The sequence below is a fragment of the Thamnophis sirtalis genome, unplaced genomic scaffold (assembly GCF_051295495.1).
Source record: "Thamnophis sirtalis isolate CommonGarterSnake01/CBP01778 unplaced genomic scaffold, rThaSir2_p1.2 scaffold_3, whole genome shotgun sequence".
Classification (NCBI taxonomy): Eukaryota; Metazoa; Chordata; class Lepidosauria; order Squamata; family Natricidae; genus Thamnophis; species Thamnophis sirtalis.
Genome location: NW_028261383.1, coordinates 73,137,963 through 73,210,051, shown reverse-complemented (window position 1 = coordinate 73,210,051; position 72,089 = coordinate 73,137,963).

Here is a 72,089-nt window from a genome sequence, read left to right as displayed (position 1 = left end):
GCTGTTGCAATCAGCCATGCGTATTTATTGTACACCAACATCATGTTTTTAGGAAAGCGCAAAGCAGCACACTCTATGAAAGATTATCCAAAAGAAAAGGAAACACAGACTGAAGTCTGATATGGACAATCACTGCATCCCTTTCTAGTAGTCATAATCACCAATGTCATACAATGTTTGAATTCATTTTACTCTGCTTTGTATAGAGTAGTTCTCTTTTTGACATTTGCCTCTAGGTGTTAGCTGATAATACGTTAGCTTACACGCATAGCATTCTGTTTGGATGAGTGCCATTCAATCATTATTCAGAAATAGTATCTGTTTAAGTATTACTAATGTATTAACAAATGCCCTTTGTACCAATTTCATTCACCCACTGAATCAAAGCTGAGGATATCAACCCAACACTGAATTTGTGGTCAGATTTCAAGTGTGCATTTTCAATGTTGAAGTCAACATCTCAATCAAATTTAGCATTTAAAGTTGCCATGCTGTTTTTGTTCTTGCTTTAATATATGTCAGAGTTTTCTTGGCAGACTGGGCTGACACCGATTAAATAGGCATGGATTTTTATTAAGTGGTTTTATTGTAGAAAAGCAAAGATGCTACAGTACTGTGAAAAAAATCCAATGATTGCTGTGTATCAGACATGACCCCTATTTATAGTGAGATCTATCTTCAAATGCTTGTATATTTTTCTTCCATCCAAACTATATTATGGACTGAGGGAGTCTGTTGTTTAATGAGTTAATCCGATCTCAGGACTTTTTCCTTTTATTGACTGAGCAGCAACCTTCATGTTATAAATGCATAATTCATCAACTCCCTTTCTCAGACTGAACTCAAGCAAATCAGAACTGCTGTGGATATACTGTATTGAGGTCTTCTAATACTACTGGAGTAACTTCTGAACGGGCAAGCACTATTCATCAGACAGCAAGTTTACAACTACAGGTGCTTCACAGCTCCTGCTAGTTCAGCTGGTTGAAGCTATAACCACAGGGCCCTACTACTTGATGTGCCAGTGCGTGGACCAGAAGTTGTGGCAACCATAACTGATGCCCTTAGCACCACCTGCTTAGCCTACTGTAATGTGCTGTACTTGGGGACCCCCTTAAAGAATATATGGAAACTGCATTTGGTTCATCATCATGCATCAGCCTGCACACTTTCAGCTTACTAGCATTAGGAGCACCTAATATTAGTTTTGTGGACCATGTATTTGTTGCCAATTAGCTTTTGGATCCAATATAAGATATTATTTTTGATCTATAAATTGTTCATGGTTTGACACCTGAATATCTTCACGACCACCTTCTCCAGCCAGTTTTGGCCCAACCAGCTAGATTTACCAGGGAGAGAGCTCTGCAAATGCCACACTTTCAGGTGGTTGAGCATGTGAGGCAAGGAGGCAGCCTCCCTGTGGAACTCAGACTTTGCTGTTCTTTTGAAGGCTGAATTGTTTTCAAGAGAGCTTTCCCTTGTTTCTGTGTTGTTCCATTTTAACTTGATGCTGCCAGATTTTTAATCTCTGTATTGTTGTAGTGCTGTTAAGCTATTATTTTCGTATTTTATATTCTTTTTTTTTTCTATGTGAGCTGCCAAGAGTCATTTTGATTGTGGCAGCATAGACAAATATTGAACAAACAAATGAATAAAGCTCTCCCCTGAAGCTACTGGACCATCTTCCCTTTTTTGGAGAGTTTATTGAAAAGATGGTGTAGCTACTTTTCTGTCTAATTGCTATCCAAAACTGTCTTAACTAAACCTCGTCCCAACTCTTGAACCAACTACTAACCCTAAGGAGTAATTCTCCCATTTTGTACATATTTATTTAGTCTCCAAACATTTCTCATTACAAACAGAAAGTCTAGCTTTACTTTGGTTATACCCAAATTCAGAACCAACATTGCGCTCTACATGGGGCTGCCCTTGAAGAGTGTCCAAAGACTTCAGAACGCAGCCACACGAGTGATTGTGGGTGCATCTAGGTACACCCACGTTACACCTATCCTTCGCGAGCTGCACTGGATGCCCATTGGTCTCCGGACACGCTTCAAGGTGCTAGTCGTTACTTATAAAGCCCTTCATGGCATCGGACCTGGGTACCTGAGAGACCGCCTCCTGCCAATTACCTCCCAAAGACCGATTCGATCGCACAGACTAGGCCTTCTCCGGATTCCATCTGCCAGCCAATGTCGGCTGGCGACCCCCCCGGGGGAGAGTCTTCTCTGTTGCAGCTCCGGCCCTCTGGAACGAGCTCCCCGTGGAGATCCGGACCCTTACGACCCTCCAGGCCTTCCATAAAGCCACTAAGTCCTGGCTGCTCTGGCAGGCCAGGGGCTGTTGAAATATCCAGCCCCACGGTAACTATGAATGTTGTTGTATTTTAAATTGTTGTCTGTCTTATTTATTCCCTTTCCCCTTTTTATTGTAAGCCGTCCGGAGTCCTCCGGGAGTGGGCGGCATACAAGACCAATAAACTATAAACTATAACTAACTATAACTATAACATTGAACTTATTTTACTCCTTGCATTAATGCAAAAACATAAATAGAATCATAGGATATGATTGGACTAAAAGACCTGCAAGATCCCTTCCAACTCTGTCATTCTGTTCTATTCTGTTCTGCTGTATTCTATTCTATTCTATTCAGTTCTACAAACAAGAGAATGATTTTACACAACACTAACCTTTGAATTGAATGTGCTAGAATCTCTAGTAGTGTGAATGACAACCATTTTCCATAAAAATTTCTACAGTCCACCTTTACCTTTGGCAAGGATGCTCAGCCAGCTGCCCTACAAACTGTCTCACTTCTCGCAATTTGAATTCTCCTTGCTGGCTCTTCTACATCTTCGTCTTTGCCAGTTGTTAGATGCGCTTCCTGATCTGCTTCTCAGGAGCTACTGAAGATGGAACACTTTAGAAGAGCATTGAATTGAACAGTTTGTTATCATCGCTTTAATTCATCTCATGTTGAGTTGCTTATATTCATCTAATTATTGGTATTGATATATTTGGTTTTGCTATTGTTTACTATCACTTATGTACTGTCTACTTGTCTTGTTGTAACTCTGATTATCTGTTGTTTTGTTTTATTTACATTGGTTGCGAATATTGTTGTCTAAACTGATCTAAGTTTATACTGATGCAGCAATAAACAATAGAATAAATGAACTGATGTTCTAAGATAGCATGAACCATTTTTACTGGGGAGGGAATAAAGGTTGTTATGCATTGGTCACATTACACATACAGGTGAAACTCGAAAAATTAGAATATCGTGCAAAAGTTCATTTATTTCAGTAATGCAAACTTAAAAGGTGAAACTAATATATGAGATAAGACTTATTACATGCAAAGCAAGATAGTTCAAGCTGTGATTTGTCATAATTGTGATGATTATGGCATACAGCTCATGAAAACTCCAAATCCACCATCTCAGAAAATTAGAATATTACCTGCAATCCAGTGGTGGGTTTCAAAAAATTTTTGAACCTACTCTGTGGGTGTAGCCTCCTTTGTGGGAGTGGCTTGCCAGCCATGTGACCTGGTGGGAGTGGCTTGCCAGCCATGTGTTCTCTCTCTCTCTCTCTCTCTCTCTCTCTCTCTCTCTTTCCTTCCTTTTGTCTCTCTGTCCCTTTTTCCTTTTTTTCTTTCATCTCTCACTTTTCTTTCTTTTTTCTTTTTTTCTTTATTTATTTCTTCCTTTCTTTCTCTTTCTGTGTGTGTGTGTGTCAGTGGTGGGTTTCAAAAATTTTTGGAACCTCTTCTGTAGGTGTGGTCTGCTTTCTTGGTCCACTGGTGGAACCTCTTCTAACCGGTTCGGTAGATTTGATGAACCGGTTCTACCGAACTGGTGCGAACTGGTAGGAACCCACCTCTTCTGCAATCAATAAAACAAGGATTGTACATAGAACAATATCAGACCTCTGAAAAGTATAAGCATGCATATGTACTCAATACTTGGTTTGGGCCCCTTTTGCAGCAATTACTGTCTCAATGTGGCGTGGCATGAAAGCTATCAGCCTGTGGCACTGCTAAGGTGTTAGGGAAGACCAGTATGCTTCAATAGCAGCCTTCAGCTCTTCTGCATTGTTCGGTCTCATGTCTCTCATCTTTCTCTTGGCAATGCCCCATAGATTGTCTATGGGGTTCAGGTCAGGTGAGTTTGCTGGCCAATCAAGCACAGTAATCCAACAGTCATTGAACCAGGTTTTGGTGCTTTTGGCAAAAGTTGCTCTCATCATAAAAGAGGACTTTGGACCACTGAGCAACAGGACTTTGGACGAGAGAATCTATGGGGCATTGCCAAGAGAAAGATGAGAGACATGAGACCGAACAATGCAGAAGAGCTGAAGGCCGCTATTGATGACAAATCACAGCTTGAACTATCTTGCTTTGCATGTAATGAAACTTATCTCATATATTAGTTTCACCTTTTAAGTTGCATTACTGAAATAAATGAACTTTTGCACGATATTCTAATTTTTTGAGTTTTACCTGTATGGGGGAAGTTCAGAGGTGGTATTCAGCCAGTTCTGGAGAACTGATAGCGGAGATTTTGAGTAGTTCGGAAAACCAGCAAATAGGGTGGTGCAACCCCTGGTGCCTCTCTGCCTCCCAGCTTATCTTCTTTTTTTGCCCTGAACAGGAGAATGAAGCTGGAAAGCAGGTTAGTGAGGTGAGGGGGGAATGAGGGGGGAAAGAGCCGAGGTGGCGCAGTGGTTAGAGTGCTGTACTGCAGCTACTTCAGCTGACTGTTATCTGCAGTTCAGCAGTTCAAATCTCACCGGCTCAGGGTTGACTCAGCTTTCCATCCTTCCGAGGTGGGTAAAATGAGGACCCGGATTGTTGGGGGCGATATGCTGACTCTGTAAACCGCTTAGAGAGGGCTGAAAGCCCTATGAAGTGGTATATAAGTCTAACTGTTATTGCTATTGCTATGGGGATTTTGCAGTAACCTTCCGCTGTCACATCCACAAAGCCATACCCACAAAGCCACGCCCATAGAACCGATAGTAAAAAAAAATTGAATCCTACCACTGGTGAAGCTGCATTTTCACAAGGACCTTTTAGGGGTTTTTGTTTGTTTGTTTGTTTGTTTGTTTATCTGTGAAGTTCCCATGTTGAGTCTTGTAGAATTATGTCTGCCCTGTGACAGAATGGTATGAAATACTGATTATAAATTATCCTGGTTGCATATTGCCAAACCCAATTTTAACTCTACTAGTAATTATTCCTGTTACAGATTACCATGAAGCCGCTAAATTGGACTGTGTTTTTTTTTTAAAAAATGCCAAGACAACATAAATTTACATGTATACATTTACTTTAGCTTTGCATGATTTTCTAGAACAAAAATAATGTCTATGAAAAAATGATTTCATCTGGATCTAAAAGAGGAATGCCTGGTGAAGCAGCTAGTTATGCATATGCAGGTTCAGGGGAATAAAAAGTGCTGTCTACTGTGGAAAGTCATTCTGCACATGTTGCAAATGAAAAGAAAAATAGGGAAGAAAATAAACTGGCAAGAACAAGCCAAGTGTCACTTTGGAAATTAATTGAAGAAATCCTGTATGAAACATCAGAAGACAAATAGCTTAGAATGCCGGCCATAACCCTTTTATGGAAGACTTAATAAATGGGAAAGGGAAAATATGCCTCCAGCTAATTAAAAGCATGATGGAACTAATCTGTCTAGGAGGCCATTCTCAGATAGCGACTGTAGGTTTCTTCCAACAATGGTACATCTTCTGGAAAAAATGTGTGTGTCTGTGTGTCAGTTCTCAGTACACAGAGAACATTTTATCATTCAAAGATTAAAGGCTTCCTTATTTAATTCAAATTAGGAAGCTAAAGGCTTAATTTTTACATTCTCCACTGATTGTTTGAAGCACTAACACATTATAATTTGAATGACACTAAATACAGTCAAGCGCCTCCATTCTAGCATAATGTCCTGACACCAGCAAGAACATGCTTGGCTGACATAATGTCCTTCTTCTTATCTCCATGCCAAAAAGAGAAGAAAGCAGAAGTTCCAATCTTTAGAAAGGATTACTAAAAATGTCTTAGGGCCTCCTGAAATGCAGAGGATGACCCCCAAATTGATATATGTTGTGAAAATATTTTCTCCATCTTTTAAGTATTGAGTAAGCTCTGCAGCACTTTCTCAACCCCAGGGAAGCAGCAGCTATTATTTGCAGGGTTTCAGCACAATATAATGATACTTTTATTCTGATGCATTAGTCGTTGCTTTCTTCTGAAGCAAACAACAACAGCTGGAAAAACATTGCTGCAGGAATGGTTTCTTTGAGATTATATAATCTTTTTGTTCGTAAGTTTTTTTTAAAAAACAACCTCTAGCTAAATCAAATACTCCAGATATGACAAACCCACAACAGGACAAGTAAGCTATTCAATTCAAGTTTACATGAGCGGTATTCTCAAACGGCATATTCAGGACACTGGTTTTCAAATCAACCTAAGTCTGTTTCCTAGCTTTGCAAGCATGTGGAGGCTTTTCAGCTGGAAGTATGCCAGCCACCTTTCATCTATCAGAGTCTTGAAAATTTTCAGAAGGATTTTCATGTTCCCCAGGCTGGATGCACTTCCTTCTGTTTTGTTGGCATGCAACAAAATATTCCTTTGCCTCAGTGTCATTGGGGAAGAGCTTGGTGGAATCCATGAGGCTCATGTTCTTTGATTACCTTTTACAAGGCCTTTAGACAATGGTTATTTATCCTATCCTGAAAAAAATCCTTGGCATAAAACATGACCTCTACTTGTTCCTCCACTTGTTTGGCCATTACTCAGTTGTATCCTTTTGGACTGGCCAATTTGGTGCTCTGGTATGGAGTATCCATTTCTCCTTCTGCTAAGAAATTTCATATTAATTTTCTTTCTTTTTAAACCTATGCATCTTCATTTTTACTCCCTTTACTTTTTTCTGGTGGCTTACGACCACAATAAAGATTTGATTTGATTATTATACAGGAAGAATTTACTTTTTTTATTTCTTCAATCACACCCCAACAGTACAGCAATACTGGCAGCTATTGTAATATCCATTCTCCAAAGGTCCACACAAATGAGTGTATCAATAGAAGAAAATATTTGTCGCTCAGAGTTGAACTGTGGGTCCTTTGTTCATTCTAACAGAGATGTATTCTGCCAGTTCGCCCCTGTTTGGGGCGAACTGGCAGAATACTGGTTGGCGAACCAGTAGCGGCAGCGGCAGGAGACTCCATCCACCCAGACATCATCACGGATGCTCTGCGCATGTGCAGAAGGGAAGCACCACGCACTCCCGGTTCCGAACCAATAGCAAAGATAAGAGGAAACCATTACTGCATTCTAAGCTTAGCTGGTTTTCTTGCAGATGTTTCATTACCCAATTAGGCAACATCATCAGTGATAGAATCAGTGGGGTTTGTATCCATTCCAAGCATAACAGTGTCAATAGACATTGGTAGCAATTGGAGATTGAAAGCACCATTCAATAAAGCTCCATATGACAGCAAATCTGGCAACTCCTTCTTTCTTCGCTGGATTGCAGCCAAATATAGTTGCAAGGAAAAAGAGGCTTTTGAAGTTATGGACCAGCTGGGTGGGAAGCTGTAATGTTTAACTTCCACATGTCAAATAAGATCTTTGAAGCCTGCTTAGAACTGAAGTTTTCAGTATATTGTATGCTCCTCCAATGATCAGCTATGCAAGCAAAACTAGATATTTCCTGAGTGCAACAGGAACAAGAATCTATTACTAAGATGCATCCATGCAACTTTCAATTCAAGTAAGTAACAGGTATACTGTAACTGCTTTTTTAGCCCAAATTAACACAGCACCCATTGTATACTGAATGCAGAAATAAAGAAAAAAAAACATACTTCACCCATAATTAAGATTCCTCTGTAACCTTCCCCCCCCCCCTTGAATCTGAAAAAAAGTAACATATGCTGTGCTAGGAGACGAATAATATTTATTAGATAAAATTCAGTGGCAGTAGTTATAGCGATAACATTTATTAACTACATAGTTTGGACCAGCAGCATTTTCAGTTTCTGAGATGCCCAAAATATTAGAATAGTTAAAAAGTCTAAACTAAACTAAAATTCTTCAATCAGTTTCTTTAGATATTAGTTATGAATAAATCAATTCCGTTTGCAGATGTTAAGGCTCATATGTTACCAGACAATGGAAAAGTATCTTAACTCCTATATCTAGAGTGTCAATGGACCTTAAAATACAATTTATACAACAAATAATATTTAGAATTTATTGGACTTCATTCTACTTGCATAGAAAAGGATTCTCTAGGATAGCATTTTATTGGAGATATAATAAGGACAATTTTCTTTTGAAACAAATGCTTTTACAATGTCTTATACTTACTAACTTTTAGGGGAAAGTAGTAGATTATATCAATTTTTGTTATATACTTGGGAAGGACTCAATCAATGGATTAAAATGCCAAATCCAGTCTAAATATCCGATTGATTGTATAATCAAGCATAATCATTCTTCTTATTATAATGGAGAATAATATAATAACGTATCAAATATCCTCTAGTAATGTTCCATCTTTAAGGCTATCAGGAATAGTACCAGGGAAGGGACAATATAATGTATAAAGGAAAGCTGTTCCATATGACCAGAGCCATAAGCCAGATATAATGTCTCAGAAGTGGGGAATAACCAACCTGAATTCTCCAGGGTCAATCTTATGGGTCATCTGGCTAGAAGAGGCAGTCCAAAAGCAATTTTCCCTTTTCCTAGTGCCATCTACTAATCCTAGATTTAAATGCTTTCGTGTCCTCTTTGAAAGGCAGGCTCAGGAGTATATGAGATGGTTCAACTTACTCTAAGGACACCAGGTTGGGGAAAGCTAAGCTGAGAAATAAATAAGATATGGAAGGAAATATTGGCACTATTGCCCTCTTCCTTTCCCCCTTCCCATTAGACAGAATGCCCTTCTGAAAATTCATGTTCTTTTCCCATAGAAGTCAACCAGAATGTTTTTTACTGGCATACTCTTATAGTGTGCCATAGCCTCCTAGAGTAACAAAAGGGAAAAGGGCATTTATTATCAATTCTCTGATTAGATTCATGTGCTTTTGGGCATGCTGGCTGAGGAATTCTGGGAGTCAAAGTCCACATATCTTAAAATTATCAAGTTTGAAAAACACCAGGGTACAGGAACTAGACCTGTGGGCTGCCATGTTTTATAACTGATGTGCAGAAAAGTTACTTTTGGTGCAAGTACAGGAACTGCTTTCTAAAAATTCTGTACTCAACTTTTCCTCCTATTATTACTATCAGTTTTCTTCCGGATGAGTTTACATTCTTTGATTGTCCTTTAAGTCTAGCAAAATGGAAGGGAACCATTGCTATGTCACATAAAGCAAACTATTGTGAACAATATTTTTTTTCAGTTTCCTTTTTCTTCCTTTCTGTCTCTCTCCCATTGTGTGTGTGGGGGGGGAGGGATTGACAGAAGCCTTCAGGAGATTGAATTTGTGGCAAACTCCACCGTCATCTTTGCACCTCCGAACAAACAATCTGCCATTGGCATTAACAGTCTGATCAGATCTGAGGTTGCAGAGGTGCAAGTCCAGAGAAATGCTTTACACGGAGAACAGAGGTGTCATTGTACTCACCCATCTTGAAAGGCATCTGTTTTCAAAGTGACTTAAGTTTGGGTTGCTGCAGGGTAGAAACAGGGCTTGTGTTTCACCTCTGTGTGTATTTGTTTTTCCTTTTCGGTTTCTTTTTTTAAAAAAATCTAACAAAGGATGAGAGTGAAAGGCATTTTCAAGCTTCTCACACCAAGTTATGTATAAAAATAATAAAGGCAGGATTTTTTTTAAAAAGACACCCTTTAAAAATATTGCCAGGGGACCACCTGTATAGACCATTCTAAGGAATCTATGCCTTCAACCACCAGAGATCATAAAAGTCAAATCCACTTAAATCAAATCATAGCAACATTAGATAATCTGGGAATTATATATCACATTTGAGATTGCTGAGTTCTCATGTTATTATTCTAGCTTCTTTCTCATACTGCTGCAGGATCTAGGTTGACCTGGAAAAGGAGGTCAAATCCTGCCCTTTGGGATATCGTGTTTGCTTCTGTCAAAAACGTGGTTGAATGTGATGATCAGAGAAGTTCTACACAACTTCGATTGAGTGTTTTCTATTATAGTGCCAAGTTCTAAATATCCTACTGGATGATGATGATGAAATGAATTAGGAAATGATCATAATGCAAGGGAGATCATACAGAACTCTTAATATTTTATTTCATTGTGACATATTTGTGAGATACTTCAAGGATAAAAAATATATTTGTTCTTATCAATACCTAAGATTTGGCATTTTGATCTGTAGAGATTCAGGGCCCCTTCTGGTTGGTTTTAGAAAGGATTTAGACAAGATGCTTAGGAATAGATCTTCTGTCTTAACTTTTGCCCCAATAGAGTTTAATGAACAGTTTTCAAAAATCATTTAATTAGGTGTGAACCTTTTGGTATAGAATATTTTAATCACTCTGTTGTAATCATTGCTGGGGCAGAAATGGGGAGTGTGACCCCATTGAATACTATCAGTCATGACATTCTTCTGGAGAGATTCTCTAAATTCAGAGTGGGTAGAACAGCAGTCACCAGAAGATGGTGCTGGAGGATCTTTGTTCAATTTTCCAGAGATGATCCAAATGCACTTTTACTTTTACCCATCTCTATCACAAGAGGCAGAAATGTTCTCTCTGCAAGAAAGTGCCTTTTGCCAGTTTAGGCTGGCATGTCAGCATTAATGCTATATGGATAGAGCTAACTCTCTAACTTCATGTTTAAATTACTTCAAGCCTTTAATGTAACCTTGAACTGACCTTGAAGATAATCTGAAAATTGCAGTTAGTCTAAAATATTGCAGCAAAACTCTTGACAGGAGTTGGGCATTATGACTACATTATATGACCAACATTTTACACAGACCATTTTTGTCATCTTTGGTGGCTCCCAGTTCACTCCCAGGCTCAATTCCAAATGCCATGAAGCTTCCATGGCTGGGATATCAGTGTTTGTATTAATGCTTCCTCACATTTACCTATTACAAGTAGGTGATCTAAGGTCCTCTTGAGACACACTCTGGGTGTCTTCCCATGTTAAAGATGGTTACTTTGGTATCATTCAGTCTGCAAGACTGAAAAAGAAGCTATCCCCTTAATAAATACCCCACTACACTTGGAAATATATAGTAGTGCAGGATCCAAACTGAGTTGGTCACTGGGACCAGCTTGGAAGACTAAATCTCTGGTCCTGGTGACCGATCCAAATTGGATCCTGCAACATTATCCTGGGACTCATATTTTTGCATTCATTTGTGATATGTAATAGTGGTATTTCTTCCAGTAGAAAACACTGGCTTGGTGGGAAGTGAATTGAAACATCTAGAAATGTCTTCAGTCACAGCTATCTGTTGTTTTGCCAGGAAATAGACACACAGATACAGGAAAATAAGTATTCAAGAGACCAGTGCATGAGACAATCAGAGCCTATTTCCCTTTAGGAAAGTTGAAGAACAGATAAAGTTTATCTTGAAAAAGTCCCCTAATGGAAATGGTACATAAAACTGAACAAAATGGAAAAAAACTATGAAGATACTCCTCTTAATTGACTTCAGTCAAATACCTGAAAGAAATTGAAGACAGGGTGAATAGTGTCAAAACTTAGCAATATCTTCAGATTGAATCCAACAAGGAGGAACAAAAGGGTTAAGATTAGCAGCACAAGAACAAGCACTAGAAACAAATGCCACAATAATTATTTTTTTAAAAAAATACATAGTGGAAGTAATTGTAGATTATGTGAAGAGTAATACAAGAGTGTATCAGAATTGCCTAGACAGATTGAAGATAAAAAACGATACAATGGAAATTGTGTAAAATATATGGATTTGATACCCCCCCAATATTGGTATGACTATAATAATTATAACGCTCCAGGATGACCATTTTTTGTGAGATTTCTGAATTCAGAAAGAGCACAACACATTGGATATAACATTAGGTTTGGTTTTTTTTTAAAAGCAAGTTTTACTTATAAAAGTGCAAGATCAATTGATGGCAGAGTAGTTCACATGTATCTGGAAAAGATTGTAAAATATCAGGATTTAGCATCTGAAATGCAGAGCTTATGGCACAAACCAGCAAACCATTTACCTGCCTACTGAGAAGGAAGAGGAAGGAAGGGAACGGAAGGGAGGAAGATTTGTGATGCTCCCTGACAGCTTCCCCAAGGAAACTCAATGGACAAGCCAGCAGGAAGTCAAAAGTTGCTCCCATTCTCACTGGGTTTTGGGGTTCTTTTGCCTACCCATGGTCATTCTGTTTCTCTGTTTAGGTAAGGAAATATCTCTGAAATGATGACCCAATGGGGGACACATGTCTAGTGTATTAAGAAAATCTAGATTTAAAACTGGAGTAGGAAATATCAATAACCTGCATTATGCTGATGACATTACCCTGAGAGCTGAAAATACAAAGGATCTGCAAACTCTAATGATAAAAGTCAAGGAACAAAGTGGGAAAAACCAGGATTAATGTTAACTATAAATAAGCAAACTAGTGACAACAGGTAGAACAACCAATCTTAGAGTTGGCAATAATATTTGAAGGTATCAAAATGGTAGATAGCTTCTGCTTTTTAGGTCAAATATCAAAAGTAAAGGAACAAGCAGTCAAGAAATTAGCTTCAAACTAGCATTTTATAGAGCATCCATTGCTTGGAAGCCCTTGGAAAACCTAATTAAATCCTATGAAGTGTCTATACCTATAAAGATCAGAATCATGCAAACCATGGTGTTCGGTATGGCACCCTATGGAAGTGAAAGTTTGATTTTGAAAAAGCAGGATAGGAGGAGTATCAACACTTTTGAACATTGGTGTTTCAGATGATTCTTGAGAATATCATGGACAGGCAAGAAAATAAATCAATAAATTGAACCATCAAACAAATCAACTCAGAGTTTTCACTCAATGCATAAATGACCAGGCTTAAAATATCTTACTTCAGAAACATCATGCAAAGGCTTAATGCTAGGAAAAGTGGAAGGAAAGAATAGAAGAGGATAACTAGCAGTAAGGTAGAGAGGCTCAGCTACAGTGCTGATGTGTGCACCATTGGAACATCCAAAAGACCAGGTTAGAGATAGTTTGACTTGAAGGAACCATCACTTTTACTTTGCTATGAACTTAATTTGCATAGTTGTTGCTTTATTCCCATCCTATTGTTGGAATGCAGGGAATAATTGGTGGTGGTGTATATATTTACCATTAAGACTGATTGAAGCTCAGCTAGCAAGTGGCAGTATGAGCAAAATCATTCTTTATCAGGGATTTCAAGATAAATATTATCTTTCCCATTAGCTTGTTTCTTCTTTTGGCCACTTCATTTTGCATCCTTATAACTCTAGTTTGTCAAATAACTCAAAACGTAAAGTAATCTAGTGGCAAATCTTATAGCTGACTGAAAATATTTTATAAATTTGTTTAGCTAGGCAAAGGGCTAGTTAAGTCTAACAATTTTGTCCTCAATGGGGAAGGAAGGATAGAGCACTTTTAACAGATCCCCAGCTGAAAGACTGTACATCAAGATGCTCTGCAATGAAGCACCATAAATCTTCATGAAATAACATTTTGAAATAAAATAACATTGTTTATCTGCTGCTCCACTGGTTTTGCCTGTATGATAATGTCTCACACATTATAATGTGTGATTGGATGAATAATGCATTTTTAAAATCCTGAATCTTGACAAAGTACTTAACTATGTAAGTAGCTGTGCTCAACAAGCTCTGTGTAATGAATGCTGTTGGGTACCAGCTATCTATCTTGTCTGCAAATAAATACAGTAATACTTTAACCCAGGTTACAGGATGCAATTTCACAGCCCCTGTCACCTTAGAAACAAAATAGCTTACTAAACAAAAACGCAAGTATTCAAGGGGAATAAAAATATAGTGGAATAGAAGTTTACACTAGAATAGCAAATTCCACTTAATCCATATCCAGTTTTATTTAAGAAATCTATCTTGTTAGTGGAAAGTAACACAAATGGATGCCATAGCCTTTTTATTTGGTAAATGTAGCTCTCTTATGTAGCCCCATAAATACCACAAATTAAAAATAGGAATGCTGGCATCCCATCCCTCTATGAAAGAGCTTAGTTCTTCCACTGAAGTCCATGAAATTTGGAACTTCTGAACTCAGACTGGAATTGAGGGAAGCTTTGGTTTCATTTAGGAAGGAAGCCAAATCTCCCATTTAACCAATATTTTCCCTGATTGCTGTTCTATGACACAGGATGCATCACTTTCTAGGCTCTATTAAAACTTCCCAATGCACGTTTTTTTTCCCCTAGGCATTCAACATTTAATTACAAGTCAATGCTATATTTCAGGCTTCAAAGGATTAACACAGGAAGATTTACAAAAGATTAAAAGGTTTTTTCTGTCTTTAAAAGAGATTATTTAGATCATTCAAGGGCCCAAACAAGCTTATAAGTACAGAACTAACAAAGCCATAGGAAGCACGTTGTCTCTAGGATTGCTTCTGCCCTCTTGGTCTTCAAGATAAGTGTTTTTCTCTTATTTTTACTAAACTTTTTAATAAATCCTTGCAAAAATATGCTTCTTCAAAATTGCTTATTATTTTGTAGGGAGTTTTTTCCCCCCAGGATTCCCGGTAAATGTGAGTTCGGGAAAAATTGCTTGTTGTATCAGTGTTTCAGAAATTAAAGCCACCTTAGACTGGTTACTGGAGAGCTTATCTGTTTATTTATTAGATTTATCTGCTGCCTTTCTTCCAAAAAGCTTGAGTGGCATTAAACCTTTGGGCACATTCCCAAAACTCTGAGCACCTGCAGTGCCTCGCTTCAATTAGTATTGTTCTCCACAGTCCATAACATTGTCAAGATTAAGTTTCATTTCAATGTCAGGACTCCTTTTATTCTTGCAACCGAAGGATGATATGTACTGTAGTTCAGGATGTGTGAGGGTAGAATGAACTATGTGAACTTGTTGAGCTCACCATCATCCTGATGAGACTCATGATGCTTTTAAAAATACCACCAGTTGCCTTCACAATGCACACTTTTAAAGAAGCCTGTCAGAAGACAGAAATTAAATTTTATCTTTTTACCCTGACAGCTGTCCTCTGCCGTCTGGCTGGCTAGAAAAATGGTTCTCTTTGGGGTAGAGAGGGGAAAGATTCAGGAAGACGTGGGGTGAAATCCCAGAGCCAGGATGAAGAGATCCCACTATCGTTGAAAATTCACTCACCAGAAGCTCCAGGGGAAACGTTGCTGAACTGCATCGCAGCATTTTTTCAAGACAGCAGCTAAGCCAAAAGTTAATTGGCTCAGCTTGGAAAAATCATTGGAAGACCCCTAGTACTATGGGGACTTAGGTATAACCCTGGGGCAACTCACTGACATCTCAGAAGAGACAGGAGATTGGCTGGCCCCAAGTCACTTGCAAAGTTAACCATTGAATATGTGTGAGAAATTTGGTGGATTATTTCTCTTAATTTGTCAAGGGGGAAGGAGAAAATTGTCAACAGCTTCTCAAGTGTGGAAGCTGAAGGGCAGGTCTTCTCTCAGGATGCCATTCTTTGGAATTTAATTGACGTGTGGGAAGCCGGGAAGCTAAGGATATGCTGGACGGAGAGCTTCACAATGAGAAGCAAGCCTTTAACCATATCATGACTTCTCCTTGAGAAATTATTAAGCAAATAGAAAGAGAACTGATAGAGGGGGGAAAATGCAAGGGATTTTTTGTCTGTCTGTCACAGATTTAAACTGTTGCCCCCTGCTTAAAGATATACCCCTGTCTGTGTTCCACGATCTTTTCTTTCAAAGGAAGACATGTCTTGGGCAAAATTGGGCTTGAAGCATCCCACTACTTGAGGAAGTCACAAACTATCTGTCTGCCAGATGTCAAATGTCAGAGAGGCTGTAGGCGAAACCATATTTGTTTCAAATGTGATTTAAATCACAGAGCATTTTTTCAAGGCTCGTTTGTACCACGCTGAGGAGCGGTCGGTCTTGTTTGAGATATATTCCTTTCTGCAAATATCTCTGGCAGAAGCTTCCATATCTAAATATACCAAAAGAGAGTTAAGCTCTAATGTTGCATATTTATATTCTATCATTCAAGATAAGTAAACAAGAGGTTGTCTCTACACTCATACCATTAAAAAGAAAAAAAGAGAGAAAAAAGTTCAGCACTATTTCAAAACTGTTCAAGCGATTGCTGTTCTTTTCATTTCTCCGCTTGCACAAAACAAACAATTCTTTCAAATAACTCATAAAAATAAAATAAACCCAGCAGATATTACACTGAATGTCAGCCTTCAATTCTAGCATCAGCCAGGAATGAATGTTTACGGCTAATGCTATAAACCACAGAAAATAAGATTTTGTAGTGGAAACATTGATAGCCCCTTAACTGTAATAGCGCCCATCGGCATCAATGTAATTAAAGGGAGCATAACAACTATTAGTCATCTTAATCCATATGCGCATTCCTTGTTTAGCACAATAAAAATTATAAAGCAGGTTTGGCACTTAATTAGGAGGCCTGGGAATTGATGTCTAACTGTATTTCATTTATTTTAAATGCCTTTGCCTAAATTTAATTTCTCTTTTATATCTAAGCCTATGTGTAATGTGGTTGTACACCTATTATAGGAATATAAATTAAATCCCTGAAGGATGTTGCTAAAGTATTGTTAAAAAGTAAACATGCAAAGCATGATGCTTTCTTAGGCAGAGAAAATTAATATGCTACGGCATTTTCCTGAACAAGAGCCTTTTCCCAAGGTTAATTATACATTCTGAAGCTGCTTTTTATATATTTTGAGCAGTGGAAAATAGCTTAACTCAAGAGCAGCCTTTCCTACCTGTGCTCTTGAACAGGTGAAAGTACAGATCCCATCAATTCCAGACAGATATTTTACAACCGGAGTGCATGAGGTTGGGGAAGGTTACTCGAATACAACATTTTCCAACCTTGGCCTTTCAAGGGATCACTGAATAATCACTGAAAAATTCAGACAACCACCCCTTAAAACAGAGATCAGCAATATGGCCTGTTATCCAGGTAGTTGCCAGAGACCTCAACATTAAATTTAAAAAATTTTTTTTATAAAAATAACAAAAGATCACCAAATCTCAGAGTCCTACAAACCTTTGGTTTTGTCTCTTGAAATCTGACAAAAGATGGGAAATAAAGATCTTCCTAAAATATACTTCCTTCAATTTATAACTGTGATATGTGTGCAACAAGCCTATGTGGCACCATTTGTCAAAAATGTCTTGGAAAAAAATGTTTACAGCAATTCCTTTTCCATCAGACTGACAATGGTTTTTAAAAAGAGGTTTTGTTCAGGGTATTTGAATGAATTTATAACATGTACTACTAAATATTAATGGACAAGATGGTTCAGTGGCTAAGATGCTGAGCTTGTCGATCAGAAAGGTCAGCAGTTTGGCGGTTCGAATCCCTAGTGTCACATAACGGAGATATGCTCCCATTACTTGTCCCAGGTTCTGCCAACCTAGCAATTCGGAAGCATGTAAAAATGCAAGTAGAAAAATAGGGACCACTTTGGTGGGAAGGTAACAGAGTTCCGTGCGCCTTCGGCATTTAATCATGCCGGCCACATGACCATGGAGATGTCTTTAGACAGCACTGGTTCTTTGGCTTTGAAACGGAGATGAGCACCGTACCCTAGAGTTGGGAATGACTAACACATATGTGCGAGGGGAACCTTTATCTTTACCTTTACCTTACTAAATACAGGTATTATGAGATAATCATATAAAAGTAACTTTTAATTAGTTAACAACTGTTATGTGGTTGTTTCTTTCATGATACCAGGAGATTTAGCTGGTTTTCCATTTTTCTATATATTCCTTTGAAGAAATGTTATTGTGTTATTAAATCACTGAAGAATGTCAACAGCTTGGTGTTCGTTGGTACCTCCAGGTTTACATGTTTTAAAAATGTTTTCAAGTGCTAGCTTTTTGTTTTTATTATTACTTTTTTAATATAAAGGAACATAAAATCAGTAAACTCTTGCTGTTGACACAGATTTCCTGTCTTTGAAGTCTGTTGAAGTAGATGTCCCCTGTGATCACGTCTAACACCATGCTATGGGATTCCCCACAGATTGAACATGGTGTTTTTATTATTCCAGATTGAAATTTATGGATCAAACCTGGCACTTAAAAGTGATCATTGGCCTGGGAGTGATAGACAATATATTGCTTGAAAATTGAAAGGAGAGATTCCCATTGCAAAAGGGAAAAAATACATATTAACACATGTTCTGTTTTTGGTAGCAATTTAACCCTCAAAAGCCATAACCTGAAGAAGTAGAACTAAATATATTTAACCCTAACAGATCACCCAATCTGGATCACAAAATTTACAAATTAGAGGTGCTTACACAGATCTTTGTGTCTCAACTTCTCAACTTCTCTTTACTTTTTAAAAGTTGTTGGCGTCATGTTTTAAAAATACATTGCATTTCTACAGAATAGCATACAGGATTACACAACCTCACTCTGTGAGTGAGATGGGTAGTTTCTAAATTTTGATTGATAAATAAATAAATAAATAAATAAATAAATAAATAAATAAATAAATAAGCAAATAAAGCAAATAAAGCAAATAAAGCAAATAAAGCAAATAAAGCAAATAAAGCAAATAAAGCAAATAAAGCAAATAAAGCAAATAAAGCAAATAAAGCAAATAAAGCAAATAAAGCAAATAAAGCAAATAAAGCAAATAAAGCAAATAAAGCAAATAAAGCAAATAAAGCAAATAAAGCAAATAAAGCAAATAAAGCAAATAAAGCAAATAAAGCAAATAAAGCAAATAAAGCAAATAAAGCAAATAAAGCAAATAAAGCAAATAAAGCAAATAAATAAAATAAACATGCCCTGGGTTGAAAAAAGCATTTTCCATGGATTTGTTGTTAAACACCATCAGCCCAGAAAAGAAAATGAAACAAAAAAGGAAAAGATGGACATTTGGCGCATAAACAAAGCAAAATCCTTGCCAGCTACTTGCTGAGATTGTCAAGCTTTTAAAATCCTTTTAATAGTATTTCTGATGTTTCTTTTCCATTCCTTTCTGGCCCTCCACAGCAGTTAGCAATCTGTTCATACTATCATTAAATTATAATTATCCTTTTGTGAAGGTGAGGTTTCTAAAATGCCACTTTGCTGAAGCTCCATGACCAATTTTTATTCCACTTTGGTGAAGATATAATTTAGTAATGTTTCCTAACCCAAAAGGTAAAGGTAAATGAAATAGATTTCTTTAACATTGTTCTTTTTCCCCAGAAGTATATGGCAACTATTAAAAGTTTAGAATGGCTCTGAGACTTCAAATGTGAAGTATCAACTAACATTTCAGGAGCGAATAGTACCTGTGCTGAATGTTATCCCATTATCATCTAATGTCAAACAAGTGTTTATAAACTATAAATATGAAAAATGAAGACATATAACCTACATACAACACTTAGGAAGGTAATTAGCAGCCCATTCTTCAAAATAGCTGTGATTAATCAAAACTCCTTATAAAATTATGAATACTTTACATATCCACTGAATGGAAACCAGAAATAGTATTTTGGCCAAAATACTTCTCACAGATACCTTTTAATAAATTCAGACACAGAAACTATGCACCAAACCATTAGCTATTCTTTTTCTGTAGATGAGTTATTAGCCATTTCACCCTATTACTTTTTAATACTTTGTTGTTGTTTTTAATGTCAATTTTCAGAACAAAATTTTCAAAGGGAGACTTAGCAAATGTTTTAAAACTACAATACATTTGATTGCCTGATTTGTACAGTATCTTACAAAATATTTTTAAATATTTAAAAAGATAACGTTTTATCAAACTTAGGGAGGTATACTCCAAAATAAATCTTCCTAGGATTCTACTTTAAGTTTCTCTTCTGAAGTCTGTTACCTCTATCGCCACAACAGACAAATACAATTACAAGGAATGAAAATACTAAGTAATTATACCAATTTCAATAGTGTTATCAAGTGTTAGTAGTGTTATCAATTATTCTAAAGAGAATATCTTTTCTTTTTCCCTGCTACTGAATCAAAGGTTTGTGCCTAGAAAATCAAATCAAAATATAACAATATATATCCTAATGAACTAGTACTTCAAACCCACTGCTGTTTCTTAGCTGTGGGTCAGTGTGGTTTGCTGGCCATCAAATGCAGGAATATTCCTGATTTATATATGCCAATATTTCTGGTCTATATGTTTCAAGATTAACCATTGGGTTGGCTTCTTCTGCTGCATGTAAAAGAGAAAGAAAATGAATGGGTTGATACCAACAGAGACAATATTCTGCAGAAGTCCACATTATGGTCCATTTTGATTCTGATTGTAGTGTCTATATATATGCCTTCAAATTGGCATGCACTCTTGCAAAGGCCTGGACAAGCATTTGCACTTTTTCTTGGCAAGCTTTTTTCAGAAGTGGTTTGCTATTATATGAGTAATACGATTTATCATATGGTTTATAGAGAGGCACAATAAAGATTATTAAAAAAAATTACCACTGTAACTCACTACAGTCATTTTCATCTTAATATAAAATAAGATGCATGTAAACTAAAAGGCCCAGGTTTTATTAAATGATATTCCAACACCTGTAAACCCAAATTATCAAATGAGTTTTACTTTGCTTTTGTTTTAAAACCAACTTCATAGAACCCATAAAAAGAAACATTTTAGTTTTGTTTTTTTTAAGGCTCTCACTCAATTTGGTTCTGCCATCACTTGATTTGGTGCTATTTGGCATTGACCACAGTGCTGGTTCAACTTTCTCATGGTATAAAGGGTCTCAGTGACCCTTTATATATCCATTTAAACCTTGGAAGGACCCTGGGAAAAAGTTTTTGGGAGCTCCTACATAAAAATGGCAAAAAATATGAAGACTTCACAATACAATTCGCTTCTAACCTAAACAATATAAACTTTCCAATTTAAAGCACTATTATTCTCTAGAGCATGCGGCTGAGAAAATGACTTTTTATTTCCCCAGTCACAGTCTCTAATAAAATCATCTGGTTTCATACATCGCGCAGGCACCATACGCTCCGTGTGCGTGCGTGAAAATCCCGATCGGCTCAAATAGTGGTAAGGAGAGCAGGTGGGTGGGTGGGCCCTCCGGAGCACCATACCAGAACAGTACCTGGTGCTCTCAACAGGCACTGGTACGCCTGTACCGGGGTGTACTGGTCGTATCCCATCGCTGTACTGACTAGACAACTAGGGTATGGAAACATTAAAATAAATTTTAAAAAATACAATTTGGGAGTATTCTTTTTTTTTTTAATTGTTTTTAAAGAATGCTCCCAAATTTTAGTAATTACATTCTGGCTTCTCCCATGGAAAATGATAGCATTTTATCAGAATCAGGATTGATTAATTAATTAATTAATTAGTTCATTTATTTATTTATTTATTTATTTATCTGTCAAACATGTACTAGATAGCAGATATAAGCATGAACATGGACATGAACAAAGAAAACGAATACAAATTAATGAGGACAGTATGACAGAGATGGTAGGCACGCTGGTGCTCTTATGCACACCCCCTTTACAGACCTCTTAGGAATGGGGTGAGGTCCATGGTAGATAGTTTAAGGTTGGAGCTGTGGGGGTTTGAGAATGTAACAATGTAATCAGGTAGAGCATTCCAGGCATTGACCACACTTTGTTGCTGAAGTTGTATTTTCTGCAATCGGACCTTGAGTTTGTATCTGCCATTTGCCCCAATTTCTTTGGGGAGACTTTACAGTAGTACAATATCATCAATGATGAGATCAAAGAAACTTTCTTTCTTTCTTTTTTTCTTTCTGCATTAAATAAGCAATATATCAACAAGTCTCTCAGGGAATGAGTGCAATGTTTAATAGTATTATACTATTATTACTGTTGTGGGGTTTTTTCTTACATTTTTCATTAGGTTTATTGGCTTAGTTCTATTAATTTCTACTTCTAATTATAATTTGTTTCAGTTTTATTATCTGTTTGCTAATTCTAGATGCTTGTCTAGATGCTTGTTAAGTTCCAGTATAATTAATATATTAAATATAGACTATAAAATTTTGATACAATAAATAAAAAGATAGGAGATAGGAGAAAGAAAGATGAGGGAGATTCTTGATGTAATAATATAAACAAAGGATTTTGAATTTATGGAACTTTGTGCAGTAGTGATTTATAATATAGACTTGTCCAATCATCATTATTCCAAAATAATGTAGACGGGCTTTATATCACTTTGCAAATAGCTGGATGATGCATTGAAGATCCTGTAAATCACTAGTGTGGAAATAAAATCAGACAATCTGCCAAATGTGGTAAAAAGTAGGTTTATCAGGGCTGCACTGAATACAACCTATTAAGATTGTAAAATGATCTCCTGTATTTGAAATGGGAAGAAATAAGCATTAAACCAATACCAAGGACTACTTTATAAATTGCATGAGATCCGAAAAAAGAAATGAAGATCAAATCATTTGCATTTACACATTCAACTGCTTTTGTGACAAAGGAGAATGTGCACATTCTTCATGGCAAGTTGCATTCTATTTCTGTATGAGTCAGACTTATATTTTACTGAGAAGCGACAAGTACTATTTTTCAAACGAACCAGTTTTCGTAGATATGTATAACGGCAATGTGCATGCAAATTAGTAACAACTAATTTTATCCCCAAGAGTACTGACAATCCTCTAGAAACATCAAGTTAAAAATAATGGAAGTTAAATAGAAAAATAGAAGATATTTGGGAACTTCATAATCTAATCTTTCAAATTTTCTTTTAGCATGTCATAGTCATTATTTTGTTTGGGAAACTGTACGACTTAGTGAGATTGCAAGACTTACTGAATGTCTCTTATGAATGACTATAATCGTTACATTATCTCTCATGACGTCTTTCAGATTCATAAATTCTGAACTTTATACTTTCCTTCACTAAAGGACAGGTTTCAGAGTAGTAATAATGTTTGAAATATCTACCAGCAGATCTTTAAAATCTCCAATCACTCTGTGAATCACAATGGAAGGCATCTGTGTCATCAAAGATTGACCCAGGCAATTCAATAGCCAAATAATACATGGGAAGTGTTGTCTTTCAAAGATAATACTGAAACAAGGCTGCTGTCTGATATTTAACAACTATTTTCATTGAGTTCAAAGCCATTTATTTCTGGATAGTCTTAATTATAGACAACACAAACCAACACAATATGTACCTCCTCTACTTCTCTTTTTGCATCTGGCCAGCAAACCAGGACAAAGAATATAGTCCAATCTTTCAATGATCTTACAAATCTTCCTATCTGTACTGCAGTTCAAAATGAATTAAAATAAATTGCTAGTCTTTTAGTCCATGTTTATCTCTACATGTATTTAGATAATTTGATCAGATGGTTTGTAACAAGAAGATGTATAAGATAAGGAGTTCTGTTAAGGAAGTTTAACAATGAAATTTATTGAAATTTCCTACCCACTAAGGATTTTCATCCACCTTGATACCAATTTTCTTTTGTACAATAATTGACCTGATAACATGCTAATAATTTTGTAGCTGAGTCTTTTTCCTAATAGGCTGAAGGCTTCAATTGTAAATGGGAAGAAAAGTAGATTCTAAGTGGCACATCCATTTAAAGTTTTGGAAGCTTCAAGAACAGAACATTGAATTTTGAGAGGGAGAAAGTCTACTTAGAAAGATGGGCTGAGATTTAAAAAATCTCCCTGTAGTGGAAAAAATGACTACCTTCAATAATTACAGAATTGTACTAGAAGGCCCCCTATAAAAGCTGGATATGTTATGGTTCCGAGAAAAACAGAGCTCAAACATGTTCAAAAGTGAGTTGAAGTATTGCTGTGTTTTCTAAAAACTGAAAAAGAGAGCAATAATTGTCACAGAGCTCAAATAGATGCAAGCTTGTGAGAACTTTGGGATCCAACACTGATCCCAGAGTGATATAAAAGAAAGGGGGGAGACTGAAAGAGTCCTTAGTTAAAAGGACATTTAGTTGAAGGGACAGAGTATTACTATTTTTCTCCCACAAATAATAATTTATAGAAAGAACAGATAACATAATCTGACATCATATGTAAGCAGAGCTAGAAAATTCCATACAGACTGTGCAATTAAGACCGGCTTATCTTCAAGGGAAACGTAATATGCAGTATCTTGTTTCTATAATCTGGGACACAAACAATTTTTGAATAAAACATTTAAAATCTATACTAATATTAAATTCTAGGTAGGTATTCCATGATGTTCAATATAAGGAGAAAGGTACAAAGAAAATGATATGTGAATGCTATATAATTAGTATATCTTAATAATATTTTCTGATAAAATGTTTTAACATTTGGCTGTCTGTACAAGAATTACTATTAATTTCCTTTTCACCCACAAGGAGGTATGGGCTGAAAGCGTGACCTGACAAATGCATGCACAACAAAAGCGCGCTGACAAAACCGCGGCGAGAACACCGCAATGTCATAAACGCGCCCACAACAACGCGCCCACAACAACGCGCCCACAAAAGAGCGATTTAAGTTAAGGTAAGGGTTAGGGTTAGGGTTAGGTTCAGAGTTAGGTGTAGGGTTAGGATTAGGGTTAGGGTTATCAGGTTGTTATTAGTTGTTTGTTGAAGGCGTGCTTTTGTTGGTGTGCTGTTGTCGGCGCACTTCTGCGCACATTCGTTGGCGCGATTTTGACCTCGCGGTTTTCTCCCCGCGGTTTCGTTGGCGAACTTTTGTCGAGCACGCATTTGTCGGTGAACCGGCTGAAAGAAGTGTTGGGTGGATTGTGTGTGGGGGGAAATGTAGTGGTTTTCTGAGGACAGAAAGTGGCAGGCAGGGAGAGAAGGAAGTGGAGAGAGCTGGCTGAAGGAAGCTTAAGATTCAAATTCTTTCCCTCTCTCTCCCTGTATTTTGAGAAATGTTTTTTTTAAATCTCCACTTATACATCTCCATATCTTTGCATATAGATGTTTCTGAGTAAGGCAAATATTAGAAAAGTGCAGTGTTCCTCCTTGGGCATTTTCCTTTGCAATTTGAATCATGCTAGTAGGGAAGTTGGTACTGAGCCTCTTGACTGTCTCTCCCTCCCAAGGTGGCGCAGTGGTTAAATGCAGCACTGCAGGCTACTGCTAGATCAGCAGGTCAGCGGTTCAAATCTCACCGGCTCAGGGTTGACTCAGCCTTCCATCCTTCCGAGGTGGGTAAAATGAGGACCCAGATTGTTGGGGGCAATATGCTGACTCTCTGTAAACCGCTTAGAGAGGCCTGAAAGGCCTATGAAGCGGTATGTAAGTCTACTGCTATTGCTATTGCTATTGCTATCCTCACTGCTTCTGGGCCTCTCCAGCATAAGATAAAGGAAATGCTAGTTGAAGGCACTCCCTGTGCATTTTTTTAAAAATGTGATTATTTATTTGGAAGAATGCTGCATACGGATGTAGAGACCATACATGGAGAAGACACTAAATAGTCATAGATGTAATCTTCCCAGATTCAAAAATTCAATAATGCAAAAGCAAGACTCATTGGAGAAGCCTGACAATTGGAGAAACAGAAATGGATGAAAGATGTAGACAGACAGACATATCAATCCACCTGGGTTAATGGCTTCGGTACTAAATACTATTTGATGGAGCTTAGCTGCAATTTAAAGCAGGCACATGTATGTGTGAGCTTTTGCAGTGACTTTGGTGGGACATTGAATTACAGTTTTTGCAACCTGCCATCTTCCAGATACATTTGGATTTCAACTCACAAAATTCCTCTGGACATCAGATCAAGCCAATTTGTACAATTGGTTAAAAATGGAGGGTTCTTCTCAAGTGACACTTTGGGCTTGTTGCAGTCAAGCACATTATTATTCGCTATATTCCCAATGACCTTTTTATAAAGACAACTGGACGGGGTTGAATAGAAAGGCTATCCAAGTAAACATGCATCTCTCTTCCATGTTTTGCTTTCGTGTTCTTCTGGGCCTCAGTGACATACCACAGTTTATCATACCCAAGAGTTAGAGAAGCAGCATTTATTATATTATATTTCATACATATCGAAAGCAAGAATTGAATGTTAAGTGGTAAAAATGAAGAAAGTTGAAAATGGCAATGAAAGACATGGAAAATAGTGAAATCTACTTTGGACAAGTGGTTCCTTTGTAATCCCCCTGTTATCTGCACAACACATAGAATTTAAATAACTCCCCCCCCCCAGTTTTTTACAACTACTTCAAGACATTATTGACATTGTAGGGTTCTGACTAAGATCAGCGAAATTCCAGTTTGATGGCAATTAGGCATTAAAAAAAAAACATTTAGTAACTTCCAGCCCACTCCCCTTCCAAAAAATACAGTAAGGATTGAGAAAGAAGAAAGGAGATGTAAACATTTTAAAAGTTCTTCAAACAATGAAGAGAAAGATGCAACTGGCAATTACATTTGGTAGTCAGAGATTTGAATAATCCATCACATCATGTATCAAACATTCCTTCCTTCCTTCCTTCCTTCCTTCCTTCCTTCTTTCCTTCCTTCCTTCCTTCCTTCCTTCCTTCATTCATTCATTCATTCATTCATTCATCTGCTCATTGTTACTACTCTATAGAAACAATATAATTTAGGACACAACATCAACTAAATCTGCTTAGACATCACAAATCTTAGGAATCAATAGACTTTAGAAGCCCAAACAATGGGTTAGTATTGAGGGAATCATTATTCTTTCTGCTTCCTTGATGACTATATGTACGACAACACCATAAATATGATTCTTCCTGAATTGACAAAACTAACCATCAAGACTTTCTAGGTTTATCATTTGAGCAGATGAGCATTTCAGAAGCAAAATGGATACTTAGACCCTACAAAGCAAATATTCCTTTAACTATCTCTCCCTTTATAAGTTTCAAACATTTTGGCTCTGCCTGCTAGTGATATCACAACATCACAAGTGGTTTCACAACATCGCAAGTCATTGTCACTTGCAGGCATGAGTGACAGAGGAAATACACTCCCCAGGACCAGAGACAGAGAAAAAGAGAGAGAGGGAGGGAAGGAGAGGGAGGCCTCCTCAGCACAGAAAAAAGAGTATGATTATAAGAGTCATTTCCTTGAGGTGGGCAGTTTTTTAATTGAATAAATTCAAACTTCATTCTCAAATTGAAATGAAAGAAAGAAAGAAAGAGAGAGAGAGAGAGAGAGAGAGGGGGGGGGAAACTGGACAACTTCCTCACGCATCTCAACAGCCTACACCCCAAAATACAATTTACTATGGAAATAGAAGCTAACAACCAACTTCCCTTTCTGGACATCCTAATCTACAAAAAACCCAATGGCTCCCTAGACACACATTCTACCGGAAAAATCACACACCAACACTACTTAAATGCACAATCCCATCACCACCCTGCACAGATCAACTTCGTAGCCAAGACCCTCATCTCCAGAACCAAATGCCTAGCTGACAAAGACCACCTGAAAACTGAATTACACACTCTCACAAATGTATTAATTTCCAACAGATTCCAAAGAAAAACAATTAACAACCTAATCGAAAGGGAGGAACCCCCCCCAGAACTGATACACCGAACAGGACAACAGTATCGCCCTCCTCCCTTACATCAAAGGCACCACAGATAAAATCAACAAAATCCTCCATAAACACAATATAAAGACAGCCTTCGGCACTGACCAAAAAATAGCCAACATCTTAAGAAACCCCAAAGACAAGATCCAGCTAGAAAACCAAGGAGTCTATGAAATACCATGCAAAATCTGCACAGCTGCATACATTGGACAAACTAATAGGAGAATAAATGCACGCATCACAGAACACAAGAACCCAGTCAGAAAAGAATAAAAAACTTCTTCCCTTTTCCAGCACCTTAAAGCAACAGAACATGAAACTGATTTTGAAGGAACCAAATTAATCTCCAAAACTGAACACTTCAACAAGATAATAATTATGGAAGCCATAGAAATAGAGAACCACCCCCACAACATGAATAAACGTGATGATACCTCCTGCCTACCAGACATCTGAAAACTAGCAAACAAATCCCAGCCACGAAAACCAACACCGGACCCAGAACAACACAGAATGCCACCACCAATCACCCTCACCAGACTCAAACTCAAACCCATCCCATAGACGAAATGCAGCCTTCCATCCTTCCAAGGTGGGTGAAATGAGGACCCAGACTATGGGGGCGATATGCTGACTCTGTAAACCGCTTAGAGAGGGCTGAAAGCCCTATGAAGCGGTATATAAGTCTAACTGCTATTGCTATTGCTAAGCCAAACCACGATGGCATCACCAACTGCTGCACCCCCCCCCCTCCGACCCCCACACAAAGCAAACTGACACATGCCATGAACACATGACCAGACCGCAAACTCGGAGCCAAATCAAAGCTTGGGATGTTACATCACAGCCATCTGCTCAGGACATTACATCACAGAACTCAGGATGTTACAACGCAGCGAACCTCCCAGGATGGTGCAGCACAGGACTCAGGATATCACTACACTAGAGCTCAGGATATCATCACACAGCCCATTACCCAGGTCGTTACAACACAAAAGACTAATGGGCACACAGCTAGTACCTCAGCCACACAGGATGTTACGAAACAGCCGACTAACCTGCTTACAGCAAGAAAGCCAGCATTCCATACCATCCCTCATCAATATTTATAGAAAGACGGCAGCTCCGATCACGCTTTGCTCGCACAAGCACAAAGCCGAAAGCACCAGCCTGAAGATGGTGAGTGGGACCTTGTCAAAACGTCACCAAGATACTCTCAATCCTACACAGGAAAAGACTCGAATAAGCCAAGACCTGCATACCTGTACCTGTGAAAATATACTATCTATATCTATATCTATATCTATATCTATATCTATATCTATATCTATATCTATATCTATATCTATATCTATATCTATATCTATATCTATATCTATATCTATATCTATATCTATATCTATATCTATATCTATATCTATATCTATATCTATATCTATATCTAATCTATATCTATATCTCTATCTCTATCTCTATCTATCTATCTCTATCTCTATCTCTATCTCTATCATCTCTATCTCTATCTCTATCTCTATCTCTATCTCTATCTCTATCTCTATCTCTATCTCTATCTCTATCATCTCTATCTCTATCTCTATCTCTCTCTCTCTCTCTCTCTCTCTCTCTCTCTCTCTCTATCTATCTATATCTATATATCTATATCTATATCTATCTCTCTCTCTCTCTCTCTCTCTCTCTCTCTCTCTCTCTCTCTCTCTATATATATATATATATATATATATATATATATATATATATATATATATATATAGAGAGAGAGAGAGAGAGAGAGAGAGAGAGAGAGAGAGTTGTATTTGTGCTGATAAAAAATTATTTATTTATTTATTTATTTATTTATTTATTTATTACTGGTATTGGGAATACACTCTACCTGACCCCAGGGAATGTGGGAACATCCAATTTATTTTCTAAACATCAATAGGTTGGAAGCATTATGGATATCTCTGGGAATATCATTGCAGGGGACAGGCACTGCCACAGAGAAAGCAGACTTCCTGGGTCTCATAAGAGCCAGGGTGGCGCAGTGTTAGAGTGCAGTACTACAGGCTACTTCTGCTGACTGCTACCTGCAGTTTGGCAGTTTGATTCTCACTAGGCTCAAGGTTGACTCAGCTTTCCATCCTTCCGAGGTGTGTAAAATGAGGACCCAGATTGTTGAGGGCAATATGCTGAATGTGTAAACCATTTAGAGAGGGCTGTAAAAGCACTATGAAGCAGTATATAAGTCTAAGTGCTATTCCTTTAAGATGACATTATTCCTTTGATGGGATCCAGAGCACACTGACTCTACCTGCTATCACAGAATGGGCAAAAATAATTGGAGACAAGCAGTCCCTCTGCTATTTTAACTCAAAGCTATCTTGATCAGTTTAGAATTAAACTGTAGCTATTAATGAAGATGAATGCAAAATAAAAATGCAGCTCTGATGAAAATGTAATTACTCCTTACCTTGCTTTTTTAGGATACAGAGAAGCAAGCTACTAGTTAGAACTGGAAAAAAAAACCCTACTGAAATCATGGGAAATGTAGGAAAGGCTGAGTTAAACGGAGCCAGGGTTTGACTCAATATAAATCTGTTTCCTGCATGGTTATACTCAGAATGAAAGAAACCAATTCCATTAGAACACAGACCAGTGTCCTTCAGAAAATCCTGCTCCTTGACTCCTGGGAAGTAACACGCACACAAGCAGAAATATTAGCTACTGACAGTGTATTAAATGAATGTGTGAGTACCTCTATCAATAAGCAAGTTTTTCTGATTTTGTTTGCTTGCAGCATTGAGCTCCTGTTTAGTGTTATGCCTAAGGTGACCAGACGTCACGCTTTCAGCATGACAGGCACACTTTTCTACAATTTGTCACACGTCCCGATTTTTTTTTAATTTTATTTTTACCAATGTAAAGAGGCTGCAAGGCCGTGGCAGATAGGGGCCGCCAGCTGGTCTTACTGATTTTCTAGGATACATACAAGTTGCCTACTACGGGGAGAGACACTCGCTCCCACGCAGCACAATCACGCCGCAGGTTTTCAAAGCCACACTCTTGATTGGCTCGCAAACGTCACGAGAGACGGCTTCCGAAGGAGGACAAAAAGCGCTGTAGCTTTGCCTAAAGAATAGCCGTCTCTGTAGGAATGAGAATGTCATTCATCCCAATCCGTTCAGACAAATATTTAATCTCTCAGTTCAATGCTTTTGGAAAGCAGAAAGCCTAGATATTCAAGGGAAGACTTATCCTACTCGCGATAGCATCGGGATTCTGCACTGTAACTCACAACGTTGCTATGCAGTAGTAAATTGAAAAGATATAATATGGAAAAACCGACGTCATTAAGCTATAAGTCCTGAACTAATATATTAAGGAGTAAGCCTTACTGAATTGCATATGGTTTTCTTGCCGCCTCGCTTAGAACTACCCACCAGAAATGAAGCAGTCTTGCAGGGGGCCCAGCGGCCCCTTTGCTCGCGGGGTGCAACAGCCCACCCTTCGACTCGCTGTTTCCTTCCAGGTGGCTGGAGAGCCACTTGTAACAAGGCATGCCTCCTCAAGCTACCTGCAGTGGCACTTCCCTCCCTCTGCGCCCCGCCTGCTTGCCTGCCTGCTGGCACCGACGCTCCAGGCGTCTTCGTCACCAGGCAAGCCCTCCGCAGGGCAAGGGGGTGTGACCGGGCAAGGTGGAGTCGGGGGGGCAGACAAACTCCATGGCTGCCTCTTTCTCCCAGCAGCTCCGAAAGTCGCTGGTGGCAAAGAGCTCGGTGGCGTTGCCTGGCTGGCGGGGAGGGCATGGGGTGCGGGAGACCAGCCTTCAGAAAGCTCGCCTCTCCAGACAGCCCTGTAAGCCCCACACCCCCTCTGGCTAGCTCCGTCCCATCTGTCAGAACTTCTCCCATGTGCAGTAGATCTCTGAAGATCTGCCTCTGAGGAGCCTTCCTTCCTTCCTTCCTTTCTCTGTCTTCTCCTTCTCATCTTGTTCCTTCCTTTCCTTCCCTCTTTCCTTCTTATTCCTATCACCTTCCTTCTTTCCTTTATTTCTTGTCTCCTTTCATATCTCTATCCCTCTCTCGATCTCCTTCTCCTCCCTCCTTCCTTCCTTCCTTTCTCAGGAGGGGACGAGTGGGGGGGGCAAAAGGGAGACAGGCTGTGGGTGGCCAGGGACCCCTCCCCTTCAGAAACAAGACGAGAGACCATGAGGAGAGCCCAGGACGAGGGGAGGGCGAGAGGTTGGCAGAGCCACGAGCGGCAGTGGTTGTCCCAGGCAGGGGCGTGGTGGAGGTGGTGTGGGTAAAAGGGAACCGGTGGGGGCTGCGGGGCCAGCGAGGATCGGGCAATGGAGGTGGCCAAACTCCATGCCCGCCTCTTTCTTCCAGCAGTACCAAGAATCGCTGGTGGCAAAGAGCTCAGCGGCATCGCCCGGCTGGAGGGGAGGGTGTGGGGTGCAGGACACCAACCTCCGGGAAGCTCACCTCTCCAGACGGCCCTGTAAGCCCCGCACCCCCCTCCAGCTCACTCTGTCCCATCTGCCAGAACTTCTCCCATACAGTATGCACAACTCTGCAGAGCATAATTGGATCCTACAGAAAATACATTCAGTAGTATCAATGCATTTTCCAACCTGGCAGAATGGAGACTACAGCGCCCAGAATTCCTAAACAACAGATTTAAATGCCTGCGTGAGAATTTTGGGAATTGAAGTCTCAGTACAGAGATGCAGATCTTGAGCCAATTGGCTTGAAGGAGGCTAGAAGGAGCCTCACTGAATTTAATAATACTTGTTGCTGAATCAAGCAGACATGCTTCTGCTGATTAAACTATTTCAGTGTTTTCCCTATAATTCCTTTTACAAGATATAATCTTCCTTGAGTCTAGCTCAGTTCCTGGAGAAACCATAAACATATTCAAAAACTGCCAGGTTATTTTTGAAACTGTTGTTTTTCCCATTTAGCTTTCAATTTGTAGGGATGTAACCTGGCTGTTTTTGCCTGCTCTCAAAAAGATGAGCAGGGTTGAACCTGGCTAATAATTGGAGGGGAACCCACCTGGGAATCTCAGTACTGTATATTTAATTGGAAAATATTAAAAATTGTCCAAAAGCAACAATGACAATTTCCATACTACTGCTAAGAAAATTATGACACATCAATAAAATTATAGGAGCTGAGTTTAACTCAAGAGAAACTTTTCTAAAGGTAGACAGTTATATAACAATTCCACAATTCTGAAAGAACAAGCTTGTTCTATATGAAATGTAATGCTATAGCAGAAATGAAGTAACACTGAAGATAAGTGCAGCTAGTCCTCAATGCATGACCACAATTGAGCCCAAAATTTATGTTGTTAAGTGAGAAATTTATTGAGTTTTGCCCCATTTTACAATTTTTCTTGCCACATTTGTTAAGTGAATCATTGCAGTTAAATTAGTATCATGGTTGTTGAGTGAATCTGTTTTCCCCATTCTTTGCTTGTCAGAGGGCCACGAACGGGAATCACATGACTCCAGAAAACTGCAACTGTCATAAATCTATGTCAGTTGCCAAGCATCCAAATGTAAATTTCGTGACCATGGGGATGCTGCAATGGTCATAGGTTTATTACATTTATATGGTTTGTTACATTTATATGCTGCCCTATTCCCCGGAGGGGAGTGTGAAAAACAGTAGAAGTCCTTTTTCTGTGCTGTTGTAACTTTGAACTGTCACTAAATGAACTATTGTATATTGAGGACTGCCTATGTTACATTTAATTTTTAAAAAATAGCCAATAATTTATATCCTTGAATAAGACTGCATTTAATTCATATAATTATATTTTATGACTATTTACAGGAAGGTTCTTGGAATGGGGCTGAAAAGTCCCATTTTTTAAAAAAAATTAATCAACCCCCCCCTCCCACCCCGGTCAATGGTGTCCCTCTTTACCAATGTTAAAATCTGGTCACCTTAGTTATGCCCGAATGTGTTCTTGTTCTACAAATGATCTGTGAATGAGCATTGTGATATGCAGCTTTTTGTCACCCTTTTCAATTCAAACACTAACCTGCTATCACTGAACAGGAAGACATGGTTGTATTCTGTCTGACCTTAAAGGAAAAATAGTGACTCCTTTAGGCTGGTTCCTACTACAATAGACCCAGTTTACCGTAGTGCTTAATGTACAAGGCTAAAAATGAGAGATTATGAGTTCTAGTCCCATCTTGATAGTCACTCTCTTTCTGCCCTAGGAAGGAACCAATGATCCAGGCAATCATGCACGCACATACACAAACACACACACACACACAGTTTCACAATAGCTGTTTAGCCATCCATGAACATAAATCTATTTATTTGTTCTTTGTACCTTGAATGTGTTTGTGTGTGCTTGTGTGCTTGTGTGCGTGTGTGCGTGCGTGTGCGTGTGTGTGTGTGTGAGAGAGAGAGAGAGAGAAATCTGGATGGGTAAAGGTTAAGAAGCTCTGCAGAAGAGCATTAAATGAAACTTTTTCATTATAGTAGAATGCCATTATTATTAATTCTGATTATAGTAATTTATGAAAGGATTTTTAAGGATTATTTGTATTAGTATAATTGTAATTAATTTGGGTTTTCTTGTACGTTGCCATCAATCCTTATAGAGTATGGAAGTATATGAGAGTAAGAAAGAAAGTAGGTTGCTGAGTTATACAAGAATGGGGTATTGTAAGGATTTTCTGGTTTATTAATTCAGTTCTGATATTGTATGTCTGATGCTTTTTTTCAGCACACAATTATGTAGTAAAGCTTTATGACTTAGGTAAATAGTAGAAAATCTCATTAGGTGCCAAAGATGGTGTTTGTTAAATGTCCTCTGTGTTATAATACAGCCCGTATCTATCCTTCTAAGTATTTATTACTGTCATTGGTTATCTGTCTTTTAGATATCCATTAGTGTTTATTTGACAATACGAAGTGCTCGAATGATCTTTAGGCAATTATTCCAAGATATCATCTCCCCACAGAAGCAAACCAGTTATTTGGCAAATATTTACTGCTTTATCATAGATCTGCAATCCTATTTTTGTCTTGCAGTACATGACTCAAAGACCTTCAGGAATTGGGCAGATTTTAAGTTCTGCTAATAAATAATAAATATTAGTACTGGTTCCCAAAAACTTTATATTAGCAGAATCTATTTCTGCTCCGATATGGAAGTATTTACCCTTGAATAATAAACATACTGACTTCAGGGGAGAGGGAGCGTGGATGCATGTGTTACCAGCTCTTAAAACATCCATGCTCTTCATAAGAATGTGATTTTTGAAAATGGTCTTCATCTGATTTTTTTTATAAAGAATGATGGCTAATCAACAAGGTTATAAATAGATTAAGAGTGATCATTATCATAATCAAGACAAGAAACAATGTATGGAAACTAATCAAGGAGCAAAGTAACTTAGAACTAAGGTGAAATTTCCTAATGGTGAAAACCAATAGAACAGCCTGTCTTCAGAAGTTGCGGGTGACCTATTGTTGGAGGCTTTTAAGAAGAAACTAGCCACTTATCTGAAATGGTATCATTCTGACCTATGCTCCCCAAGAGCATGAAGCAAACTCCTTGTCCCGACAAAAACCCCTTTTATTAATTTACTATGAATTCTGCTCATTCACCTCCAGCAAAGTATTTCAAGAAGGATTTACAGTCACAGTAACTGTGACTTGTCTGGCTTGGAGAGCTGCCAGGCCGATTATCTGCAAAAAGTTAGCAAGGAGTTCAGAGTCACAAACCAATTAAGCGAACTATTGTCTCCTGCAAACTCCACTTACCTTTTACTAATTATAAACGAACAGTAGCAAAGCTAAGCTGAATCTGGTTAATTAGGCTCCTCTTTTATTTATTTCCTCTGGGAGGTGTCATTCATTGTTCACCTGTGGCTCTACTCCCACGTCAACCCCGGTTCTTTAGCTATTCCCTTCATCTGGCAACTCTGTGCATGTGCACACTGGGAACAGGCTCCAGCTGTTTGACTGCCTCGCTGATGTCTGACTCTGAAAGCAGCTGATGACTGGCATATGGCCCTGGCCCACTTTCTGTCTCTGACACAGAGCCCTCATCAGAGCCTCCCACAGACTCCAGGACTGGCCCATGTTCTTCCCAACCTCCTCACTGTCCAAATCTGCTGCCAGCTCTGCTGGCCGCTGGTGAGCCACAACAAGTATAGAGTTTCTTGCTCAAGCAGAAGACTGAAATAGAAGTCCTTCTAGGTCCCTTCCATCTTCATTATTCTAGGCTATTCTATCCTTCCCACTCACTTTTGAGGATTATATAATTGACTCAAACTCAGATTTAATCTCACAATCATATATCTGAACCTTTACACCAATAATGCAGTTGACATTGGTTTAACAACTATTGTAGAGAGTTCTCTCCATTCCTTTGTGATCAATTGTACATAACATAGAATAGTACATAAAAGGAGAGAACTTAAGAGGCAGCAAATAGAGAAGAGTGGCAAGTAGCAAAAAATGACCAGCTTTTCAGACTGTGGGGTAAAATAAAGGACTGGTTTCTTGAAAATACATTAAGACATCTCAAAATATTTTGGAACCGGTAGATTTAAAAGTGCTTCTTCTTTGACCTACTTTGTGCTCCCCTCTTTTGCATCCCACTACTCCACACCACAGGTGATCAATTTGAAGCTGGAGTCTAAGGTAGAGATCCCTCCATCATAGAGTTTATAATTTGTTAATTAAGCCATATGCCGCATGCTGTTATTATTTAAAAGCAAAAGTACAACCCGTGAAGTACACAGAATATTTCATTTTTCAATATGTGAAGCTCTTTCTTTCTTTCATCTTTTTCTTTCTTCCTCCTTGAAAGGCAGAAGAATTCCAGGAAGTGGATTCATGCTGAGCTTTCCTATTGAAAAAATTATGAACTGTACAGCTACATCTTTCAACACAGATTTTATCAAGGCCCTGACAAGTTGCTTAATTTATTCTTTTCTTTATATAAATACGTTTTGTTCCTCAAACTGTAGGATTTCTTTTTTAGAGAATGAGTTGCTATCTTCTGCTTGAATATACTGATTGGTATAATAACTGCTATTTTCAGAGACCTCTGCAGGCAAGCAGCTGGATCAGACGACCAACTTTCCCCAAAGTAGATCTAGAGGAAGGTGAAATCCGAGAACCATGGAGATCACTAAATTGGGTAAGGAATGAGTACAACCATAATTACGGTAGTCCATTAGATTCCCCTCTAGCCCCTTTTCCGGGAGGAAAGGAGATTTAACCATGGGTGAGTTAGAAATTCCATAGTACATTATCATACAGTATATTTAGGAGACACTAGAAATGACTAATCACAGATCTATCACTTATGTAATATGTGACTCAACTTTATACATTTTTTCTTCTTTAAAAGGAAAATTCAAGTAACTTGGCGTAGCACAGATATTGTGAATATTGTGAATGCTTCCACTAAATATAATATCTGAGAAGCCATCTCACCCCAATGAGACACAACTTCCTCTATTAGAAGGGGACCACTACGGGCCTCATTCACTAACACATTCCTGTTTGCAAGGAGGAGAAGGGCCTTTTCTGCTGTGGCCCCTGCTCTGTGGAATATGCTACCATTGCAGGTAAGACTGTTTCCACCCTTTTGGCCTATCTGAAGAGTATCAAAAACTGGTTTTACTAGTTGACTTGACCCCCCCCCCTCCACCCACCCAGGACACAGTCACTGCTGGAGGTGATGATGGGGTAAGATGAAGAGCTCATCTCCATGTGGTCTGTCTCCTTGGTTCTAGATTTTTATATAGCTTTTAAAAATGTATCTGATTAACTTTTATTCTTGAAAATGAATTACTGAGAAATAAATGAAATGCATGATTATACTTCAAACCAATCCATAGATGCTTTACCATGTCCTCATACTCTTTTTTGGGTGGTGAAGAGGTGGGGATTTTATTCCATGTGATTTGATTTAATCTATTTGATTAAGTTCTACCAGAACTATCTATTGCCATGGGCTTGATAGGTTTACCATCGTGTCTATATATATATATACAGTTCATAAAAACAGCATATCCCTAGATAAACAGCATCTGAAAAATACAAAAACAAGTACCTTCTAACACTTTTCCTTAACCACATTACTCCACATTAATACAGATCACAAGGCAAAATTGAATTCTTAATATTTGTAGGTCTATGTCTTCCAGTACAGGTCTATAATTCCTGTATAAGCTACACCTAATGGGTCCATCTGCTAAGGATTTCCATCTCTGCTATAGCACCCACTCTGTAGAACATCATTTTCCCTGAGATGAGACTGGATCTGACCCTACGGATTTTTCAGAAATCCATTTAAACTTGATTCTGTAAGCAATCTTGGAGATCCCATGGAAATAGGAAGCTTATGAAATGGCTATATTGCATGTATGATCTTTAAGGCCTTCTCCTGTGGTTTGGGATATATCTACTGTATGTTGGAATTGTTTAATGCTTTTTTATGTGCATGTTAATTGTTCTATTGTTATTGCATTCCACTGGTGTCACATTCGTGAGATGGGTGACTCTATTAACATGTTAAATAAAATAAAATAAATGGCACAAATGCAGATCAACTGAAGTGTTAGATTCATTTACCCAACTTCACAATTTTACTATAAGCAACCACATTAATTTCACAATTACTGTGATCAGATAAAGAAAATACTACCTACACCTATATTCTCTCTCTGGCTTTGGGTATTCAACTTAAGGTGCAGTGATTGCATCTGACAAAAATCTTTTTTTTTTTACTTTCAGAATTCTATCAAAAGAAATATGTGATAAAATGATACCTTTCAAAAATACTCAGTGGTATAACAACTTGTCTTTTTCCTTCTCTGTTTCATCTTAACCTATCTTTGTGAGAAAGTTATTAATGATCAATGTTCTCATACAATTTCTATAAAGCTTTAGTGTGAGCTTTTGATTTTATTACTATTTTTAGTGCAATATAAAAAAATATGAAATCACTCTACCACATTCAAGGATTTTTATTCAGGGGGGGGAGGATAGAGACAGTTCTGTTCAGCTGATATTTCCATTTCTAACTCTTACAACTAATATTTTTTCTCATAGCTGCCACAGAGAATCATCCTGTTCTCTGATTGCTTCTTTCATTTTCCCTCCCCCCAATTAACACACCAAGAGTTTTCCAATTACCGGCCTCTCCTCCCAATGAAATCATTCCTGGGGAAAATGCCTTTGAGGAAACAGAGGCAGCATGCTTATGCAAGGAGAAGACATCTTCAAAAAAGAGATTACTGTAGTTTATTTCATAAGGCATATGCCTGTTCTTTTCCCAGACAATTTCAATGGGAATGAAATGGACTTTATTATACAAAGTGTCAATGGGAGCTTATTTTCTAAAACTACTTGCAGAGGGTGCAATTTTCATTTCAATCATAGCTGGATAGAAGGAATAAATCTCTACATGCTGTATATTGTCCCAATCAATAGAGAAACTCCACTGTTGGATATTCTTTTTTTAAAAAAAATGTACATGCTAGAAGAATAGAGTGGCAACCTGCAAGTAAGAACATGTCAAGGCTGAGCAAAATGATGCAAGATCTCACCTTTGCATAGTAACAGCTGAAACAGAAACCTCAAGGTTAGCTTGATATGAAAAGAAGCTGAGACCCAAAGAAGAAAATATGGTCGTATGATTTCCACTCTTTATAGTCCACTAAAAACAACTGAAATTTGTTTTAATTTCACCATGGCACAAAATAATCTTCTGAAATGTTCGAGAGCATGCTTTCACAGATGATCATTCATTTATAAAACCTTGTCCATTCACAAACAACTTCCTAAAGAATATCAAACACCATTGGAGAAAATTTGCAAAACGTACAGTGGATATTGACAAACATAACATTTGTGATCTCAGAATATCTTTTCTCTAACAGACATTACCTACTCTGAGCTTCTCAAACATCGCAAGCTTCCTAATTCTTCAGAGTCCTCTTTTGGTACGCTCTGTCTGTTGTCTGGCCAAAAAAAAATCTTGAGTTTCTGCATGACAGGCTCCATGTCATTAACTTTACAGTCGGAAGTGTTGGATTCCGACTGTAGAGTTAATTATTTGGAAGTGCTTTGGATTATATACAGACCCAGGCATAACACCTCTCTGCTAGTCATTAAAACAGCCTGCTCTTTTCAAGCTTTGTGTCCTCTCATTAAATTTCAGGTTCTTTTTATAGCAGATCTGAGGGGAAAAAACATTTGCAGTTGGAATATTATGACTGTGAGCTTCTGCCTTTGTGCAAATTCTAGATCACAACTTCTGAATCATTCACAGCGATACTGCATAACTACTCCAAAGACAGAATAAAGGGTTTGTGTACTTATTGAAACTCAGATGCTTGGCAAGCTCAGTCTCTATTTTCTTTTACGGAGATGTGTAAGGAAGCAGTTACATTATCAACTGCTTAATATTTTATGACTAGCCTCCAAAGCTACCTATGAGGGTCAAAATGAAGTGGTGCTGGGAAGATGATGTGCTGTTGCAAATGTTACTTACACTCTTCTGCTTAGTTTAAATTACATTTAATGAAATATTCAACAGCGGCTTGGAAAGATTATCCCTCTGAGATTTCAATGTTCACAGAGAACCTGAAATAAGCAAGGAATAAAGTGAGTAATTTTCATTGTCCACTTCTTGTCTGACCCTCAGATGATTCTTATTGCTTTGCAAGCAACATAGTATTGATATGAAGTACCAATTAATTGTTTACAGAGTAGCAGCAATTGCATAACTTTATTTCTTGAAAGAATACAGGTAGATGATGCCAAATTCCACACTGATATAAACACATTTTGTAGTGTACTAGAGTGAATGACCACTCTACTTCATGAACCTTTGTAAGAAATTCTGCAAAGGTTTGCTACTATCACACCTATTTGCAGTTACAGAAAGAAAAGAGAGAAGGAAAAAAGTTTTTTTAAAACAACAAAATTTGCAGATAGCCCTTGATTACAAATATATCTCCACCTGCAAACTTCCTTTCTGAAATCACAATTCTTTCTTCTTTGAAACTTCAATTTCACATGAACCGTTGGATAGCAGATAATTTTATACAACAGGAGGAATGTATGCAGGAAGGCCAAAGCTAGGAGAAGAACTTTTATTGTTGTATAAGGAAGTATATATGATATTTGATAACTGTATTGATACCAATGGCCCATATCAAAGCACAAGGTTAAACACATCGTCAATAAAATCTTATACAAGCAATTTAGAATTAGAATAAAGTAAAATACAATAGTTATAAGATAAGATACAATATAACAATACATAAATATATAAAAAAGAATAAAATGACATAAAATTATATTTTGGTGTCACCCTTACGATTTACCCCAATCAGTCACACATATGCAGATCTCAGCCAAACCATTTTGTTTAAGTACTGTGCTGTGTTAAATGTTATTTTCAGGTTCTGCCCACACATAAAGTAAGTTGTTTTGATATGGAGATCCCAATGGGTCATTCATTTGGTATATGGACCAAGGTACCGGTCTCCCACCCCTTATACAAGCAACAGTCAACTAGGATGTGAGCCAGGTCTTCTACCTCTGCTGCCCCGCAAATGCAGAGACGCTCATTGTAGGGTATAGAATGGAATCTCCCATATCTGACCATTGTGTCAAACTGTTTGAAGTATTCTTAAAGCTGGTGCTTGAATAAAAGAAAATAAAGGAATGTTTATTTAGGAAGTAACCCAGTGATAGGAAGTTCAAGGGAGAAAACATAAGAGCTGTAGAAAGTTATAGAAGTCTAACTACAGCTAAGAGCCTGTATCACATGCTCTCCTCCATGATGAAGTGGGAGGCATTCATGAAGAGTCTGAACTGCGCAGGTCAGAGTCAGAAGAGGAGATGAGGACTAGCAGAAGGAGGAAGTGATAAAAGCCCCATATTATCAACCTAACCAATAGGAGGCATGTCATGTAGAGATAAGCTAAGTAAGTTCTTTAGACTGGGAAAGGAGATTAAGAAGTCAGAATCACTCTGTCAGCTGTCTCTATATCTATTGCCCTTAGTGGTCGATAGGATTACAGATGCAGAAAGTCAGCACATGCAAAGGTGAATATCAACATTTTTTAGGATTTTAGGATTTTATTGTCATTTATAGGCTGCCCTTTTCCCTGAGGGGACTCAGGGCGGCTTACAATTCGTGGGAAGGGAGTGCAAGACAGAACATGAAATAATATGTGAATAAAAATAAAACAATAAAACACAACATTCATTCAGCATTCGGGTGGGGCAGATGAAAATCTTATCCCCAGGCCTGTCGGGATAGCCAGATCTTAAGGGCTGTGCGGAAGGTCTGGACGGTGGTGAGGGTGCGAATCTCATTAGCAAGATTTGGAAAGTTTGCAAAGTTGACCTTTTCATTAAATATTTCTGCAATGTGTGGGCAGGCTGCCATCTCTACTCTCCTCAGACAGTGCCCATCAATTCTCAGACAGACATCAAGCTGCCAATTACAGATTCATAAATGATACCCTCTGGAAGATGGATACTTACCTGAACAGATGTGCAAGATTATTCCAACCCTTCCTTTTTTTTTTTTTTGAACAAAAAAAATGTTTTTCTTTTTGAAACAAAGAACAGAAATTACTAGGGGACAACGAGTAGGCTGTAACATCTCCCTTCAGCTCCTGATCACAGTTTACAATTTAGTTGTTTTTTCACAAATACTTTCTAATGTTATATTAACTATTAACCAGAAGGAGGCATCAGAAGACAGGTTTCATTCTTATGGGGATTCTTCATGTTATGTCCTAGCCTCGGAGACGTGACTACACATGAGCCGTGCCTATTGGTTAGGCATGCGGCAAGAGTGAGAGATTCTGTGCACAGCGATTGGCTGCTCCGCTTGACAGCTCGCATATAAAATAGCTGTCAAGCGGAACTGTTCAAGCTTGTTGGTTCTGGAGTTGCTCCGTTGTGTTAGCTGTCTTAAATAAAGTCTGTTGTTCAAGTCACTGCCTTGCCTCAGTCATTTGCCACCCATTGTGAATATAATACTTCAGTCCTTTAAAAATTTAAGTATCCTATTCTGGAGAACATGAGTTCTACTCCTGCCTGAGATAACAAAGGCAGCTATGTGACCTTGGCCCAGTCACCTACTCTCGGTCCTAGGAAGGAAGTAATGGTAAACTACTTCTAAAAAAACCTTGCCTAGAAAATTGCAGGGATTTGTCCAGGCACTTTCTGAATATCAGACTCAACAACAACAATAACAAAGCCCTCCTTATGATTCCTACGCCTGAAGAATCCCAATAAAGATTAAACCAGTCAAGTGGTGCCTTTGATTGATCAATAGTTAATATAACATCTAAAGCTATATAAGCCCCTTTTAAGAGGAGGCAGTCTTGAGACCCAGATCAATAAAACTTTCAAAAATCCCTAGTATGAAATCATAAAGGGAAAAAAGGAACGCTACCGTGTACCTGCATGGCTTCCATAAGCTTGGAATTTTCATAAAAATAAAAGGCAAGGAAAAGAACGTATGACTTATAGAGATAGGTAAATATAAAGTTAGCATTGTTTTCGTGTATTAGTTGAGATCTTTTACTATCTTGGTGTTTCCATCAGTTCCTATATGTTTGAAGTATCTTGAGATCTCTGAGCAGAATTCTCTATATTACTATATTACTGATAGGTCTATACCAGTGGTGGGATTCACTTACCTTCCCTACCGGTTCACAAATGTGAGAACACGCACCAACTTCTGTGCATGAGTACCACCTTCTGCACATGCACAGAAAAAACTAGGGAGGGTAGGAATAATTAAAAGCTAAAATTTAAAATAAAATATACAGTAAACATACGGAAACAGAAAAGAGAATACTTCTGGAGTGGGAATGTCTCAACTTTCACTGTAAGATCTCAGCCTTCATTCTACAACTCTTTTGAGCAATTGGCTTACTATAGCCATAATGATGAGATGATTGGTATTTGGCATATTGATGTTATGAAATTTATCTCTCTTGCAATATTTTCCCTGCACATTGTTGTAGAATTTGCATAAAAGGAATGTGGCTAATCAGGTAAAGGAGGAGGAGAAAGAAAAGGCAATGAGAGAAAGGCTTGAAAACTGCAGCAAAACACGTCACAGGAGCAATGCTGGAAGGCAGGATAATATGCTTGGCAACTGCAAGCAAAGGATTCTGTCAAAACCAGCCTATCACGTATATCACACTCAGCTCAATAATGGAAGAAGCATTACAGCTCAGGGACAGACTGTATATGAGAACAATTGCTAGCTACTGAAGTATTTAGAGAAAACTAGACAACCCATGACTCCTTGGGTCATTGTTTCAGAACTATTTCCTTACCAGAGCCAATGACAGAGCTTCTAATGTACTGTCTTCACTGGAAAAGTTGGTGTACATTCAGAGATGTATAGCACAGTAAGACATCATCACAGGAAATGTTTTATGACAATTTGTATCATGCTGCTTGATGATAATGTCTATGTATTAAAATGTTTTATAAAGTTCACCAAATTTCAATTTCGATTTAATCCACAGCAGACATGGATCCAGCAGATTTTGGATACATTCTGTAAGATGTCATTTTTGTCATCCTTATTTAGTTATCATTCTTACTGAAGTCATTAAATGAATAATATTCTCATTACATGAATCACGCAGTTATTAAGCAAATCCAGCTTCCCCAATTGACTTTGTTTGTCAGAAGCCAGCTAGAAAGGTTGCAAATTGTGCTCATGTGATTGCAAGGCAGTATAACCATTGCAAATGCAAGCCAGTTGCCAAGCACCCAAATTGTGATCGCAAAATTGTGGGAGTGTTGCAAGAATCAGAATTTGGATGACAGTCATAAATTACTTTTTCCAAGGCTCTCATAACTTTGAACCATTGTTAAATAAACTATCATATGTCAAGAACTACATGGATAAACAGAACTGCATGCATAAACCAGTGGTGGGTTGCTAATCCCGTTCCAACCGGTTCGGTTGGAACGGGGCCGGTGGTGTCCTCGTGCACGCACGCAGTTCACACATGCGTCTTAGTGCCTGCGCGATGCTCCAGCTGCTCGCGGAGACTCGCGCAGGCATTGTATGTGCCATCCAGCTGCTCACGGAGAATCGCGCAGGCGCTTTATGTGCCATGCGTCTGCGGGGAAGCACAGAAGACTTCAAAGACTGGTAAGGGCAGGCGGGGACGGCCGCGAACCGGTTGAAACCCACCCCTGGCATAAACTCAGGAGAGTGGAGAAAAGGATGGCATTTTATTGAATTTCTAATTAGTGTACTTTTGATAAGTATAAACTTAGCATTAACTTCATTCTTTCAGAGTAAAGTACTGAAGGCTAGGTGGATTTACAGCAAAATGTAAATCCACCTAGGACATAGACCCCATTGCAAATTTCCTCAAAATAAAGCAAGAAAAAAAAGCTAGAGTTTTTTTATGAAAACATCCCATAAATTCTTCTTCGACCTACAGTTAGCTAACTGGATAATCTCATCCTGGTGATTCCTAGGAACATGAATGAGCTTGTCGCCCCTTTGAGTGGAACTCTGACAATGAGGAGAAGGAAGTCATCCAAATGAGCCTTTTACCAGACTGGATCATTTGGAGGAGGAGGAAAGAGGACAATGCTATCGTATTTTACCAGCATGAAATTATAAAAGCTCTCATTCTGCAGTTGTACAACGCAAAGAACATGGTGGCGCACAGTGCCTCTTAAAAGGAATGTGAGGATTTTAGGCTTCTGCAACATATGTCTACATTTCATTGCCTTAGGCACTACTTGTGTCAGAGTAACCTTCAGTGACAATGCTCAGGACAGAGATTAGCATTTTCTCTATCCCTGCATCTCTACTGCAGTGCTGCTCCTGGATTTTGAGATAGTACACAAGGGAGGAAAACGCCCAGCCTAAAATGCGATTGTCTGAAAGCTAAAAATGTAAAGCAGGGAGAATGAAGAATTTGTGACCAACTACGTTCTTGCTATTTTCATTTAAATCATGTTCATACCATTTTTTTTCTTTTACAAAATTGCTCATGGTGGTGCACAAAAAATATAAGCTGTGGGCATGTGTGTAACTGTCATAGAAGATGGCACATCCTCACTGACTTTGCCTGATATAATAAGCCAAGCATTTTTTTCTATGTCCATTAACAAGGGAAAGACAGAAAGACATTCATACAGACATTCATACTATATGAGTGACAAAAAAAGAATAGGTGTGGTAGGGAAAGATTGAATCTGAATTAATTAAGTGTGACTTGGAGGCCATAGCTATGAACCTTGATGGAACATTTCCTAAAGATGGGGAAAATATTAAAATATACAAATACTGGTAAAAAGATAGCAGGTAGTATGTAGTCTATTGTAGGGATTGAATGTTTGTTAAAAGAACTGAAAATGGTTGTGTTAGGGAGTCTATTTTAGTCAATGAGAGTGAGAGCTGGATATATTATGGAGTGATAAAAGTAAGTTGAACATAGTGAGAATGGATTATCGAAGAAATACATGTCCTTCGATGTAAGAATGAATGGCCACTGAATGAATGTGTACTGAATACAGTAAATTCAAGTAGTTTGATCATATATTTGATCTACATGATCTTGATTTATAGAGAATAACACAAGACATACATTAGTACATAAAAAAGCACAAACTCATGAAAGGGACCAGAGAGGAAAAGTTGTCTCCTCAATATCTTCCATTAGAAGCCTTGTCTCAGGAATTAATTAATCATCTGATTGGATCCCAGAGGTCTTTCATTTGGGAGAAAGCAAACAAACTCTTTCAGGTCATCAATTCATGCATAATTTATCTCAATTCTTCTCCATCAATTCATCCTTTAGTAATAGAGATGTAACTTCAGTCACCAGGGATGATATGACTCTCCATTCATGATTCTTGAGAGGCTACTTATCCAGAACGGCTTGGATCCTCACTTATCAATTAATTGGTCTATTGATGAGAAGCATCCCCATCATGTCATTAATACATTTCAGCTTATTAGCCCATATCCAATTCAATACTGAAATCAGATGCTGGTACAGATTTTCAGAATTCTCTATGTCTGTGGTGGCAAACCTATGACATGTGTGCCAGAGATAGCACGTAGAGTTCTCTCTGTGAGCACATGCACCGTTGCTAGCTGCTCTTCTGGATTCCATCGTGCACATGCATGCTGGACAAGCTGTCTGGTGCATGTGTTGGAATCTGGGAGAGCAGCTAGCCACCACACGCATGCACACCGGCCAGCTGCTCTCTTCTGGGTTCGAGCGCTCTGGTGCACACTCCAACTTCAGCACTCAGTGCCGAAAAGGTTAACCATCACTGCTCTATGTATTATAATGGAAAGAAGATACAAGACCATAATGACATTTGTGTGGCAATGACAATATGCTAAATCTTTGAACAGTCTCATGAAGAACATTTCCTATTCACATCATATAAATATTTTTCTTCTACACCCATTTTTATTTCAAAATATTAAAATAAGGATATTTACTTCAGAAATATATGTTTCAAAGAGATTTGTTCGTTGTGAAAAAGTATTCAAGACTAACACTATCTTTTAGAGGTCATATGCAATTCAACCATGAAGATCCATGAAGAGGTGGTTTTTTTTGCAAAGTCTCTTCACTAGAAACGTACTGTGTGTACATAGAAATTGATTCAATCTATGCTTTTGCTATATATTCTGCACATATAAAGGCACTTCGTTCCTTACATTTAAAAAAATGCTGAATGGCCAGTAACTGCTCTTACAATAAAATATGCATGCTAATTTATTAACAATTTTCTTCTAATTGATTTGTTCACTTAGAGATAATGGAACAGTCCTTTATTTGTCCCTATTTAAAGAGGACAGAAATAGGCTTCATATTGGATTTTAGTTGGAGATTAAAATGTTTGGTATCTTTTTATGAAAAATGTGAACAGATAAAAGCTCTCATTAGCACTAGGATTCTCTTTCAATTAACTTTCTCACATGGGTCCTTAAAATTTCATAAATCTAATAAATCATCTATTAGATTTATGAAAAATTAAAACCTTAAAGAGGAATATAGTCATAACAGCAGAGGTGGGAGGAAAAAAATCTCACCAGAGTCAAGCAGATTTTGGAAATGTTCTTCTGAAATTATAGTTGTCAAGCCCCTTACCCCAGCTCAAATTCAAGACAGCAAGATTCTTGCAAATATACGTAGGATAGATAGGTTTATTAGGCCTCCTGGTTGCCTTTGACTACAAACCAAGCTGTGTCTAGGTTTAGCAAGAAAATGCTAATTGTTTATTTGATAACATTAAAAATGTTCCTTTATTATTGTTATATAATATTTATGTATAATTTTTATTAGACTTTTTATAATAGGTAAACCTGAAAAACATACAGAAAGCAAAGCAGAATAGGAGAAAGAAGATGAAGTACAGCAAATAAGAAAAGGAAAAGAAACAAACATTTGAAGAAATGGCTTCCTTACAATGGTCTGCTCCATCAAAGTTACGTCTTATAGCTCACTTTCCATATTCAGTCCTTTTCAACAACATACCTAGAAAAATTCAAGATATTTTAGTCCGTTTTCAACAAAAAGTCCATAAAGGCTTTTCAGTCTGTTAACATACTTATTCTTTTACACTTGATCAAGTATATCAATTTTGCCTTTTCTGCTAATTTTGTTATCTTCACAGTACAAACTTCCATTGTGGATTGTTCTCTATTTTTCTATCTTTGTGCATATAAAGGTAAAGGTTCCCCTCGCACATATATGTTAGTCATTCCTGACTCTAGGGGGAGGTGCTCATCTCCATTTCAAAGCCAAAGAGCCAGCACTGTCCGAAGACGTCTCTATAGTCATGTGGCTATTTGATATTGGTATTTATTGATGCTTATAGGCCGCCCTTTTCCCTGAGGGGACTCAGGGCGGCTTACATAAAATAAAGGGGGGGGGGTATACAGACAATAGACACAACAATACATAGAAGTAAAATAGTAAACAACATTCATTCATCATTCGGGTGGGGGCAGTTATCTTTGTCCCCAGGCCTGACGGGCTAGCCAGGTCTTAAGGGCTGTGCGGAAGGTCTGGACGGTGGTGAGGGTACGAATCTCCACGGGGAGATCATTCCAAAGGGTCGGAGCTACTACTGAAAAGGCTCTCCTCCGTGTAGTTGCCAGTCGGCATTGACTGGCAGATGGAACTCGGAGGAGGCCTAATCTATGTGATCTTATTGGTCGCAGGGAGGTAATTGGCAGGAGGCGGTCTCTCAAGTACATGAGGCATGACTAAACACCGAAGGGACAAGGAACGCAGTTACCCTCCCACCAAAGGTGGTTCCTATTTTTCTACTTGCATTTTTACATGCTTTCAAACTGCTAGGTTGGAGAAGAACTATCATATATAGAACTCTTTTCATGAGTCTTTTCTAATTGGCTATCTGTAAATTTTAGGGGGAAACTGTATGATTTGATCTGAATATTCATTTTTAAATTCTCTGCATAATCACTTGTATTTGTATCTATAATTTTCTGCTTTTCCACAAGGCCACCAAACATGGGTGCTTTCATATTTTTCACACTTCTAACAATGATTAGAAGTACCTTTATACATCATAGTTAATTTTTCTGGTCAAATATACCAATGGTAGAAGTTCTCTCAAATTATAAGATCTGGTGAATTTCAGCTATTTTAATCATTAATTCATCTGTATATTACCGTGATGGAGAACCTATGGCATGCATGCCACAGGTGGAACATGGAGCCATATTTGGTGGCATGCCAGCCAAGCTCTGGCGCGCATGTGCGTCCTGGCCAGCTGATTTTTTCCCTTCTGGAGGACCAGGGGAGGCTCTTTTTGCCCTCACCAGGCTTCAGGAAAGCCTTGGGAACAAACTTCTTGTTGGCCCATTGGGGCCATTTTTTGCCCTCCTCAGCCTTCAAAGGCTTTCCTGAAGCCTGGGGAGGGCGAAACACGGCCCCAACAGCCCAACCGGAAGTTCGGAAATTATCCATTTCCGGCTTTCGGAGGGCCTCAGGGGGGACGGGGGAGGCTGTTTTCCCCCTCCCCGGACTTTAGAAAAGCCTCCGTAGCCCAGGGAGGGGTCACATGTACATGCGCAGGTGGGTCATGCACACGTGCAGGTGGGTGGGGAGATTGAGTGGACATGCGCAATTTTGGCACACCGTAAGAAAAAGGTTCGCCATCACTGGTATATTATAACAAAAGTTCTTAGCCCATTTTATTCCCTGCTCTTTAACTTGTTCTTCTTCCATTTCAAATCTTGACAGAAATGTAAACACTTTAGCAATCATGTGTTCTTCCTTTGTATATATATTACTTCATTTCAGATTCCATTACATGTTTTTCTATTCATTAGTTTCTTATCTATATTAAACCATTGCCTTGCTCAATTTCGCCAGCAACCACTCCACTGCACACAGAAAGAGCTCTGTTTAGACTCTGCTCGAAAGAAACAGGATACACTGCAGCTCCATAAGAAAAACAGAGAAAAAGAACCTTCTCGACTTCTTTCTCCACAATGGCTACTCAAGAAACTTCCTATTCCAATGCATCCAAACCCCACTGCACCACACAGTCAACCACAGAAACAAACTTTAGCATACATCAGAGGAGTGTCAGAAATGATGGCCAGACTTCTACAACCACTGGGAATAATGGTGGCTGATAAACCTACATGAACGCTCCAATGAAAACTGTCTAAAACCAAGGGCAAAATACAGAAGGAGAACAGCAATGTAATCTACAAGATCAGATGCAACAACTGCAACCAATTCTATATTGGGCAAACAGGATGACAACTGAAAACAAGAATCCATGAACACTGACTAGCTGTCAACCGACATGGCCACAAATCCCTGATTTCGACCCACATTGACACCAAACAGCACCAGTTTGGTAGGGATGGAACAAAAATCATTGGCCATGCCACCACTTGCCATGCACTTTAATTCATCAAAGCTTGGTATTCAATCAATGGATCTACTGTATCAGCGAACATGTTGATTTGAAGCCAGCCTACAAGGAGCCGTATCAATCAAGCGACCAACCAGTGATGGCACCAACTACCTCTTCACTTGATAGTGCCAGTCACATGACAAGTCACATGATATGCCAGCCAGTCACATGACCCAGCGACCACATGGCCAGATGAGATCAATAAAAGCAAAATACAATTTAAAATCCTCTTCTTTCTTTTACATCTTGGAGAATCTTATATTTAAACCTTGATTTCTTTCCCTGCTATATAAATACAGGTATATTTTTGATATTGTTTAAAAGGTGCATAATTTCTCAAAATACCGCTTATCAATTTAAAGCTTTCTTTCTACAATTAATTCTTTTTTTATCTTTCATCTTCATATTTTTATCAAGATTTTTGTTTTTTCCTGATTAATTTTAAGCTCAGCCAATGGACCAAATTCCTTTTATTTTTCCATTAATATAAATCTTTCCATAGGGTTTTCTGAATTTAAACTCAAATCATCAGCAAATGCCCTTAATTTGTATGCTTATTTTTTAACCTTTACCCCAGCTATCCTCTTGTGTCTTAATATCTCTATTCAAAATGTCAAGAGCCAGAACAAACAACAGTAAAATTGAGCACCCTTGCTGTGTTCCTTTCTATATTTTACAGAAAGTCAGTTCCCTATTAGCTATAATTTGTGCCATTTGTGAAGAATATATCAACTTTACCTATGTAATAATTTTTTGAAATGTCCACTTTCATTCACAGTGTCAGAGAAATCCAACATAATACTCGTATAAAATACAGGTAATGTACTCAAGAAAGAATATACACATAATTGCAGTTCTCAGTTTGTGATGTATGAATTCAACAAACTGTTCCACCATGTACTGCCAGAATCTCAAAGTTATTAAGTGGTGGGGACATGTGATTTGATTACTTCAGGGAAGTTAAAGTATGGTGAGCAGTCTTGCTTTGTGGAGATAAAAATATATAGTAAATCAATTACTTGAGGAACTTGAGAACTACGTGGGTAGCTTTTTATGACATTGGGCTATAGACTATCCTCTTTCCCCCCTTTCTTTTGTTTTGTGATAATAAAACAGTGACATTATAGGAGAAGCAAGACAAAATATTTCAACCTTTTATGTTCTATCGTTTTGAAGACAAAAGAGGTACACTAAGCCCAGCAGAGACTTACTGCTGATTATTTTTTAAGCCTTATTTCAGCGGTGTCCACACTTTTCAACTTTAAGGCTTGTGGACTTCAATTCCCAGAATTCCTCAGCCAGCTATGGGGAATTCTGGGCATCTGAATAAATGGGATAGAATGTAACTTTGGGCTATAATTTTCCTACCTTTGCCTAGATCAATGTTTCTCAATCTTGGCAATTGCAATATGCATGGACTTCAACCCCCACAATTACCCAGCCAGAAATCACTGCACAATAAAAATGAAAACTATTCTGCCTATCAACAAAATCTGACACATGTTCTCTATGGAAGTAAAAGGAAATACTTTTAAAATGCCCGTGTACTCAGTTTATTTACTGTATTAAATCACTTTCTTAATTTAACAATGTAGATACACATATATATATATTTTTAAAAAATACAAATTGTTTGAGGTGATCCTGTCCTGAACTTTCCGACAGAAAAGTACACTCAGGATGAATAACTGCATTCCATGCAATTGGAAGTCCTATAGTATTTTTTTTTTAATTATTCATAGAAACTCCTCCATTCACAGAGCTCTTCTGAGACACTTCTATAGAGCATGTTGACATACAAAACCCTTGTTGAACATTTTAGGAAAGTTAAGGATCTTCAGATATGTGATGCCTCACAACACATGGGGATGGTTATTTTTAATTTATTTATTTCTATGTCCCTTCTTTGTTCCAGGAGTTCCAGGTGATTTCCACGAGAATCTTCAGTTTATCTCACCACCTCTCTGTCATATGAATTGGTCTCAGCACTCTAGGTAAACCTGACCAGGAAATCAACTCGATGGGAAGGCTGAAAATTGGCTATAACAAAATCTTGCAAGCTGATTATACTGTACTTGCTTCTTCTTGTACCACTTTCATAGTAATCTGGGAGGCATCTGCCAGAGCTGCTTTAGAAGGTTATTTGGCTATTCTGGATATTTAAATATGCTTCAGTCCTTTTTACCCAGGCAACAGAACCTGCTTCCCCCTATTTTTTGGAATATGACACACCTTTTTCCCTCAAAAAAGAGGGTGAAAATCTGGGTGCGTCTTATACACTGAATATAGCAAATTTTTTTGCCTCCCAAAACCCCACCCCTTCACCAAAACAGCCATGCATAGCCTTTAGGAGGCTTATAGAGTGTTCCCGGGGACTGGGAAGGGCAAAAATGAGTGAAAAACAAGCCGTTTTTGCTCAATTTTTTGTGTGGGGGGGCAAGCCTTCATGAGCACTCTATAAGCCTCCTAAAGGCTATGCATGCCCTTTTTAAAAAAACTGACCCATTTTCGTGAAAAACGGGCCATTTATGGGACGTCTGCGAATTCAAAAACTTTTTTTAAAAAATTGCCTCTTCAAAATCTTGGTGCGTCTTATACTCCGGTGCCTCTTATACTCCTTAAAATATGGTATGTCCACCAAGGTTGGGCTGAGAGAATGAGAGGAATTAGCACAAAATCACTTTTCCCTGGCTGGGGGTAAATTTGAAACTGAATCTCCCACTTCCTCATCTCACATCTTAATTACCACACCACACTGGTAGGGAGTTTGGCAATCTTTACTGCTTCTGTCACTGTAACATGCCTATTTTAGGGTTATGCTATTTTTGTTCTCGCATGTTTCTCTTTTCAAAATAACAGGAAATTCTGCTGACATTTTTAGCTATCTTGGACAGAGGGCTTCTAAGGCCTTGCAGCAAGGGCCTTAAGCGTGCAGGTCTTTCATTCTGACCTTAGGAAGGAAAGTGCTAATAACAAGAATGGGATTAATCAGCAGGCCTTCACTCTCTCCTCATGCCTACAGCATTCCATGGCAGACTTCCAAAATCCTTCCAGGAGATTGCGGAGCAGATTTATTCCAGGCTCCTGCTCTGTCTCAGCTTCCATTCACAAGCAGCATTTTTTACGGAAGGCCACCACCCATTCGTTTCAAAGTGACTACGGGGACAATTCAGGGTGTTCCCTTTCAAACAAGAGCTCTGATTACTTTACTTGCCAATTTCACCTCCATTCAGAAACAGCTGTGGAGGTGAATCAACTTGCTCTACAAAGCATATTATGAGTACATTTCTCAGTCCTAATTATTTAGAAGGGAAGAAAGCCCAAACTGCATTACTTTCAGGACCAATTTCAGCAAGGAATTGCATAATCAATCTCTGGTTGATTGACAGTGCTTTTTGTTCAATTAAATTGCACCTAAAATACAAATGTGGCTGTCAAATTGATTCCTTCTAATTATGCTTTCAAATTACAAGGAACATTTATTCTTTCTCTGAATATGTATGCATGTGTGTGCGTGTGTCTTTTAAATATGTCTCATTGAAGTAAGGGGAATAGTTGGCCCAAATAGGAGTTTTTCCATATCACCAAAAAGGATTTCTAGAATTTAATCTACTTAACTCTATAGATAGAGCTGCACATGCAACATTTAAATGTAACTGAATGTCCTTGGAAAAGCAACTGCAGAAAGAGGTTGCCTCTATCTTTCGCTCTCCAACTGGCTCTCACGGCTATGCCTCATTCCTCCGTTTCCTGAATTCTAAATATATAATTTTCAGAGGTCTTCAGCTCCTTGGATGTAGATAAACTAAGACTAAATAACAGCTTCGACTGTGGACATCCTACAATAAGCAGAATAACATTTAATGAACTGGCCTGGAATATTGTAATATGGAGGGGGGGGGAAGCAAAGATACAAATTTGTTATGCCATAGCAGCTCACCGAAAAATTGAGTGCAGCTCTAAAAGTTGCTTCTGAATGACATTTCTGTCCATCTCTAAAGTACTACAATAAACATGAATAATAATAACAACAACAACAACAACAACAACAACAGTATCACTGTTCTGGTGCTAACAAAAGCAAACAGTTTTTTGAATGAGAGGCTGAACAAGAAACAAGTGATGTCTTCTTCTACATGTCTCATACAGTAGGTGGATTTCTGAGAACGAGGGCATTTTCAGAAAAACTTTTCTTCTTACGCTTTCTGGAAGATGGTAGTGTAAACATGTGATAAATAAATGTAAATGCAAAGACCATCACCAATATGGTATAAAAGGGAAGGTGTTAGGCTGGGACTAGGGAGACCAAGATTCAGTTCCACTCTCAGCTAAGAAACCTCACTAGGGAATGGATGGGCTATCAAAGCAAGGCTATGACATACACTTGAAAGGAGACCGGGAAGCCTGTAATTGTGGAGTTTGTCTGGCAAGAACAAAGAATGCTTATTCACAGAAACTTGTAGCAATTCTAGGTGGTTAGAGTACTGATAACAGCAACAAAGAGTTAGACATTCTGCATAGCTCAGCTAAAAGTTAGAGATGGCCGGGAGCAAATAGAATGTGTATTAGATAACTCCTGGAGCATTCATTAGCCAAAGTTTAGGAATAGGGATAGATAGAGACCAACAGAACAAATTTTTCAATTGTTACTAAAATGTTTATTAGAAGATATTTCTTATTATCTCGCCTTGTCCCACCTTCTGCTTTAGTGAAATTGTATGAAGCTTTCTTAATCCTTGGTTCTGGGCTCTTGGCATTTTAGCCAGGACTGCTTTCCTTGGAGCGCATCAATAAAAGGAAGCAAAACCTGCAGCTCGTGTTTGGCGTCCTTCATTGGCCTCAGCACCAGGCTCAGACCTGAATCGGGGAGAACAGGATTCTAAGCCAGTCCTTCTCTCTCAATCCCACTTACCTGCACCTTAGTGCAATAAGTGGGATTGAGAACAGCCATATGGACTGTCTGAAGCTCCTGGAAGAAAAGTGGGATGTAGAACTAACCAACAGAACAATTACTCACCTCTTCTTCTTGTGCTTAGGAGCAAATTTACGTTTGGTTGAGGGTGGGGAATTGGAGCAAAGGAGAGACTAAGCAGAAGAAACCAAGTGAGGCAAAATTCATAGTGGTATGATTGCCCACCCCCAACAATTCTGATTTCCTGCAGTCTTATCCTTTTGTGGTAGAGATAGTAAACTCTCCATGGAGCATATACAAAGCAGGAAATGGTTATTGTATTCTGAAGGAGAAAGTTGGCTGGCTTCTTTTATATGGACCAGGAATTACTGTCCATTTGTCATGCTAGACAGAGAAGAAATTAGACAGATGACATGGAGCCACGAGAACAATTGTGATCTTAATGTGGCTAGCTTTGAATAATAAAGGACTTCATTTTGCCTACATCATGTTAGGATTGCTTACTGTTCCCTAGCAATAATTCACTTTTTAAAAATGTGTATTTTGCCTGAAAACTAATTTGAGGTCACCTGATCTCTTCTGAATGTGCTTGTTTTACTGTAATCATTGATTAATAGTCACCGAGAAACGGAAAAACCATTTCATTTGGATGTTCCCTTGCTCAGACCTCATCAATATATACTTGTGTCTGTATATCCTAGCCTGATGTAATCTGCAACACAAAACAAAAGACCATTCATCCTCAATCTTGTAGGAGATGAAAGAACTACTTAATTTCTGGTCAGAAGATATGGTCACACAGACTTTGCTGTATGAGAAAATGTAGTATTTGAGTATTAGGCATGGTAGCTTGTCAACCATAGTTTGTAGCTTAGTAAATGGTATTTTTAACCATTAACTATGACATATTCAGTGTGAAAATGGAGACAGGATCAAAGGGAAGAATCTTGATCTTCTATTTGGAAAAGACAGCATCTAAGGAAACGAGGGGGAACATCTTTACACAGTCAAAAGCAAGTAGCCTAAAACCAGACTATTCCATTAGCAAAACGAGAAGGTAAAAACTGTTTTCGATCCTCCCAAAACAGAATGCCTTTAAGCTTGTTATGCTGGTGGGTAGGGGGAAGGAGAAAGAGAGAACAGAACTTTAGAATTTGATATTTCTATAAATCAGGTTTGCATCTAATATATAGCATAGGATTCTTTTTTTAATAATTTTTTTATTTTTTATTTAAAACAAACACAACATCCTCCCATAGACCGATTAGATCTCACAGGTTAGGTCTTCTCCGGATTCCATCTGCCAGCCAATGTCGGCTGGCAACTTCCCGGGAGAGAGCCTTCTCTGTTGCAGCTCCAGCCCTTTGGAACGACCTCCCCGTGGAGATCCGGACCCTTACTACCTCCTGGCCTTCTGCAAAGCCACTAAGTCCTGGCTGCTCCAGCAGGCTGGGGGGCTTTTGAAATATCCAGCCCCACGGTAACTGAATGTTGTGTATTTTAATGTGTTGTTTTGTTTATTTATCCCTTTCCCTTGTTTATTGTAAGCCGCCCGGAGTCCTTCGGGAGTAGGCGGCATACAAGATCAATAAACATCAACATCAATATCAAACATCCTTCTTTACATGCTGTAGAAAGTGTATCAGTTGGTTTCAAAAAGACTTTCATGCATCTCTTCCACAGTCAACAAACATAATTCATATTAACTCAAGCATTTTAACTCAAATATTAATACCTGTCACCATCATCATATCTCCATTTTCAATTGACTATAATTGTTTAACCATCCTTCATCATAAAATATACCAAAATTTAATACATAACCACATACTGGCCTTTCAATTACTATTTCTAAAATCTTCCACTAACACTAAATCCTTATGTCCTATTCTAGCTAAACATCCATAATATTTAATAACAAAGTTGTCTAATCCTTCTTTCCAAATCACTGTTTAAAATTTACATCCAGTTTCCTTATGTTACACCCATATCTATCTATCTATCTATCTATCTATCTATCTATCTATCTATCTATCTATCTATCTATCTATCTATCTATCTATCTATCTATATATATATATATATATATATATATATAATATGCTGTTATTCTTATCCCTCCTTTATTTGAGTATATCCTGTATCATAACATTTTCCCCCTAATAATCAAATCTTTAACTATATCTAACTTGGTTTTTTTTAATTAACCTTTATATATAATCCAAAGGGATTTCTAATCTTCCTTACATGGGTACCATTCAATATTCATATCCAATTATACTCATCATAACACTACACATTGTATACATTAGTAACATTATCAATTATTTATTTAAACTATATCTATTGTCAATAAATTTCACTAAGTTTAACTAGTTTTAAATTATATTCTTTCATCTATCAACCTGTATCTTTCCAATAGCAAAACAGTCTCATATCTTCTACCATTTGTGGTGCCAGTCCTCTAATCATCTCCTTGATCAACTTTGTATGGACTCCTCTTAGCAACTCCTTGCTTATAAGAGCTCTCATGTAATCTTGATGCCCTTCTTCTGTTTCCTTAGTCAGCTTATCTTTGATTGTCAGTAGTGTTATCAATGCTATTGCTAATAAAAAAAATTTCTTTCAATCCATAGATTCTTTGGTTTTTTCTTCTTCTGTATCTTGCCCTCTGGGATAAATTTCCCTCCATTTAATTCCTCTTTCAGTATTCCACTCTTTCCATTTTCAGAGACAAACCAATCACCAGAAATATCAGCAAATTTAATCTCTTTATACTGAGGCTGAGGTTTGAGGTTTATTCAATTTATATGCCGCCCTTCTCCCAAGCACTCAGGACAGCGTACAACATTAAAAGAAACACATACTACAAAAGTTAAAAAGAAATTAAATAGGATATCCCGAAACCCAATTAAAATTAACAATGACACATTTTCTTAAAAGAATTCAAATTAAAATTAGCAATAATCAATACTTTGATTTGTTTTGTTCAGGACAGGCTGGCTTGCTGGAAAAGCCAACTTTTTAGGGCACGTCGGAAGGACCGGACGTCGGAGATTATACAAAGCTCTGGGGGCAGCTCATTCCAGAGGGAAGGCGCTCCCACAGAGAAGGCTCTCCCCCTGGGGGTCACCAGTTGACACTGTCTGGCCGACGGCACCGTGAGGAGGCCAACTCTGTGGGATCGCACTGGATGATGGGAGCTACCGGTGGCAGTAGGTGGTCTCACAGGTACCCTGGGCCTAAGCCATGGAGCGCTTTAAAGGTCATAATTAGTACCTTGAATCGCACCTGGAAGACAACCGGCAACCAGTGCAGGCCACATAAAAGGAGTGTAACATGGGAGTACCTGGGTGCCCCCATGTCAACCCGCAGCCGTATTCTGGACCAGTTGAAGCTTCTGGGTGCTTTTCAAGGACAGCCCCATGTAGAGAGCGTTACAGTAGTCCAGGCGAGAAAGGACAAGGGCATGGGTGACTGTGCACAGAGCATCCTGATCCAGAAAGGGGTGCAACTGATGTACCAGGCGAACCTGGTAAAAAGCCCCCCTGGTCACGGCCGTCAGGTGTTCTTCTAAACTACGCCGCGTATCCAGGAGGACGCCCAGATTGCGGGCCCCCTCTGAGGGGGCTAAAATTTCTCCCCCTATCATCAAAGATGGAACAAGATGCACAAATCAGGATGACGGAAACCACAGCCACTCCGTCTTGGAGGGATTGAGCTTGAGCCTGTTCCTCCCCATCCAAATCCGCACAGACTCCAGGCATCGGGACATCACATCGAGGGCATCGTTTGGGTGGTTTGGGGTAGAGATGAAAAGTTGGGTATCATCAGCATATTGACGAGCTCACCCAGTGGTTTCATATATATGTTGAACAGGAGGGGTGAGAGAACCGACCCTTGGGGCACCCGACAAGTGACGCGCCTCAGGGTCAATCCCTGTCCTCCAGTCAACACAAACTGCGACCGATCCGACATGTAGGAGGAGAACCACCGTAAAACGGTGTCCCCCACTCCCAACCCCTCGAGTCGTCGCAGTAGGATACCATGGTCGATGGATCGAAAGCTGCTGAGATGTCTAGTAGGACCAGGACAGAGGAACAGCCCCTATCCCAGGCCCGCCAGAGGTCATCGACCAACGCGACCAATGCCATCTCTGTGATGCTCATATTCATTTTCCACTTTGATTTTTTGGATTTTAACCACCACATTTTCCATTTGATAAGCATCCTCAACTTCTTCATCATATTTTGCTGGTATATGCTCTAAGTCTTCCAGCTTCTTCTCTATCCTCTCATATGTATTTGATAATTTCTGTATTTCTGAAAATATCTTTTGCAAGCTTAAGATTTCTGTTTGCTTTTGAAATTGTGCCATTCTCTCCAGCTAACAAACACAGCTGCTCTAGCTTGGAAGGTTTATAAAATGAAGCATAGATTCACAAAAACGTTTTGTTTTCACTTTTCTCTGGTTAAAGATATACTTCAAAGGGACATCAGTATGCTTCCCTTTTTATCACTCTCTATAACCAAGCAGTAAGACCTTGTAGTGGCAAGCCAAAACAATCAGTGAAGAAAAAAAAGTGTTCCATTTCCAATACACAAACCTTCCAGCCTCCAAGTAGCAGTGTTATTGTTGCATTTTTCCTTATTTCTTTTTGTATCTTTTTTGTATTTCAAGTTAGAAAAAAGAGTCCAATTTTTAAATGGGTTAGAAAAACACCCACAGTAATGAAAGAGGAAAATTTTAGACCATAGGTTACAGAGAATAATAAAAGTGAAAATAGAAGAAGAAAACTTAATCCATTCATTTTAAAAGTCTTGCATAAATTCCATCCATGAAGATGGCATTTAAAAGGTAAGATAATCACTGTCCAAAACCATTCCAAATTTAATTCCACCACTTGATTCTTCTGTTCTCCAATTTAAACTAATTTTAAGTTTTTTAATAGGCAGTCTCTTTTTAAAACAGTAAAAGTTCCTCACCAGCTGGAAGCACTTTCTCTTTCCGTATCCTTCTGTTTTGGAGCTGCCCCGACTTCATCAGCCTTGGCTGGATTTTTTGTCACTGGTTTGAAGAACTTCTCTTGCATCGATCAGGGACTTTGCGATGTCCCTGAGGTCAGCAAGACATATTCTTCCTGTTCACTGTCTTTTTGGGACAGTTTAGGTCCGATTGGACCACCCAGCGGCAAAAGTATCAGCTGTGGTCTCAGAGCATCAAGACCACATGTCTGTATTGTCACAACGTTGGCTCCTCCCCCAGCATAGGATTCTTTTGTAAAGGCTTCATTCACTTTTCTTCAATTATTAGAAGCTCTGTGTCCCTTCAAATGTCTGTTATGGTTGCATCCAATCAAGCATGGCTGAGAGAAGTCAGATGGGAGCCAATAGAACTCTGGACTGGGGCCTGTAGTGGTTTGGATGGCTAAGAGTGAACATGCTGAAATTTATCCCAGACAATGTAGAGACATGATGGATCTACTCCATTGATTCCAGAAAGAATTTTTCAGGCTTTCCAGCCAAATATTTGATTTTATTTTTCATATAAGCCAGGGGTATCAAACACAAGGCCCATGGCCACATCCAGCCTGCAATGTGGCCGAATCTAGCTCCTGGGGCCATCGTAGAAAGGGCCGGCCTGCATCACTTCAACCCAGTCTACCCAATGCAAAGAGGAAACATGCCAGCAGGGAATGGCGTCCGACTGGCCATGCCCATCCAGTCGGCCATACCCAGTGAGTAGTGTGAAGCTGGCCATGCCTGCCAGTCAGCCATCCCTCCCCTCCTAAGGTCAACCACCAGCCCTGATGTGAAATTGAGTTTGACACCTCTGATATAAACAATGCTGCACTTCAATGGTTAGATGGCCTACACCAGGGGTGTCAAGCTTGCATTGTCATGGCATCGTCACGTGACGTAGCGTGACTTTTTCCCCTTTGCTAAACCAGACGTGAGTGTGACCAGCATGTGATGCATCTGGGATGGGGGCCGCAAGTTTGACAGTCCTGGCCTAGACATTGGTATTTGAATATATATCTTTTTAACATTTGTATTTTATTGTATTTTATTAATCTGGGTGACATGTTAATATATATTGCAAGTCCATGTTTGATGTGCCATGCACTAAATAAATAAATAAATGTACAGGTGTTTGCATACTTTGAAAACATTTCAGAAAACATGCTTCTGATTTTTCACAAGTGCAAGCTCAGCCCTCTTTCTCCAGTCCCTTCCAGGTTTCTGCAGGGGCCTGAAAACATAGAATCTCCTTAATAAGCAAAGGGCCCAAAGCATCTTCTTCTTCTTTCAGTATGAAAATCTGGGGGAAAAAAGTCAGGGTACTTTAATTAATACCATGATAATCTGTTCACAAGATCAGAAATGTTTTGTTTGAATCAGTTTTCAATTTTACAGGCAGTCTAGGTGGGATTATTCCTCTGAAGAACCAAATATGCAGGTCACCCATATAAACTTGATCGCTCTCATAAGTCACCATCTGAGGCACAATTTACCTCCTCACTTCCCAAAATAAAATAAAAATGACAGAAGGAACGGGGGCCAATTTAATAATGCTTCCCAGTTGTAAACATTAATCCAGTTAACCCATATGAAGCCCCACTTACTACATGCCTTCAAGTGGATCCTAAAATCTTATCTATGCTTTTGTTTTAAATGGCCATTTCCTGATTTTTATTTTTGATTTGATTATATTGTTCTGTTTTCATTGTTTTTATTATATTCATGCTTCTATGTTTTCCGTACATTGTCTTGGGGGAAATTACAGGGTGACTTATACAAGTTTAAAATAAGTAACCAAAAATTCTCTTAAACTCTGGAGTTTTGCTCCAGAGACCCTATGAGAGGCACAACTATTTCTTTTGTCCCTGCTCTGTGGCTTAACACATTTTCTTTTTTCAGATGGTGTTAGCTAAGGAAAGAAATTCATGTAATATCATTTCAGGGCCTGCCTGTAGTATTGTTGGTACCGATCTCTGACATCCCAATTTAAGCGCCTTTTGGGATTCAATAGTCAGGAAAGAAATAATGCAAGCCTTACTGAAATAAGAGTTCCTGCCCATCCAAACATCCCAAGACTGGATGCAAAGCAGTAGTAAGGGATATTTGGGTAAAACTTAAAAGTACCATAAATTTGACTCTCTTATGTGCATACTTCCATTCAGTGCTCTTGGCATGATAGAAGTGTTTGCCTCACTCTTCTTCCAGGATGGGTTTTGTCTATAATGATTCTCTAAAACAGAAGTACTTTGTATGTAATATCTAGCTGCAGAAAAAAAAATCACATTAGATAATAGGAGTAACCCTCAGTAAATGCAGAATAAATTATAGCTAAGGGTGTTGAATAGACAAAAACACTTTAATTCTCTCTCCTCTATTGAACAAATCATCCAGATGTAGCACCAGTAGCAAATTGTTAGCAGTCCAAACAATTACACTCCTCCCCCTTACACTAAAGGGAAAAGTCATTTTCCTCTTAATGTTTTATAGAAGGGATATTTCCATTACATAAATGTGCTTTTATTTGATGGACTAAATTCAGATGTGTATTCCCCAGAGCCACATCTGATTCCCTGGAGTTTCCTTCTGATATTTCTCAAGAGCCTGGATATTACCACATGCTTAAAACAAAACAGATTCTATCAGTCCTGAGAAGAAGAACTTGTGAGTGAATGGGAAATGCCCAAAATGGGGCAGAAACATAAATTGTATGGATCACCACAATGTTCTTGATAACAATTCTGTCATCGATACACTCCACGTTTAGATGACAATTAGCAAACACTGAGTTATCAAATGGTAAAAATAAAAATAAAAGGATGCTCAGAAAGCTTTAAAATGTATCTCTGATACTTAAAGAAAGCATAAACCTCTTACACCTTGCATAAAATTTGAAATTACCATACCCTAAGTCAGGGGTTTCAAACTCACGGCCTGCAGGCCAGATGCGACATGTGCTAGCTCCACCCCCACCCGGTTTAGCGAAGGGGAGGGGAGTTTATTTATTTATTTATTATTTATTTATTAAATTTTGTATGCCTCCCACTCTCAAAAGAGACTCAGGGCGGCTTACAATAAAAGGTAGGGGGGATATATAAAAAATAACAACAGTTTAAAATTACACAACAGTCACAAACCTGAAGTGGGGCAGCCCCAGGCCTGCCGGAACAGCCAGGTCTTAGTCGCTTTGCGGAAGGCCAGAAGGGTAGTGAGGGTCCGGATCTCAACAGGGAGCTCATTCCAGAGGGCCGGAGCTGCAACAGAGAAGGACTTCCCCCGGGGTGTCGCCAGCTGACATTGGCTGGCAGATGGAATCCGGAGAAGGCCTAGTCTGTGCGATCTAATCGGTCTTTGGGAGGTAATTGGAGGTAATTGGCAGGAGGTAATTGGCAGGAGGCGGTCTCTCAGGTAAAGTACCGATATGTCACGTGATGCCATGAGTTTGACACCCCTGCTCTAAGTCTAAGCCTTGTTTGTCTTATTCTGTAGCTTGTTTCGCACAGTAAACATCACAGGTTCTTCCTGGAGATCATCAGCTTGAAAATTATATTTAGAATTTAGAATTTTAGAATTTTATTAGAATTTGTAGGCCGCCCTTTTCCCTGAGGGGACTCAGGGCGGCTCACACAAAAACTGGGAAAGGGGAATACAGACATTAGGACAAAACATGTAATAAAATAGCAAGCAACATACACTCATCATTCGGGCGGGGTAACTATCCTATCCCCAGGCCTGACGGGCGAGCCAGTTCTTCAAGGCTATGCGGAAGGCCTGGACGGTGGAGAGGGTACGAATCTCCACGGGGAGCTCGTTCCAAAGGGTCGGGGCTACTGCTGAGAAGGCCCTCCTCCTTGTAGTTGCCAGCCGACACTGGCTGGCCGATGGAATACGGAGGAGGCCTACATTACATATTCTTAATATTGTAAATGCATTTATGCTTCAACGAAGTTTTGGAGTGTTCATAATTATTGGAAATCAAATAGATTGGATACATTGACTAATACAAAGAATATCTGCAGGAAGGCGCAGCTGGGTATTAAATTTACTGTTTTCCCATATTTGTCGTATAATCCATTCTTGAAGATGTACTTAAAAGTAAGTTAGCAACTATTCTCACAGGGATGCAAAATAACATCTAGGTGAATAATGCTTTTCAGTTCATATTCTCATGATAACAACATCCACTGGAGTAACCAAGACCTTATTAAGTTCAAATCACAAGATAAATCTTTCTGCGTTGTTTCAAATAAATAAGATTTAAAGATGAATACTATACATTCTCAGTCTCACAAATGTTTCTGTATGGGATTTTAGCCCATGGTGCTAAAGAAAATAATTAAAATAATTAAACATGAGTAATAATTTGCTAATGTTTGCTCATCTTTAATTTTTTTTGGGAAGAGATGGAGGTTTATAGGGTGATAATGTGAAATGACTAAAGGGGTGAATTAAAATTGGTGGTTCAAAGGTTGTATATGGCTGGGATAAGTTTTTTTCAGGTACATTACAGGGGTGGGTTTCTCGCCCCGTTCCAACCGGTTCAGTTAGAACGGGGCCAGTGGCGTCCTCGTGCACGTGCACAGTGCACGCATGCGTACTAGCGTCTGTGCGAGGCTCCAGCTGCTCCTGGAGGATCGCGCAGGCGCTGTATGCGTCCTGCGCATGCGTGGAAGCGCAGAACTCATCAAAACCAGGTAAGGAGCGCGGGGGGGGGGGCAGGGGGGCCCTTTGCCGTTCCCGGAAGTTACTTACTTCCGGGTTCGCTGACCAACCGGTTCGCAGGGACCGCCGCGAACCGGTTGAAACCCACCCCTGGTACATTAGGAACACTGGGAGGGTTGCCTTGCTTCTTTGTTACTGATATTGTGTATTGGAATCAGATACAAGCACAAATATAAATACCAGGCAGTCACTGCAAATTATTAAGGAACTGGTCAGCAATGTTTTTATGGTATGTGCTTAGAAAATAAACATTTGATAACATGTGAAGACATGGGAAAAGTAGTAGATGAGGCTAGATCTTCTTCACTGAAGAAGGCAATGTTGATGTCAAAGCTGGGTTTCTACAGGATGCCTTGTTTGATTGTCCTCATTGAAGGTGTAGGACAATTCAAGCTAAATCTTTCTGCTGATCACTATTCAGTGGTGATCTAGTTATGCAGGTGGTGCTCAAGTTACGACCACAATTGAGTCCCAAATTTGTATTGTTAAGTGAGAAAATTGAGATTTGCCCCATTTTACAGCTTTTCTTGCCACATTGATTAAATGAATCACTGCAGCTGTTAAATTAGTAAACAATGGTTAGGTGAATCTGGTTTCCTCATTGACTTCGCTTGTCAGAAGATCACAAAAGGAGAACACATGACTACAGGACACCGCAACCGTCATAAATATGAGTCAGTTGTCAAGCATCCGAATGTAAATCACATGACCATGAGGATGCTACAATGGTCATAAGTGTGGGAAACGGTCATAAGTCAATTTTTAGTGATGTTTAACTTCGCATAGACACTAAATGAACTGTTGTAAGTCGAGGACTACCTGTACTTCATTAATTGTATCCTATCTTCCTCCTAGGAAGGGTGGGGTTGGGGGGGGAGAATTTTTTTAAAAAATCAGTATACATAGGTTCAATTAAATGGAGAACATCACATGTTCTAATCAAGAGCTATAAGTACAATTGTGGAAAAAGTTAATTGAACTGATGTACTAATAAATTAGTTTTCTGAGTCTGAGTTACATGAGCTACTAAGCCATTAATTTAAATTGTTACTCCAATTATAGCAAAATGCAGCTTAGATAGGACTGTCTAAAAGGGCTAATTTGTACAGATGTAGAAGCAATATAATTGTGAGAAGGAATTTATACACAGCTACCAAAATGTACTTAAGAGACTAATGATTGAGATAGCACCAGTCTATTTTTTCACAGTGTCTCACTAAGCATCCCCATCTACTAAGTCTACAAAATTAGCAATCTATTTAGTTTGCAGGATTACCAAGACAATTGTTATAATAAAAAATCAATTAAGGCTTCTTGTTTAAAATACAGCCCACATGTGCTTTAGTATATTATCCTTCTCACTGAATTACAGTGGGACAACCCAAAGTGGTGATGAAGGGAAATTGTAGGCATCACTTTTCAGACTGACCAATAGATGGATTTTTCATATCAATACAATCCTATAACCTTCAGTGGTACCCAAAGACATATGTCCATAGTAAAATAAGTGACATAAATATGATCATAAAAACTATAAAAACAAATCCTGAAAACTAAGACAAGATATTTAAAAAATGCCTATGGTGTTAGCTAATTAGTCAAAGATCCTCCAGAGGAGACACATTCTTAGAAGGTCCAAAGGATTGGGATAAATCTAAATTACCAGGGAAGAGAGGATGTCACAAAACATGAGAGGCTTAACAGAAAAGCATCCTTTCATAATGTCAGCCTCCAATGATCTTACCACCATAGTAATTACAAGTAACTTGTCCCAGGATTGGACAAGTCAATTCTAGTTGAAAGAGTTGGTCTTGATGGTATCTCAGTGCTATTCCATAGAGCACTTTTATCTGTTCTTTGAGGTAGACAAAAGTCAGAACAGACACTGCATGAACTGCTGGAACTCTACTTATTACAGAATCCTTAGGAGTCAAAAATGGTTTGATGGCACGTAATCAATAAACAATAATAGCAGAAGTTTGAAAATCAGAGTGCATCTTAAGAAAAGCAATCTTGAGGGGTTTTTTCTACACCCTTTCCTCTCTGGGTTATGTTTACATAATCATCCCTGAATTCCTATTTCAAGCCCATCTTGGTTCTCCTCTACAGCTTTTAAGTTAAATTGCATGCAGACTCCTACTAGAAGCCAATGCAAGACCTACAGCACAGGGGTGGATTCCGGCAGGCACTATTGCTGGTTCACTCCTGTGCACGCTGTGCATGCGCTCTTGATGCGAGCATGCACAGTGCAATTAAAATTGTTCTGCACGTTCACAGAACTGAATAACAAGATGGCAGCACCATTCGAGAACTGGTTTGGGGGCGTGGCAGTCCTGGGTCACTAACAGTTCCAGAGACCCAGGCTGCCAAACCACCAGTTCAGCTGAACCGGTACGAACTGGTATGACCCCACCACTGCTACAGCAGGAGATGAGCAATGTAGACCTCTTCATTTTTATGTCTATAGAAGAGAGACAATAAATGTACTTTGAAGAGATGTAATTCTTCCCTAGGCAAATAAAGTTATACCAATCAAGTGTAAGTTAGGGGAAATTACAATTTTATTGATCAAGATACTGGATCTATATGCAATGTACTGTATACAAGAAGTGATAGGCACAGGGTAGACAAATAAGAAGAAATATTCTTGTACACTTATATATTATGCGGTATATTAGAGCTGATTTCAGCAGAAGAAATATCAAGGAGATGGTTTAATAATGTGGCAAACTAATCGAGTGTGTTTTTAATGGTTTTACAAAATATTAATATTAACATAATTGAAAACTCCTTACTGAGACAATCAATCAATGTGGAGAATGGAAAGTCTTTCACTAAATATTGGAGATGAAATACCGGTACCAAGGAATTTTGTATAATAAAATGATATTGATTTAAGGGAAAACATGTAAATGTTACGTGGTATATAAAAATTAGCTTTGAAATTCTTCTACTTCTTTCCTCAGAATAAATCCTATTATTGGCACAAAAGTAAAGACACACCAGTACAGGTAGTCATCAACTTATGACCATAATTAAGCTTGGAATTATGGTCATAAGCCGTTGGGATCATAAATCAAGGCATCACATGACCACACCCGATGTTTTGACATTTTTTTAAGTGAACAACACCATCATTAAGTGAATGCCGTAGTCATTAAGTAAATCCATTTTTCCTAATGGGGTTTTGTGCCATAAACCAGAAATAAACTCTGGGTGCTGACAAAAAAAAGTTACAAATTCTGGTCACATTATTGTGGGATGCTGCAAATAGTCATAAAAGTGAACAGAACATCAAATGCCCAAAATGTGATGATGTGACTGTTGGTAAAATGGGTGATAAGTGGCTCTGGGGAGGTCTGTTGTAACTTTGATCAGTTGTTAAGCAGTCCATAACATACAACCACATTTGGGACCACAACTTCTGTTGCTAAACAAAACAGTCATTAAATATGTTACATCCTATTTTACAACCTTTTTTTTTTTTGCTGTGGTTCTTAAGCAAATCACATGGCTGTTAAGTGAACCCAGTTTTCCCCATTAATTTTGCTTCTCACAAAATGCCTGGGAAGATCCCAAAGGGCAGTCATATATAGCATTCTGCAACCATTGTAAATACACGCCAGTTTGCCAGATGCCCAAATCTTCATCCCATGAAAGTGGGATGAACACAACAGTTGTGTGAGGACCAGCCATACATCACTATAACTTCAAATGGCAGGTAAATGAATAGTCACAATTTGAGAACTTATGACTAAACTACCTGTATAGATAAATCAGGGCAAAGTGTTGCTTAAACTGCAAGGCCTTTTCAAGTAGGAAGGTTTCTCTTTTCTCTGTTCAGCCAGTCAAGAAAAAAATGGATTTAACAGCAAGATATCTATGGAAACACATAGACAGGGCAGGGATGTAAAGGCCAACTTCTGTATATTAACATTAACTCAACTCATCCCTCCTGAACTTTTCTTATCTAATGAATAAGTGCTGTTCCTGGCGAGAGTGACATCAATCAAGTGTGTATTGATCAATGATGTACCTCCACCTTTCCATCTTCAACTAACTGCCACTCAGACTCATATACCTAGGCTTATTGATTGTAGCTAAGTAAACAGTTCAAGGAAAAACCTCAAAGTTAATATTTTGGATAAATTTATAGGGGGTTTGCACTGTTCACTGAATGAGATCTAGGACCAAATTTCATTTTCAGAATGCATCAAGCTGCAGAAAAAAGATAAGCTTGAGAATGAGATGCAAATACCACTCAAAATCCCTATGAACTTTACATTGTTAGATTTTCCCAGCACTGGCTCCTCCAGATGTGCAAGCCAATAACAGCTGTGCCACCTCTGTGCCTGACATTGGTTACAGTGAGAATTAATGTGACAGGCACAGTGTTCTTTCATCCCACGTGTGCCTTTTTCATAGACTCTATTGAATTTAATCAACTAGTTATAATGTAGTTCCAGGAGCATGCCATGTCTCACAAAACGAATTACTACCTGACTATAATTAAAGAACTGAAACAGGCTGATACAATTCCAGACTTGATGCTTGCTATATTGCTCCTCTGATGTTATTAAAAATCTAATCTAATCTATTTGCTAAAACAACCGATGAACAACTGTGACTTGTTCTAGTTGACGAAGCATTCTTGTAGCCAATAAAATAATAATACAGGCTTTTTCTTGGGGGTGTGACTCCCCCCCCATCATCATCCATAGGTACTTGAAATAATAAAATAGAAAACAGATTTCTATTTAGATTATTTATTTGATCCTTACGATGCTCCCTCTGTGTCCTTTAAGATTGCATCCATAATATTTAGCATAAATGAAATGCCAGTTTTTTGTAGATCATTTTAGTTTCAGTTCTAAAGTTGCACTGAGCATGAGCAGAGAACTGAAGAAGCTTCATGGATAAGAAGCAAAATGTCTTCAAGAAAAAACAACAACAAAGGAAGTCCAGTTAGCTTTTGGAAAGGACCTTCATGAGCAGTGAATTGCATCATCTCAAAATTCATAAAAGATGTTTACTTTTTTCTATGAAAGGAAAAATGGAGTAACCAACCCTCCAATCCCTTCATCAGGTCCAGAAGAGTAGCAAATAAAACTCTCTTGCTAACATGTTATAGAAGAGAGGCAAAACTTCACTTGGCTCTGTGGCCATGTTATGGTATACTGAAGACTATTCGTTAGAGTAGGGATGCAGGGAATGCTGTGGGTCTCATGCCTGAGGGAGATACACCTGGTGGGACCCAGAAGAAGGGCCTTCTCCATGGTGGTCCCCTCTCTCTGGAACATCATTCCTCCAGAGATTAAAATGGCCCCCACTCTAATGCTCTTCCGGAAGGTGCTGAAGACCTGGTTCAACCAGTGGGCCTGGGGAACCCAGAGCGGGATGGAGCCCATTAAATGGCTCGTGTGATCTGCTATCATTGGGGGAGGAGATGGAGGCTGATTTTATTATATTAATGTATCTGATTCTTTTATTAGTTTTATTTCTTTTTAATGTGGTTTTAAATTATGTAAGCCGCCTTGAGCCGCCATGGGCAAATAGTTGGCAATATAAATTTAATAAATAAATAAATCCTCCCAAAGCAGTAGAGGTCAGGCCAATCTGAAAAGAAGGCTTGAGAAGTTTTGAAGACGGTAATGGGTGTCTCCAATATTGTCAGGACTTTTGTTTGTTTGCTTGTTAAATGTATATGCTGCCCATCTCACTGTCAATCAACTCTGAGTGAGTTAAGGCAATCATTTTGCATTTTAAAAATGTATAACCACTCCAGAACACAATGGATCCTTTTTTTCCTTTTACGGCCTATCCACTGGGCAGAAAGGAAAAAATAAGTTTTGATGCCACAAAAGGAATGCTGCACATAACCTTGAATCATACATGTTGATCCCCTGTTCTAGGAAGAGTTAGGTCAGCTAAAATAGTGCCATAGCACAATAAGCACAGATAGGAGTACAGCTTGTGTTTAATTCAATTTATAGAAGCACAGATAATTGAAATTATGCTGGGATCATCAAAAGAGGCTTCTGTCATACAACATAGCTTGAGTTAGTAATTTGCTACATGAGAATTTGTTAGGAAACAATTCTATGGGCTTTTCCAATTGTTCACTAGACATGGGTAGAAGTATGTCATTCATACACCGATCTTCTCCCCACTTTACACATGGAGATTGAAATTAAGGCTAAGTAAAAATAAATAAAAAGAACTTTTCCATCACAGTGGAGGGTGAATGAGAAATCTAGCTACTTTATTCGTCCTTTTTTACTTCCAATATCAAGTGTTTCTTTCTTCTGTTTATAATAGATACGCAGTTGAAGACTACTTTCTCTTCTGAACACCAAGAGACCTTGCATAAAGAGAAGAAGGACGTTCTCATTCAGTTCCTGTAGCACAATTAGGGTTAGTTTGCCTTCCAGTGGGCTATGGAGTTCCCTAAACCACTCCCCACTCCTCTCCTCCCTCAACATTTTCTGGAAAAATTAAGGGGGTGGGTGAGGTTGATGTGTTGTTCTATCCTGTATTAAATTCAGTAGTGGGTTGCCAATTTTTTACTACCAGTTCTACATGTGCAGAAGCGTCCAGGCCTGTAGGCAGAGCCTCCCGCCACCGCTACTACAGTTCTCCCAATCCGGGCCAAACCGGGAGCAACCCACCTCTGATTCAAGTTC